Consider the following 72,089-nt stretch of genomic DNA (forward strand, 5'->3'; position numbering starts at 1 on the left):
CTATATGTGTGTTGGTGAGAGTTAATGACCAAGCTTGTATTGTCTAGTTTGCACCAATTGAATGAAGGTATCTAGTGGATAGAGTCCTTGGAGGCATAGGGTGTGTAGAAACCCTATTTGGTCAAGTTTAATGACCTAAGAGACCCTAGAGAACTTGGGATTTGGTGAGAAATATTGGTTGTCACATCATGATTTCTCATTATTTCCCTGTGGTACAACCAATTCAAAGACATGTCCTGGCTAAAGAAGATATGATAGATAGTTATGCTCATCTAAATTTTCCATGTCATCATTTTTGATAGAGGGTATGATATAAAATAGAACTTAAGATAATGTCAAGCCCATGTTTCCACCCACTGACTTGACTCATAATAATCCCAATCACATTCAAAATAACTAGGACAAAAGCAAGCTAGTTATCGTGTCCAAATGGTCCATGTACTAAAATCAAATCTCTAGAATGAATTCATTTTTGATGAATCTCTAATAGTAGAACAATCTGATCTATCACATATGGACCCTTCCACAACCAACGAAAAGAACCTGCATACTGTTGAATGAAGATTCCCCCCTATGATAATGTTGAACTACACCAATTATCAACACTATGAGTATCAAGAAGCTCTGCTCCCGAAATATTCAATTGCTCCTTACCTGGAGTTCTCTATACACATGCCCCTAGTCCATTATGTTCCCCTTTCCCATGGTAGGACTCAAAAAATATCCAAACATGAGGAACCCCCTCTATATGTCCATCCTACACAACCAATAAAACATGCGAGTATTCTTGAATTGACCTATGTAATTATCTAACCAAATTATATGTTTATCCATAGCAATGTCATGCTCCTATAAGAACTCAAAATAATTCTTGAAACAATGTTGCACAAACTCGTGAGAGTGATATCTATCAGAACTCATGTAAAAATGGTACTCTCTAATAATCTTTTGATTATCTTCTGTGCCATTAGGGGCATGTCTATATGTTATTGGACAAAAATAGCAACTTGACTAGATTCAATCTAAAATAAAAGTAGCCACACTAATTTCTTTTGCAACCAATTCACATCTAGAGTCCTCACTTCTACTCTTCAATTTATATTTCACCATTTCATATATATATATTTTTTTAAATTGTCCTCCCAAGATCTTTTTCACCCCTCATGGATAAATGTGTCAAACTTGGATAAGCCACCACATTATGAACACTTCTCATTTAATTAAGCATTTCTATAAAAGAAACAACCATCAACTCTAGGACACAAAAATTGATCTAGAAAGTCCCTTGATGATTTTGGAAGCCCACTAGCACCACAATTCTCCAACATTGCATTACTATGCAAAGTAGAATGGATGAAGTGTATTAATTCATGGTGCATAGAAAACTCCACATGATATTTTTCACAGCATGTATTTGGAATTTTAAGTGGCACAAAATAAAATGGCTTCAAGGATTCAAAAGCCCCTTGGGATATGTGCAATCTTGGATGACTCTCTCTAAATTATATTAACAACATAGTTTGACTTACCTCCAAATAATGTTTAGGATGTGGTGTGCAGTCTCTAATGTAGATACTCAACTTCAACACATCTTTAGCATTGGGTGAGACTCTTGAGCTAGAGTCCAAAATTGTGTAATTTCTTGCTTTACATCATCAGTTAGCTTCTTATCAAAATGTGGAAGTCTCGCACCAAAATCCCATGTATTAATTTGAAGAGGATTGTCAATTCTGTCTTGTCTAGTAAGTGCTCTTCTCCAAGTAGTATGATTTAGGTTCAAATCAATGAAAGTTTGTCTCATATATCTACCATTTCTAAAATGATTACTTATCAAAGAGGTTGCAATATCCCTTTGAGTAGCTCTCTTATCCTTCTCCCTGCTATTTTTCCCAATGCTATTAAGAGCACTAAAAATATTCTTCACAATAATATCATTTCTTTCCATTTTCATATTGACACAAATCTTCAATTTGGAAAGCATACGTCTCATCTTTTTCATCTTTTATAGGTGATTAAAAAGTTGACATTGCTCCACCACTGTCTTTTTGCCAACAAAAAATATTATATAGTCTTGAAGCCCATAACTAAATGGTTCTTTGTGATTGTTTCCTTCAAAATTACTAATAATTGTTTCATCAATTTCAATTATGCATTTTGGTGTTCTAGGACTTCATTTTAGTTATGATTAGGAGATATGTAATGTTCCTATGCTTTTTTCATTTTTGACATAGTCAATCATGGTATTCATATTATGAACTGGTCAATTTTCATTCTCTGAATTTTCAATCTCGACATTGTCATTATCAATTGGTACATTTTCATTCTCCAACTAAACATGTTCATTTTCTAACTCTATGATTTCACCATTAGTCAATACATTGTCAACTTTATCAAAATTTAACATACCTTGTGTCTTCCTTCGATGATTTACCATGACTCTTTCCCTATATGTTATAATGTATTCATTCAATACCTTTCTTTTATGTTTAGCCTTTTGATGACTACTCCTCCCCATTCAAAAAACAATACTAGATGCCTAATCAAATCTTGTAGCAACCTTTTCAAACAATGGGCACCAAACAAAGTTTTTTCTACAAACTTATGAAAAATTTGCAAAAAATTGTGATTTTTTGTGTTTGCAATGATAGAGAATATTTTGGTAAATGTCTACCAGTAAATAGATTTTGGTACCTAATCCCATATCGGGTATCTGATCCCATATTGGGTATCTGATCCCAAATCAGGTACACAAAATCTAAGCCCAAAATTTGACAGGAAATCATGTGGGGAGAATAATATGCAGTATTTATAGTCATATATGTTATTTACTTGATAATAATTATATATTACTATATAATAATATAGTATTTATAATTGTATATATTATTTATTATATAATCATTTATAGTTGATTAGAATTATATAAATATATAGAATTTACTTATTATATATTATATATTATTATATACATTTATTTTATATTATTTAGTAATCGATCATAGGGGTCAAATGGTGTCATAGCCTAACCTACAACCCCCTTCAATCTATTTCATCACAACATGTGTCCCTAGGGGTCCTAGGACCCCTAGGGGCATATAGTGATTGATGTTATGGGTCGAATGGGGTCGTAGGTTAACCTACAATCCCCTTTGACCCATTTCATCATAACATGTTTCCCTAGGGGTCCTAGGACCTCTAAGGACATATGATAATTGATCATATCAGTCAAAGGGAGTCATAGGCTAACCCACAACCCCCTTCAACCCATTTCATTGTGACATGTGTCCCTAGGAGTCCTAGGACCCCTTGGGACATCCTGTAATCCATCTTAAGGGTCGAAGAGGATCGTAGGCTAACCTACAACCCCCTTTAATCCATTTCATCGCAAGATGTGTCCCTATGTGTCCTATGACCCCTAAGGACATATGGTAATTGTGTTGGCAATATGGTCAATTAGATATCTTAAGAGTATGGACAATGTGCAGAGATTTAGCTTATGCATAGTTGAGAAAAGGTTCGTGAAGCTATCATGATGATGTGTACTAGTGCGCATGTGTGTACGAACAATACAATGTAGGTTATAGTAAGATTAACAGTATAGGCATTTAATAGTGGAGACCAAAGCATGGCAGCAAACAAAGCTGTATGGCATTAGAAATTATTTTAATTACAAAATAATTACTAAGTTATGTTGAGCTAACTATGTGGATATTATTTTATAAGCTATTTTATATTATGTTAAGTGTGTGAAGACATGAAGGTAGACAATGTAGAGTTTTGTGATTGCACAAGGTATAAGTAAAGATCTTATCTTGTGTAGATAATGTGGAAGTTGGGTGATTAAGTGTGATATGCGAACGATTGTGAGAACTATCTATCAACCTTATATGATGTGAAATCTGATGTAGGATCAAAGTAAGTGCAAGTTACAACAACAAAGAAGATATTGTATGTATACCTATCTTATGAAGGAATTAAATTATATAATTGCATGTTAGGGCAGTGGGCTCTTCTTGTAAATATTTTAATTGTTCTATCAACTTGTAATAGGGTTGTAGAAACTCCTACCAAGGTTGTAGCAACTCCTAAGAGGGTTAAGGCTTGTAACAAGGACTCAAGATACTATATATACTTCATAGACTCCTAACTGGGTCAATATCCTTATAGGAAACTATTGTTTAGTGAAGCATCTAGTGCGTATCATCCCCACCAAGGTTTCCCCAGTTAACAAATATTGGTGTTATGAGTTCTCTATGTGTATGGTTATATTTATTGTTCAACATTGTTGGTTTACTTTCATATGAAAGTTATTAAGTAATTAACAATATTCATTTGTGGGCAAAAGATTGTAGAATACCGATTCACCCCCCCCCCCCCCCCCCCCCCCCCCCTCAGTATTATTTATTTGTAAAAATTGGTATTAGAGGCTTGTTACTTTGAAGAGGCTTAATAGCTTAAGTAAGATCCCAATGAATATGGAACATTTGAAGAAGAATCTTGAAGAAGCCCTTGACTAGATTAATCTTCTTACTAAAGAGAGAGATAACTTGAAAGATAGATATAAAGATGCAAAAGTTTGCATTGGCAAACTGAAAGAAGAAATTGATGATCTTAAATCTAGAAAAGATCCTTTTTTGTAGATCAGTGATAATGATGACACAAAAAATCTCAAGAAAGAGAATGAGATCTTGAAACATGAGTTGAAATATATTGAACTAAAGTTGAGTCTTATGATTAATGGCAATAAGAGTGAACCTAATCTAAAATATAAAAATGCAAATCTTAGATCCTAGTTGAGTCAAGTGACATTTGAATTATATTCTATTAAGATAGAGCATGCAGAGTTGGAAAAAATACAACATCATTGTGGAAGGAGAGTATACAAGAGAAAAACAACAGTTAGAGAAACTTAACACAAGTTTTGATAAAATTTGATGAGACCAAAATTTTCCTTTATTTTATGATGCTTGAGATACTTTTTTGATACTCCTTTTATCTTTGTTAAAATATTTGTGGACCTATGTTTACCAAACCTATGATAAACCTATGGGGTAGAAACTATGCCATCTTTTGCTAATATTATATATAGTATGCAATATTTCATATAGTTATCAGAATGTGTGTTCTTATATTTGAATTTAATTTGATAAATGTTTATTTACAAACATGTTTTGTGTTATAACTAACTTGTTAATGAAGACTAAAAGATGATTGGAGGAATTCAAAAGCTAAGCATCAACAACATTTAAGGAGAAAAGAACACCAAGGAGCAACCACGGTGGAGGAAGTTGTAACGGTTCTAGAAGACATGGCAGCAAGTAAGGAGGACCTATGAAGACTCATTATCTTCTTTGCATTTACTCTATGGTGAGTGGATGTTCAAACTTTATTATTCCCACCTTAGCCATTATTCTCTCTTCTCGCCTTTAGTTGTTATCTTCCTATTTTCTCTCCTACAGATTTAAAGTTAGGACATTTACTTTTCTGTTATGGAATAAGTGTTGATCTCCTATATATGTAGGAATTGACTTGAATGTGTAAGAGTTTTAGAACTAGTTAGAAGAAAGATTTTTTACAATTCTATGTTATGTAATGAATTTATAAATTGAATGAAATAGTTTTTAGCTTCTATCTTGTGTTAGTAGTTTAGAGAAGCCAACCAAGGGAGCCCACTTGGAAGGTGGATTAGATTAGGATAGAATATATTTATTTTCAAGCATTCATAGTATCTTAAGTAGAAGTTGTGAGTTCCTTCCTGTAGCATCGCACTTTGTGAATGCTCCTATAGCATATGTGAGAATAGTTTTAGTGGATGAGCCAAGTTGGAATATCTGTCATCTTTTCATTGTATAGTTTCTTGTAGCAATAGTGTAAGTTCTTTTCTTTGCATTTTTACTTTCCTGTAGCATAAGCTTAGTGACACATTAAGAGACCTTGTGCACATACTATGCCAACCATTTCAAGTATACGTCCCTAGGTTGATAAGATTAAATGCACCTCATAGTAGGAGAAATAGTCTTTAGTTTGAATATATTATTTCTAAGCAAGGCCTAGTGCATGACTATGATACACCTATTGTGAGGCAGTTCAAAATTGATGAACACGTATTTCATTAAAAACCTTCTAAGGACAAGGAAAACCTTGGATATCTTCTTGAAGAGAAGTCAGAAAAGGAAGATGAGATTAGGATAGAACTAGATTCTATAATGGAAATCCTTAAAGAAAAGTTCAAGTGGTTTAATGAAGTTGAGAGAATAAAATGACAAAGAAAATTGATTAATCAAGAAAAATAGAGAAAGTTGAAGAACCTAAGCAAGATGATTCACCTAAAGAGGTAAGACATGAATTTATGAGTAGATGCTACATATGTAATGAAGTTGGACATATGAAAAAAGATTGTACAGGTAACTCTTTTAAACCTTTTACTAATTTATATTGTTATAATTGTCATGGTTATGGACATAAGGTAGTACAATGCAAGAAACCTAAGTTTATTGATTTTAATAATAATATTAGAATGTTAAGGAATACTAACCCTATAGGTAATGGAAGAAGTAGATCTCAAAGCAGATCTAATGATGGAGAGAAACCTAATGGTGAGAAAAAGCAATTTGTTTGTTACAAATGTAACAATACTAGAGACATTGCAAGAAATTGCAGAGCACATGAAAATTAGAATGGAAACAATCAAAGGAGAAATGCACATGTATGTCAGTTATGCAATAACCTTGGACACAGAACAAGATTCTATAAAATAGACAAAGAGAAATTTAATAGGAACCCTAATCACAGAAGGAATAACAACAAGAATGATAAAAAGAATGAAAATGGAAGTAACAATAGTCAGAAAGAAGTAGTCAAGGAACATTTTGAGGAATTCAAAGAGGAATTTGCAAAGGCTTGTAACCTAGAGAGTTCACATATAGTATTGGAAGATAAACACTTTGATGCACATGATGGAAAGTTGAAGTCATAGACTATTTGTGGCTCAACCTATCTGAATTAAGCTATTACAGAAGCAATAGAGCATCAATTGGTAAAAAATGTTGTTAGAGAGTGAGTTAGAGATTGTGCAGTTAACAAAAGGTAAAAGACATAGAATGGAAGCTATGGTTTAGTGCACAAGTCTTGATGTGATTGCAGTAAGAACGAATTTTAAGAACATGGTCACTAGTAGAACAGAGATAGTATTCTGAGTTTGTGGTAGATATGCATTTAATGCATAGTGTAATTTGAAATGATTTAAGGATCGCAAGTGAGATTTAGTGTACCATTTTCTCATGCAATGTTTCTTGAGTGAATTGAAGAGTGATTTGGAAACTATTGAAGTTCAAAGTAAAGTTTTTAAAGCTGAAAGTTGTAGAAGACCAAAATAAAGAAATTGACGTATTTCATGGAGTATGGAATCTAGTTTATTGTAGTATTTTCAGTTATAAAGCAATGTCTAGTTAGAGAGTGTATGATGTTAGTGATAGACCAAGGTATGAGTTCAAGAAACACCCATTTGTTTCTTTATTAGATGATCTAGTAGGGACATTTTCACAAGTTTTAGAAAATGTGTTACACGTAGAAGATACAAGGAGTTATATACATTGTAAGATTGAGAGCATAGGAGATGATGAAATTGACAAGGACTTAGGAGTCATGTGCAATAATGACTTATTCCTGAAGTCTGAATATGCACACCTTGAAGATTTGAATTTAGTGAAGTATATGTTCTACACAAAATTTGATAATCATGAGTGGACCCAAATTATTTTGAGTAGAATACATGATGATATGCTTTGGTTGGGTGATGTGCAGATTGTCATTGGCAATGACCTAATTTACAAGGTTATAGGATTAAGAAATGAAGGTTGTAATACTATCAATGAAAGAAATGTGAGGAAAATGGTAGAGACAAACCTAAAAACCAAGTTTGAAGGAAGAAATATGATGGTTGATCCTACTCAAGATAAATGAGTCAAATTGTTGACTAAGATCTTAGGGTACAAGTTGAACCATGGATCAAGGGTTAACTCTATACCAACTAGATTTCTTCATGCAGCATATGTTATGGTTGTTGAAATAGGGAAAGTAAACTTGTATGACATTATTAGATTGTAACTATTGCATAATATTTCAAAGATAAAGAAAGTGAGGAGCGTAGTATTTATATTTGAGTCCTTACTAACTCATTTTTTTTAATGTTACAAAAAAGTTTCCTGGAATAATCAATTGGGATAGTAGCGAGTGTGCAATAAATATAGTGACTCAATTCTCTAGATCCAAACCTAAAAATGTCAGAGACATTGATATTGATATAATGATGAAGAAATTTTAGTCTGAGATGAAACTAAGGTATAGAATAGCTCCCTCTATGGTAGAAAAATATAAAGATAATTTATGCTTCATGGTGGAGACTGAAAACACCTGTATGGAAGCAGTGATGCCTAGAATGAAGTTCATTGAGCTTGTGGGCTATGAGATGAATGTAGAATTGATATAAAGGTATCCATAGATTATACTTGAATCTAAGTAGGACACATAATGTCCTAGATGAGGAACACATGATGAAAGGTTAAGGATAATAGAATCTGAGCTCCGTTGCAAAGAGAGCACAAAGAAAGTAGAAGAAGAGATAGATTCCATCCTTAAGGAATCTAGTATGTTAAGACAAGAGTTCAATGAGCTAAAGGGAATTTCACTTGAAATGAAGGCCAGTGGGCAATCTAAAGTTTTGGTAACAACACTTATTACAATAGCAGGACCCTCAAAAGGAGTAATGGTAGCACAACCATGTTAGAGTGGAGTTGTCATTGCACCAAAAGACCGATCTATCAATGCATGATAAACCACTCAACTTATAGTACAAGGGAGGTGGTTAGCCCTTGTCAAAAATCCTAAGGGGAGCACTGAACAAATTTCCAACAATTTCCCCCTTAGCGTTACATAGGGTCTGAGGATTTGAACTTGTGACCAAGCTCTAATACCACTTGTTAGAGTGGAGTTGTTGTTGCACCAAAAGACTGATCTATCAATGCTCTATAAAACCACCCAACTTATAGTACACAAGAGGTGGTTAAGCCCTTGTAAAAAATCCTAAGGAGAGTGCTGAAAAAATTTCCAACAAGCCATGTGTACAAACTCCTATTGCACTATATGAAGTTGGCCTGTTAAGGCTTACATTGACCACTTCTGGTGATCTACCTTGTTAGGAGCAAAAAGGACTACTAGGTCCACCTTGTTAGAGGATTTACAAACATACACTAAAGTATGCACTCTATTAGGAGATTTATACAAAGACTGTTAAGTCTACCCTATTAAAGGATTTACAAAACTGATTCACCTGTTAGGATGAAATAGTGGATCTACTTACAAACTTGATTTTTTGATTTAGATCCTTGAAGTATAGATCACCTCTTGTGACTGATGAATCTTTTATTGCTCCTTGTAGACCTTGCTGAATATTCTGCTCTTCTACTGATTCACATTTACACTTCTCAAAATATTACATTTCTCTCTTGATACTCTTATCCATATACCATACATCTTGCAAATGATATAATACATCACATATATACCATTCCAATAATTACAATTGCAAGGTTGGCCATAACACAAGTGAACAAAACATTATTGAGTTGGCCCAATAGTAAATAACTCAGGTTAACTAAACCGACTCGGTGACCTTCTGATACTAGGCATCCACTACACTACTCAACATCATCATGCACTCAGTAGAAGTGAAGGCTTGGTCCATACTAATCACTTGACATAGTTCTGAACTCGGTAACCATAGGTGACTCAGTAGATGTAGTGTCACTCGGTAAAATTGAATCCTTTGTTTACCTTGATTTCACTCGATAAACACTACACTTCCATCACTTGGTAAATGTTACACTTCCATCACTCGATAAATGTTACACTTCCATCACTCAGTAAACATTAGACTTTCGTCAATCGATAATCGTTACACTTCCATCACTCGATAAATACTGCACTTCCATTACTCAATAAATACTGCACTTTCATTACTCAGTAAATACTGCGGTTTCATTACTTGGTAAATATTGCACTTCCATCACTCGATAAACACTGTGAAGCTCGGTGAACACTGGAATGTTCGGTGTGAACTGCAAAGCTTGATTAACACTAGAATGCTCGGTGTGAACTATGAAGCTCGGTTAACACTAGAATAGTCAGTGTGAATTGTGAAGCTTGATGAGTGTAGGAAACTAAGTGTTGAGCTTGGTACCTATATTGATGTAGATAAGTGTTGTCACTAATGGCAATAATAACTTAATGCCAACAATCTCCCCCTTTGGCATTAGTGACAAAACACTTATGAGCAAAAATATATGTACATAACCTGACTTCACTGAATTTTTGTTTTTCAAAATTGATCTTTGTAGAATTGCTACATATACATTTCTATTTACCTTCTTGATGAATAATAATGTATATACAAAGATACTTATGTACACATGCTAACTCTAATGAGTGCTAACTCCCCCTATCACTTATAGTGATAAATCTCCTCATTTATTATGCTAAAACTCTGAATCTCTCCCCTTTTTTGACAATAATTCCAAAGGACTGCATATATACAATTTATATGGCTACACCAAAGTGAGATAAAAATTCTTGATGTACTTTAAGGATGGTTGCAAATGTACTATCCCAAGTCTGCTACAAAATTTGACTGGTTGAGAGAGAAATTTGAACTTTTTCTGATAATTGGATCAAGTGATCAGCCACTGAGGAGTTATAATCTTGGACCAATGTTTTGCAATGAACAAGATGTTTTTGCATTGTGTCCATGATAGGAAGGATCATGTTCTAGATGTCTATGAGTGTAGACCGGATCCTAGCTTCCTCTCTCAATAGTTTTGCCTGTACATTTGCCAAATATCTTATCTTGGTGTGATGGGAGGTTGTAGAGGAGGAGTCCACCTTCAACTTGGATGTGCTTGATTGCATATCAATGTCAATCTTATTTAGCTTATCCTTTATTTCTTTAGTAAAACTAGAAACATCACAAAGTTCGGCAAAAAGTGATGCTGCATTAATAAAAGAATTTTAAAAATTTCCCAAAAATGTTGACAATTCAACTTGCTTGATTGCTATCTTTTGAGAAATATGCTCTAGCACCTTATTATCAAATTTCTTTTCAGCTTTCTCAATAATTTTTTCTTGACCGAAAGAATCCTCATTAAATTTATGTACAGCCTCTTCTAACTGAATAAAAATGTGTTGAGTAGAATCTACTTCAACACCTATGGCATATGTAATTATATTCTTAGCATTTTTAATTATTCTATATTCCTTATCCCTTTCTAATCTTAACTAATTTTGTGTAGCTTTCATCTCTATGAGTTGACTGACTAAACTCATCTCTTCGATGGTAGCATTGTCATTGTCACTCTTAGGAATCACTATTTCTATTTCTAAGTCAATGTCTTCTCCAATTTCTTTTCCAGCGATAAGAAGTTTTAGTGGATGCTTTTGTTTGTCTTCTATGATGACTAGTTTGACCTTAGGAATAGACACAATGGTGGAGATAGAAGGGCTAGCAGTGAAAACTGAGATAGGATTTGAGGATTGAATGTCAATAGAAGTATTAATTGAATAAAAAATTGAAACACTTCCCAAAAATGGTATCATACTCGGTAGAGTACCCATAGTAGAATCTAAGCTGATTGGAGTGGAAGTGGAAACAAATGATGCTAATGGAAACAAAATTGTAGAACTTACTGGAATTGATGAAAACAATATTGTGGAACTTACTGTTATACTCACTGATGATGAAGGAGCTGAGGAGGTTGACTCGGTGGCTGAAGAAGTGATAGACAGCTTGGTAGATGAAGTTCTTGGAACCTCTATTTTAGATACTTGGAGCTGGGAGGAGATTGGTGAAGATTGAGCAATTGATGTGGTAATTGTGCTCACAATCTCACTTGTAGAAGTTGTCTCCATAGTGGATGTAATAGTCTTTGGTGGAGAGTAAGGAAGGGATGCAATCACTTTTGCTACAATTTTAACTGGATCCTCTTCATCTTTTCCTTCCTTGTGTGCTTCTTCCTCCTTGTCTTCTTCCTCTTTTTCTTCCATTAGTGGATGTAGCTCTCCTAGAGTAACTATGATGGATGGAGTGCTATCAAAATCATCACTATCACTGCTATCATCATCCTTGATTTCAACAGGGTCATCACTGGGCTTTTGCAGATGATAGATGTTCTTCCACATGTTTGTTGCATCATTTACAACATGCTCAATGTCCTTAATTAAAATTAAACATGTGTGAAATCTAATCATCATTTTACCTTCATGGTTCTTCATTGCTGCCTTAATGTCTGGTCTAGTGAGACTCGGTAGAAGATTCTTCAGGGTTTTCTCATATATATCTTTGGCCATTTGGGTGGCTGACTCTCATCTAGGTTGCAATCTCTCCAATAGTTCTTTGGAGATTGAGAGGCAAGCTGGTCCGGGGAGTATTTCCATTTTCCCATCTTATTGAGTACCAGTTCCTTAATCTGCATCTTCTCAGCATCATTTCTTGTTTCAAATTTCAATGCCTTGAAATTTGTGATGCCAACTCCCTCTTCCAATTGTTTAAGCCTTTCCTCAAATGTGAGTGGAGGCCTAACAAGTATAGGTTCCTGCTTGCCTTTTCTAGTTCTTCTTAAGAATACTGCAATAGGCTTCTTCTTAGGTTTGGTAATAATTGTCTTACCTTTCTTCTTTGGCAGTTCCTCTTCAGATTCATGTTCTTCTTCTTCTTCCCCTCCTTCTTCTTCTTCATCATCTTCTTCATCCTCACCTTTTCCTTCTGTAAGCATAAGAGGGCCTGTAGCAATTTTCAACTTAGCTATCGTCCTCTTGCCTTTGCTTATGGCCTGGGGTAGCTTGATTTCAAGCTCAATTCTAGCCTTTACCTCATCATATGTTTCAAAGATTGGTTGCTTTGGGTCTACTAGCTCATTCACCAATGCTTCAATAATGTCCCTTGCCTCATCAATATTAACCTCATAAGGAAGAGGTTTCATCCATGCAACTCGAGGTTTAACTGCCTAAATGTATACTTTATCACAATGAACCATAAAGCATACATCATCTTTGTAGTCTTCAACCAATTTTGGTGGAATTCAGGAACCTATTATTCATCCTTTCCTTGAAATCTTCAAAAAGGTCATCCATGATGCTATCAAAATTTTCACCCATTTCTGCTACAAACTCATTTATCTGATAAAGAATGGGAATATCTTTTCTCCATACTACTGTTCCTTTAGATCAAAAGAATTTTTGAATATAGAAGAATAAACATTTATAGGGATTATTCTTTAAAGTCCTTATACTATCCATGTTCTTGTTCAATTGTTTCAACAATAATTTTGATAGGTCAAATTCAAGGTTCTTCTTTACAATTTTGAAGGCCAAATCCATAGCCTCATAGGGTACACTATTCAGTCGACTAGAGCTATAGATTTTGTGGGCAATGACATGAGTGCCAAATCTTAGTTCAACAATAGATATAGTGCTAACCTTCAAACCTCTACCATCCCATTTAGCTAGGGTTTGCTTTTATAACTCATCCCATCCTAGGGTTTTGGTAACCTTCACTTTGTTGAGCATAGGGAGACCCGTGATTTTGTGAATCATCTTCTTTGTGATTAACATTGGCTACTCTAACCATAGTTGCCCATTGTGCACTTGACTTAGAATATACCTAATCCATTTGGTTTGGAAGCTTCTTGGCATATGCGAGATATGAGTCAAGCCTTTTGTTTCAAGATTCTTATGCTCAAGTTTCAAAGAGCCATCAACACTCATTTCTCCTAGGGCATTATCCATCTCAAGGTTTCCAATTTCTTGAACAGAACATTTAAAATGTGTACGAATATCATTTATAAGGAGTACCTTTGGTGGAATTTTAGATTGAGGACCGTTAGGGTCAAGTGATTCTGCAACTGCTGGGACAATTTTGAAGTTGGGCACTTTCCATTCTACACCCTTTACTAGCATTTATGAACCCTTCTTTGCCTTAGTGCCACTTTTGCTCCCTGATGCCATTGATACTTGGTAAAAGATAGAAATTTTTCGAACAAATATTTTGCTAGAAAATTGGTTGGAATCACTCAAAATTGCTTGAATTGCACCTAAAATTTTCTTAGCTCTGAAATCGCAATGAAGAATCAAACCAAGGCCCTTTTGATGAAAATTTTGTCATTAATGCTTGGTACGAAGGTAGCTAAGATGACATAGTGTTTGACAAGCTATCATTCACTTGCTTGGTGGAAGCTTGCAACTCGGTGATTGAACAAAACTTTTAGTTACTCCCGACCTAGCTCGGTAAGGTCTTCAACTAACTTTCCTCGGTAGATGAAACTCGGTGAAGGATACACTTTCTTTGATCTTTGTGTATTTGGAATACTGATTTGGTCATTTTGCTTTCTTTTATTTTGGAACTGCTTGAGATATCACTAGAATATGTAGTTCCATATCCTTATTTGTGGATCTAATTGGAATTGGTGGAGTCATCCACTTCTTGAGTGACATTACCATCATTTGAACTGTCTTGCTTGGTAGATTTAGGAATCCACTAGTTCCTCATCTACTTTTGAATGTTTTCAGCTTTAGCTTTCTTTTCATCTTCAACTCTTCCTATGTTCATGTAGTTTTTAGCTATATGACCAAGTTCAGTGCATGTATAACATCTTACAATAGTGTCCTTATTTCTTAGGTGATGTCTTGTATAGTTTATACCAATATGTCCATATTCTCCACAATAATGACATCTGCACTAGGTATTGTAGTCCCATCCAAAGATTTCCTTAACAAGTTGTTCAGCTGGATTAAATGATTTGGATCTGCATTGGAATGTCTTGTGACCATGCTTCTTACATTTGTGACAATTGCCTTCAAATTTTGGTTTCTCCTTGCATTCATTAGCTTTATGACCATGCTGACTGCAATTGTAGCATTTACCATTGAATTTACCTTTTCCATTGCTCCAACACTTGTTTGATGTGTGACCTAGCTTACCACAATGATTGCAAGTAGGTCTTTGATTCCTTTGGGCACCTTGTTTGGAGGTTTCATCTTCTTCCTTATAACCAAGTCCAGCTTTACCCTTTTGTCTATGAAGATTTTGCTCACTTTGTTGATTTAATTGAGTCATGTCTATTTGATATTTCATCATTCTCTCATTGATTTTCTTTTCAGCATTCGGGTCATTTTCCAAACTTTCATTGATTTGTCTTTCAAATCTCAAGTCATTTTTTAATCTTTCATTGATTTGTCTTTCAGATCTCAAGTCATTTTTTAATCTCTGTTCCAAAACTTCACATAACTTGATTGATTGGATTTCTTGTTCTCTTTTAATCATTCTTACTTCTTCCTATAGAGAACCATTCTTTGCTAGGAGTTCCTTGATAGCCTCATTAGCTTCATCTATACTACTTGACGGTAAAAGATCTTCAATCTTTTCTTCAACATACTGAGGATCATTAATTTGTCTTGCAAGTTCCTTCCTTCTCTTCAGGGATTGAGAAAGATGCTCCTTTGCTTCTTTGAGTTGAGCCATGGCCATTTCCAGATCTAGCTTTTCATTTTCAATAGCTTTATTAAGTCTAAATATCTACATTCCCCTTGATCTTTGCTCAAGTTGTCAAGCTTTGTCCTAAGAACCAAATATCTCTGATACCAAATGTTGGAAATATTCAAGATATGATATGTTACTGAGAGGGGAGGGGTGAATTAGTAACATCAAAACTTTTAAAACAATTCAGCACTTTAACCATATATACTATTCTCAATTCATTTATTTAATCTACTGCATATATGAGAGAACAAACATTTATAGCACATGTACACAGTGATTTGGTGACCCAAAAACCTTCCAAATAGAAAATAAGACTGGGGTGGGGATGATACCCACAAAACTTCGTTACTGCGGTATGAAGTTCGCCTGTTAAGGCTTACATGGACCACTTCTGGTGATCTACCCTGCTAGGTCCACCTTGTTAGAGGATTTACAAACATACACTAAAGTATGCATTCTGTTAGGAGATTTATACAAAGACTATTAAGTCTACCCTATTAAAGGGTTTACAAAATTGATTCACCTGTTAGGATGAAACAGTGGATCCACTTACAAATTTGATTTGCTGATTTAGATCCTTGAAGTATAGATCACCTCTTGTGACTGATGAATCTTTTACTGCTCCTTGTAGACATTCTTGAATATTCTACTCTTCTGCTAATTCACATTTACACTTCTCAAAACATTACATGTCTCTCTTGATACTCTTATCCATATACTATACATCTTGCAAATAATTTAATACATTACATATATACCATTCCAATAATTACAATTGCAAGGTCGGCCATAATAGAAGTGAACAAAACATTACTGAGTCAGCCCAATAGTAAATAACTCGGGTTCACTAAACTGACTTGGTGAGCTTCTAATACTCAGTTTCCACTGCATTACTTAGCATTGTCATGCACTCAGTAGAAGTGAAGGCTTGGTCCATACTAATCACTCAACGTAGTTCTAAACTTAGTAATTGTAGGTGACTTGGTAGATGTAGTGTCACTCGATAAAAAGTGAATCCTTCATTTACCTTGATTTTTCTCGATAAACACTACACTTCCATCACTTGATAAACATTACACTTCCATCACTCGATAAATGTTACACTTTCATCACTCGGTAAACATTAGACTTCTGTCACTTGGTAATTGTTACACTTCCATCACTCGATAAATATTGCACTTCCATTACTCGATAAATACTGCACTTTCATTACTCAGTAAATATTGTGCTTTCATTACTTGGTAAATATTGCGCTTCCATCACTTGGTAAATACTATGAAGCTTGGTGAACACTGGAATGCTCAGTGTGAACTGCAAAGCTCGGTGAACACTAGAATGCTCGGTGTGAACTATGAAGCTTGGTTAATACTAGAATGCTCGGTCTGAACTACGAAGCTCAGTGAGTGTAGGAAACTAAGTGCTGAGCTTGGTAGCTATACTGATATAGATAAATGTTGTTACTAATGGAAATAATAACTTAATGCCAACAAAAATATTCACCATACATCCATCTCACATATTCAATAAGTAAACTAAAATACCATGTAAAGCATGTAAACAAATAAGCATTCACACATATGACACAAGATATGATTACCCAGAAACCCTCCAATGAGAAGGTAAAACTAGGGTGGGGATGATACCCACAAATTTCACTATTGTAGTAATAAAGTGTATCCAATAAAGGTTACAATGTTTGATCATGAACCATGATCTACCCTATGAAAGGCCTACCCTACTAAAGGCTTACAAAGACTATTAGGTCCTACCATGTTAAAAGTATGCCTTGTTAAGGGACTTCAACTCACAATTAAGTAAGCACCTTGTTATAAGATTTCAATACAGCTTATTAGGGCTACTCTATTAAGAGATTTAACTAATTCACCTATTAAAATGTCTCAGCATTGATCTTGTGGTTAGCACTTTGTTTCTTGATAACAAATCACCTCTAAACTAATGTATATTTGATCCTTCTTGATCAGATGTCTCTCTGTTGTTCACTATTTCCTTCCTCTATTCTCCTTTAATTGATTCTGCAATGCAATTTTAGATCATAATACCTTAGTCACCATGAATGTCTTAGTTTGTGCATGAAAAACTCATCTTGATCATTCATACATTCCCTTTCACACTTAAAGAAAGGTTTTTCCTCCTGAAGAAGACTTAGGCAACATAGGGCTAGTTGTGAATCAATAGCTATGATTCACCCATTTTGTCACTTAGACCTTCCTTTTAATTGATTGGATGCAAGTGATGCATAGAGATTCCAACTTAAGATTCATCATTATCACCTAAATATCATAATTCAATCTATAAGTCGATTCAAAAATGGTTTACATAGTAGTTTGTGCCAATACAAACAACTATGACATAACTGTGTTACTTGGCATCTATAGTCCTTGATGCTTAGCATATACTAATTTCAATACTATGACTCAACTTCTGAATGACTCCACATGCATTTCTTGCTTGGCTCCTAAATCACTCAACATATACTATATGCTTGGCACTTGAGTGACTCAACACTCACTATTTACTCAGCATGCACTAACTTATACATGTTGTGCTAGGAATATGCTACTTATTTGGCATGAACCAAGTTAATTATTTAAGTGTATATACATTCCTTTGTCAAAACCAATTTGAGATCAACAAATTAATCATGCAAGTGAGCAGTTCTGAAAGCTTAAAATGTGATACCAAAGATAGACCTGTTGAACAAGATGTGTAGAAAGCTAAGATATCTCTAGAAAAAAAGGCATGGAAACCAAAGGTAGAGGATCTAAACATCCAAATTATAAATGATGAAAATTTTGTTCAATTAAATAAATTTTATAACATGTATAGTAGTATGGATGGAAGGTAGCTAGAGAATGCCACCATAAGTAACATTATTTTGAGAAATAAGAGATTTGAAAGTTTTCAGAATAAAATTCTTGAAGACCTATATAATAGGTTAATTAATAGGAAGAGACAAGTAGTAGAAAAATATTTGAACATTAGGATCACATCCATAAACAAGTTATGTGATGTTGGACAAAAAGAAGAATCTGACAAAATTTTGAAGGGTATTGAGCCCTTGCTAAGGAACAAAAGAAGAGCAATTCTTCTAATGGCAGACAATTATGAGGACATTAGGAAAGAAATAGAGGAGGCTATAGTAAATTATATTTCCTTAGTGCCTAAGGAGAGTGCACAAGGAAAGGTTGATAGTCCAGTGTATATGGAAGTCCATACACCTTCTAGGGAAGAGGAAGAAATAAAGGAGACACAGCAAGCATTATCACCACATTACATTGTTATGGGTAATAGATCCATGCAAGTGGATAGTACATACATAACTGTGGATGCAAAGAAGAAGCCTTTTGCAAGGTATGGAGAAAATATTGTTGTAAGTATCAGCAATATGACTGCTTATACCAATTTTGATGATGAAGAAGAAGAGAAAATGAATAAGGTAGAACAAGAAAAAAGGGAAGAGGAAGCATAAAAGAAAAGGAAAGAAGAAAAGGAAAAGAAGAGGAAAGAAGAAGAGAAAAGGAAAATGAAAGAAGAAGAGAAAATGAAAATGAAAGAAGAAGAAAGAAGAAGGAGGCTAAGGCAAAGATGAAAGAGAGAAACAAAAGATTAAGGCTACTATACCTTCAGCAGTACCAGAAACTTGAACATCAACAACACTATCCATCCCTTCTAGTTATGAAGATCAGAAAGAATTAATGGGCACCCTGAGAAAATTATTTGAGAATAATAAAATTGTTAAGCCTTTGGAGAAGACTCTTACTAAAGTCTTCGAGTGCATGCAAAAGATAGTTTCCACAATTTTAGAAATTCAAGACTTGTAGGCCAAGGATAAAGAGTTGGTGAAGACCTTTGTTAGGGAATTCACAACTTTAGCTAAAATAGCAATAGAGAAAGCACAAACAAATTATGATGTATCTCTATTCAACACAGTGTGTACCAATGTGTGTAATGACTTGAAGGCACTTGATGAAAACATCAAGGAACCAAAAAAATGCATTGCTGAAGGTAAGAAGTTGTATGGATAGTGCACAATGTGTTACACTTATCATATTTTGATGCAAAGATCAAAGACCATATAAGTGAGCTTCAGACACTGATTACAAGATTGCAACAAGATGAGATCAAAATTAAAGATTCCAAGAATGGCATTGAGAAGATCCACAATGCTATTAGAAACATTAAATCTGACAAGGAGAAGGTAATAAGAAGATTCTCTATTCTCAGAGAATATTTAACACCTAAAATTGTAATTTTGTAGAGGCAATTGGAGGAATTTCTTTCAACAAAGAATTCCTATGGCAAATTTGCCTCTACTAACCTAAGCACAATTGAAGTGGCATCTTATGAACTTTTTGTACTCCTCAATATATTAGATATAGTCAAAGGAAACTAGAAGAAAGAATTTGAAAAATTGAACATTGATTTTGCAGATTGCATATCGAGAATGACAAGCTGATCAACAATAGGCAACAAGTTTTGGCACCTTTACCATTGATGTCAAAGGGGGAGTAATGTAAAGGAAATTTTTTATAAATGTAAATGTATATGTAAGGGGGAGCTTATGTATGCAGCAATGTAAAGGAGTGATAAGGAATGTAATGATCCATCAAAACATGAATAAAATTGTTATGCTTTGAAAGAAATAATTTTGTAGTTACATTTATTTATTTTTTATAACATCATTTTGGGACTTATCCAATTTTTTTGAATGTTTCTATCAATGAAAAGGGGGAGATTGTTGGCAATATGGTCAAGTAGATGTATTGATGGTTTTCATTTATGCATTTAAAGATAAATAATTGTCTAAGACAGTTTGTAGTAGTTCAGAGAACATATCTTAAGAGTATGGACGATGTGCAGAGAGTTAGTTTATGTGTAGTTAAGGAAAGGTTTGTGACACTATCATGATGATGTGCACCAGTGCGTATGTGTGTACAAATAGTATAACATAATTCACAATAAGATTAACAATGTGGGCATTTAATAGTCCAGAACAGAGCCTGGTAGGAAACAGAGTTGTATTGCTTTAGGAATTATTTTGGTTGCAAAATAATTACTATGTTATGTTGAGTTGACTATATGGATATTATTCCATAAGTTATTTTATATTATATCAAGTATGGGAAGACATTAAGACTGATAGTGCAAAGTTTTGTGATTGTGCAAGGTGTAAGTAAATATCTTATCTTTCATAGATAATGTGGAAGTTGTGTGATTAGATGTGACATGAAAAATCTTGTGAGAACTATCTGTGAGCCTTATATGTTGTGAAATCTAATGTAAGGTTAGAGCAAGTGTAAGTTATAGCAACAAAGCAAGTATTGTATGTATACCTATATTATGAAGGAATTAAATTGTATAATTGCATGTTAGGGTAGTGGGTTCTTCTTGTATATAGTGTAATTGTTCTACCAACTCCTAATAGGGTTGTAGCAACTCCTAAAAAGGTTGAGGTTTTTGAAAAGACCTATTCCTCTAACAAGGACTCAAGACACTATAGTTACTTCATAGACTCCTAACATGATCAATACCTTTAATAGGATCCTATTGTTCAGTGAATCATCTAGTGGGTATCATCCCCATTGGGGTTTTCCCTTGGCCACAGTTTCCCTAGTTGATAAATAATGGTATTATGAGTTCTCTATGTGTATGGTTATATTTACTATTCAAAATTGTTGGTTTACTTTCATATGCAAGTTATAAAGTAATTAACAATATTCAGTTGTGGACAAAAGATTGCAGAATATTGATTCACCCCCCTCTTAGTATTATCTATTTCTAACAAATCAATCATATGGGTTGAATGGGATCCTAAGCTAACCTACAACCCCCTTCAACCCATTTCATTGTAACATGTGTCCATAGGGGTCCTAGGACCTACTAGGGACATATGGTAATCGATCATATGGATTGAAGGGGGTCGCAAGCTAACCTTTGACCCCCTTCGACCCATTCCATCACGACATGTGTTCCTAGGTGTCTTAGGACCCGTAGGAACATATGGTAATCGATCATATGGGTTGAATGGGGTCATAGACTAACCTACAACCCCCTTTGACCCATTTCATCACGAAACATGTCCCTAGGGGTCCTAGGACCCCTAGGGACATATAGTAATTGATCATATAAGTTGAATGGGGTCATAGGCTTACCTATGACCCCCTTTGACCCATTTCATCATGACATGTCTCCCTATGGGTTGTAGGACCCCTCAGGACATATGGTAATTGATCATATGAGTCAAAGGGGTTCCTAGGCTAACCTATGACTACCTTCAACCCATTTGATCATGACATGTGTCCCTAGGGGTCCTAAGTCCCCTAGGGACATATGGTAATCAATGAAATGGGTCAAATGGGGATGTTGGAAAACCTACGACCCCCTTTAACCTATTTCATCATGACATGTTTCCCTAGGACATATCATAATCCATCTTAAGGATTGAAAGGGGTCGTAGGCTAATTCAACCCATTTCATCACAAAATGTGTCCCGACCCCTAGGGACATATAGTAATCAATCATATGGGTCAAATGGGGTTGTAGGCTAACCTACAACCCCCTTTGCCCCATTTCATTGTGACATGTGTCCCTCCTAGGGACCTATGGTAATTGATCATATGGGTCGAAAGGGGTCATAGGCTACCTACAACCCCATTTGACCCATTTCATCATGATATGTGTCCCTAGGGGTCCTAGGACTCTTAGATGGTAATCGATCATATGGGTCAAATGGGATTGTAGGCTAATCTATGACCCCATTCAACCCATTTGATTGCGACTTGTGTTGCTAGGTGTCCTAGGACACCTAGGGATGTGGTAATCGATCATATGGGTTAAAGGGACCTATGACCTCCTTGAACCCATTTCATCATAATATGTGTCCCTAGGGGTTCTAGGACCCTTAGGGATATATGGTAATCAATCATATGGGTCGAATAGAGTCATAGGCTAACTGACAAGACCCTTCAACCCATTTCATCATGACATGTGCCCCCAGGGGTCCTAGTGTGTAATTTCATGAAAGATCAACCTTGCAGCTCCCAAGAATCACCTACATGCAAACACCCTATCAAACAAAGAGAGAGGAAAAATGTTATGGAGGCAAGAATTGCTAGATCCATAGACATTCTTGATGAGCAAAAAAAATAGTGATATAATCAATAATGAATTAATCTCAATGAATGTTTACAATGAGAAATCATCCTTATAAAGGAGATTGAAACCCTAAAAAGGTCTAACCTAGGTCACACCATAATAATTAATAAAAGAATTAATTATTAAATACCTAAAGTTTAGCTTTAGCAAACTAGAGTTAATTAGGAAATATTCAATTACTCTAACACCCATCCTTAAGATAAACTTAGGGAGAGTCTAAAAACCTAGAAACTAATATTGAAAGTAGAATTGTGTCTTGATAAGCAAGGCTTGATGAGGTACCCAAGCACAACCAAATATTTGAAAAGTGGAGAAATAGAGAAAACCACATGGGAAAAACCCTACTCCAAAAGAGATGCAAAAGATTTTGAAAAGAACTACTAAAGGACTAAAGAAGCCTTCAAACTAGGGAATATCCCAAAAGATAGGAACAAAAGATGATCATAAAAAACACCATTGAAACATGTAGAAGCTACAAAGCTCTATCAAAAGTAACTATTGATTTTTAAAAAAATCAACTAAAATAGAACCTAACTAGGTAGATAAGACTGTAATATGCATTGAATTAGGAGGCACACAAAGAAAAAAAACTAAACTCAAAGATACAGATGGGATGAAACACCAAAGCTTGAAGAGATTATCAATATAACTAAGGAAGCATGAGAATTAATAGAAGAAGTTGCCCCCCCCATAAAGCAGACAAGGGTGAGGTGACAAGAAATTGGAAAAGTGGGCCAAAAGAATTGCATGCCAAGGAAGCGCGATCAAGATGCAAAAAAGAATACAAATGTGTGTACTAAGGTGATCAATTTCAGATACATCATGAAGCTAATGTCACAAAAGAGACACTTACTAGACAAAGGAACATGAAAAACAAAGGCAAAATATCAACCCCCCATGGCACTTTATTAGAGTAGTGCATGTACAATAAGGAACAAGATATAGTGAATCCCAATAATACAATAATCTACATGAGTGTCGTCATATGACACTGCTCGAATCAAAAGACAAAATAAGGCAAAAAAATTGAAATGAAAATATAGATGCAATATGACACTTTATCTTAGTGTGTTTGCAAGAATGCATACAAATGATGTCTAAATAGACCAGAAGATACATAAGACTACTACAATAGATAGTACAAGTCATGATGAATCATTTGAAGCAAAGAAATTGATCCTTGAACCTAAAACAACCAAGATATCTACTAGAATGTGAAAATGAAAAAGACTGAATAGAATGTGCCTAGAATAGAATCTAGAAAAAGAACTAGCATCACTGAAAAGAGTTTGAAAAAGACCTTTCCAATGATATAAAGAATTCACAAATTGAAGATCGTATGCTCAAGATATGTCTCCCAAAGTACAAAAATGAACTTCATAATTTGACAATAGAAAAAGCCATCAAAACAACATCAAAATTGAAAATCCCTTCTACCAATATGATGGGCTTAGAAATAGCTTTTTGTTGATATCTTGTTTTTTGGAAAATGGAGTCTGTATGCCTAAGATATGGGCAAAAATGAAAAGGTAGGTCCAAGCAAAGCTTGAGGAGGTGATAGGAATGTTGATGATGTAGTACTGACATGGTAATGATGTCAACAAGTGACAATTCCAAATTTGACAGTCAAATGGCCATTGATGTAAAAAAAAAAAAAAAAAAAACCCCTACCTTAAAAAAATTCCAACTGTCAGAAACAAAACAAGATGATTAAAAAGTCATTGTTGCTAGATCAAACGACGAATGTTGGAGTTAAAATTTGGTGGCCAAAATGGCCAAATTTAGAAGTTGGAAAAAAAACCAAAGTAAAATACCCTCCAAACAAATTGCATTTGGATCGAAATGAAAAACATGAAGTGGGTTCAATTGAAGCATGGGAGATCAACAAAAAAATGTGCCAGAAACTTTGATGGCACTCAGCTAGTGACATGCACATTAGGTTCTTGAAAAAGATCAAGAAACTTTCAGTAATAAGAATTCTCCAATGCATGTCTTTGGTAACCTCTCATTAGAGAACCATTTTTTGGAGAATCAAATTGGCATAGTATAGGTAAAATTTAGCTAGGATGTCCCTCTAGGGCATTGAAAATATTAGTACAAGTTACAATACCAACAACCTATCCCTAGTCATTTATTATGAGAATTTGATGAATTTTGGATTTAAGCATCAAAACAATAGCATCTAATATGGTCTTTTTGATAGATAAAGTTATTGCAAGTGAGCTCATGACCTTGCCAATAGTTGATTTTAACCCTTTGGAAGCTTTTTCTTTGTCTTTATTGGAGATAACGCCAATACACTTGAGGTCTTTTTTGACAACAAGGAGCCTTGTGCCACTCTCAATATTATTGTATATCTCTTCCAGCAACTGATTTGGTCTAGCTATATATATCACATCAGCCAAAAGTGTTCCAAGTTGTGCCTACTCTTTGAAGATCATGGGCTCAAAATAAGATAACAAATCCTCAAAATTAAGCATGGAGAAATTTTTAGGCCACTCACTAGACAAGATTTCTTCTGTCTCAACCTTTGTCTCCATGTCATCCATGATGACATCAACACAATGCCAATGATTTTCTTCCTATTGACACTAGACTGATATCTACAAATTGCTAAAAAATGTGATTGTTCAAAATAAAGAGGCAATCAATAGTTAAAAATCATGAAATCTGTGGCATGGCTCCAATCTCCTATAGGACACCAATTGCCATGTCTACAAACTTTAGGGTCCATGCAATCTTGAAGGCACAAATTTTCACTCAAACAAATTGCATGGATACTGAAGGCCATAAAAACACATGCACTCCAAATAACACACAATAGAGAAACTAAAACACACACCTTCCAACTACAACTTCATGTACACTCAAAAAATTGAGCCAAACACATGGAAGGTACGGGGTCATGGCTGCTCGGGTCAATAGATTCTAAGGCATACATCGCACAGGCACTGTATGAGAAAAAAAAAGAGGAATCTCGATGAGATGAAAGTCACAGGGTCTGAGGCCCATAACCAATATCCCAAAGAAAAAATAATGGGCATTCAACCATAATTTGGGGGACAATCTAGCATCCTCCAAAACCTAAAAATGTGACAGCCAAAAAACACCACCAATTTTTCCATAGCTCATACAAATCGCAAAACTTCACCTAATCAATACAAGTCTACAACAATAGATCACCAAGCATGGGACAAATCATCTAATAGAAAGAGAGGAGCATTAGATCTGGTCAAAGACATGGTTGGTGTGAATGTCACCAAAAATCAAAATGTTAGGCCTAAGCAAATAAGTGCTCCACCCAACAAAAGATCGAGTCAATGCATTGATGAAGATGGTGTCTCTAAAAACAAATCAACCCCACATCCAAAGAAAAAATGAATCATCTCAAGAAAGAAATCAAGCATTTATGCACAAAAGAAATTCACAAACAAAAAAAATCAAAAATATTAGTACCTCAAGATGCCTGCCCAAGTTAGTACAAAATTTTCTTTCCTCAAATTTCAACAGTATCCTAACTAGACATATTTTTTATGGAAATGAGGGTTTCCAAGTTCTCTAATGTCAACAATGATGTCCATTTTTTCTCAAAGTGCCTCAAAAATTAGTGACCCCTAGATCCAATAAAAAATGTTGAAAGCTCAAATCTAAAACTTGATGTCAAATATCTTGAGAACAGAACAGGGGCATGAAGATCTAAAGCTTTAATACCATGTTGAAGTTGATGACAGATCAACCCCACAGCTCTCAAGAATCACCTATATTCAAACACATGTCACAAAAAGAGAGAGGCAAAAAGTTATGGAGGCAAGAATTGCCAGATGAGACATTCTTGATGAGCAAAAAAAAGATTGCTATAATCAACAATGAATTAATCTCAGTGAATGTTTATAATGAGAGATCATCCTTATAAAGGAGATTGAAACCCTAAAAAGTTCTAACCTAGCTTGCATCATAATAATTAATAAAATAATTAATTATTATATGCCTAAAATTTAGCTTAAGAAAACTAGAGTTAATTAGGAAATATCTAATTACTCTAACACCTAGGACCCCTAGGGACATATAGTAATTGATCATATGGGTTGAAGGGGGTTGTAGGCTAACCCAAGACCTCCTTCGACCCATTTCATCATAAAATGTATCCCTAAGGGTCCTAGGACCACTAGGGACATATCTTAATACATCTCAAGGGTTATCCTATGACCCCCTTTGATTCATTTCATTGTGACATGTTTCCCTAGGTGTCCTAAAATCCCTAGGGAAATATTTTAGTTGATCATATGGGTCAAAGGGGGTCATAGGCTAACCTATGACCCCCTTCAACCCATTTCATCCCAACATGTGTCCCTAGGAATCCTAGGATCCCTAGGGACATATCATAATCCATCTTAAGGGTTGAAGAGGGTCATAGCCTAATGTAACTAATTGACTAATAATATGTGAGGTTAGCCTAGTATAAGAAAAAAAAGAAAACTAATAATTTTGTAAAGTTTTCAATTAGTTAAGGTGGTCAGCCATGTGAGTTTTTAAATTCTCAAATAGTTATAGTAAAAAATTTATATTTAATTATTTATTTGGAATAAAAATACACAAAAATATGCATCACCTATGGGCACAAGTCTACTTTTTATATCTATAATTATATTAAAAATTATTATCGTTTGGTTTTTATTAAGGTGGTCAGACATACACCTACTTTTTATTTCACTCTAAAAGTTTTGTAGTATTGCATTAAAATCCAAAATTTTGACCAAATAAATTTTTTTTTCTCTAGATAAGGCTTATTAGTTTAGAAACTAAATTAAATTTCCTAGAGATTCTCTTCTTATAACTTTTTGATATAAATCTCATAACTACTTTAAAATTACTTGTCAAGTTAACATAACCCTGATTTGTTTGCTTTTCACTGCCACTTAACGTCATAGTTTGGTTGAGCATGATCCTACACATACCCCCATTTAAATATGGTGTTCTTTGGTCCAGAGTGTAGAATGAAGAAAGAATAGAAAAATTAAGCTTGAAAAAATAAGTCAACTTTAACTATCTAACACTTTTAGTCTAGGAATGAAGCTTTAGTGTAAGATGTTTAAGCTATGGGAAAGAGTATCAAAGAATATAAAACAATTAAATGAAATATAAAATGTAAGTGTCTTTGTGATCCATTTGTAAATTTAACATGATATACATATAGATCAAATATATAGATTTATGTATGTGTTATTAGTACTTATAGATAAGAAAATAGTATTGTAATTAAAATTTCTTTAACTATTTATTACTTGAATCTTATTGATAACTAGATTTAACATTTATAATTTTTTTGTTATTATAGTAAAATTTAAATTGTTGAAGTAATTTTCTCTCCATTCATTTGGATAATATTATTAGGGTCTTATACAGATTTTTTTTCAGTTGCTCCAATAAAAAAATGTAGGTTCCTCACAAAATGGATAATGTGTTTGTCCCACTTTCCTATTTCTCTCTTGCTATTAATTTAGTTCCTAATTGTATGCACAATGATTTCCTACCTAGATTTGTTTCTCAGTTTTTAGTTTTTCGACCTTTGTGAAAAATCTTTGCAAAAATTAAAATCCAACATATTTCCATTATTACACTTCTCAAGAATGTTTTTCTATATTTTTTCTAGATTTTCTTTTCATCATAACATCATGCTAATATCCAAGAGTTGAGAGCCCAAGGCACAAGGTTGGTTTCATCCCCTTTAGATTCAATAATGCACTACTTGAAAAAATTATAAATTAAATACTTTATTTAATATTATATTCTTATTTCTCACTTATATTTTTCACTAATTAATATTAAAACTTAAGATATTAGAAAAGTAAGATTTATAGGGTGAGTTCACCAAGTTAGTGTACATAAAAGTGGACACCCGACAAAAAAAAGAGAGAAAAATTCTCAATAACCCGATCAGGTATTTAAAAGTGAAAGTTGGGCTAGGCTTGGTATCCAAGCATGGTCATTACAATTTGAAAAATCTAATGGGGTTATTAAATTTATCTTAAATGATAGCAGCAACATGGAGTGCAAAGGAGAAAGATAAAAGCCTGATCGGATTTGGGAGGAAAATACTTTTTTTATTGCATTTAAATCCATAGCACTCCACAAATGAGGTAGGTCTACATTCCTTTCATTATTTATGTATTTTTCCATCAAATTTTGTAATGTGGTTTTGTAATTTATAAGTTTTATAAATTTTTTTAAAAAAAAATTATATAGATGCATCAATGAATCCAATAAAATGAGGGAGATGTAAAATACCAACTCCTACACAATAAAACACTCCATCCATTGTGACACAACCACAAAACACTCCACTCATTGTGACAAAAACACAAAACCCTCCACTTGTTGTGACATAACCACATAACCCTCCACTAAATATTATCATTCAACAACTGTCGCCATATATAAACCCTCCACGCATATCATTACATAATTTAACTACCATGCAAGATGACCTATTAAATCACCTTACACAAAATAGTGCTAACATTACCCAGATGGTCAATAGATTGTAGTCATCTACACTTTCTCACCATGCAACCCTAGAAAATACACTTGAATAAATGACCCAAAATGTGAATGAGGTGTCTAGGGAGGTTACAAAATGGGGTACATGGAGGGATAGGTTTCATGCATTTTATGTTGATGGGTTATCATATTAGAAAGTGAAAGATAAAGACATAAAGAGAGGTATTATATGTTCACTTTTCACCGATCCTATATCAGGCAACTCCCTATTACACATAACCAAAAATCTTCCTATTCATTGGTGCACTCATACTAGGATGATATCATGTTTTTGGGATAGGTCATATATGATATTTGACCTACCATCTACCACCATGTAATAATTATGAGTGCCTCTATATTCTTTGAGAAAGCTATATTGTGAGTTCATCCTTAGCAAGAAGCCAAATTAATTTGACATTTATGAGTTCTACGGTAGAGGGAGAGGCTCTGTGCAAGATAGACCTGGGGCTCATAGAGTTGTACCACAGCATGAGAGGAGACATACAACATGAAAAACCATGCCTCATGTTGTGCTCCAATCAATTGTAAAGGAGTCTATTGATTTGTAGACTCTTCATGTGGCTACATCATTGACATTGTGTCATCTCATCCATGTGTACAGTATGGGGATACTTGCTATTCACACAGAGGTGGGGGTTTCACACTCATAGATGATTTGATGGTGATGGTATTTGATCGATAGGAGACATAGATTTTCTTATTTGATTTTTGACATGATATTATTTAATCACCTAAAAATCATAAAATTATAAAAAAATAAAATTATAGATCACTCTAGATTGATATGTGAATAATATGCACTGTAGGTTGCAGAAAGTGGTACACAAACACCATAGAGTACTCATTTTTCTAAAGGTGTGAGGCTAGGAGAAAGAACATCTAAGGTAAAGTTTTTCAAATATTCTTCAATGTAAAATAATATATATGCTTTAAAATATTATTTCTTAATTGGTATGAAAATAAGAAAACAAAGTTCCCTAAATCTTGTTTCTTAATTTTTTTACATCGAACATTCAGTCTTTAAGAACTCTTACAAGGAAGCCCATAGATTATCCATGTCCAATTTAAGTTGACATGGACATCTCATCTAATTACATCATGTGTAGTTTCTAGTGCATTGAGACCTTTCAGTCTCCTACACTCATCATTCCTCTTCCATGTCTCATAACTATTATCCCTCTTTCATCCAATCCACTTATAGATCCTCCTCCATTTCCTACCATTATTTAAACCCCTCTTATAAATCCTACCCATCTCCTACCTATTGGAATTCTTTAGAATAACTAAGAGGGGGTTGGCGGTGAATCAATTATCCAAGGTCTAGAGGTACAAATAAAAAATTTCATAGCTTAGTGAACCCATATCCATAAAATATTTTCATTGTGCATGCATCCATCAGATTATGGAATCACTTAAACTTGTAGGTTACTTTGAAATCAATTTGTAGAAATGTACACATAAAACATAATATATTTAATAACACATTTGATAGAATGAATTAATGTAGCAACCCAATTTGGGAAAAACCACTAGTAACATGCTACTCAATCTCACTCTTCTAAAGTGATGCCCTATAAAAGGTTAACCTTGTTAAAGGTTACAATGCACACTATTAAATGTCACCCGGTTAAAGAATTTCAATCTTTGCTAGGAATTAGCCTTGTTAGAGGACTTTAGATCATTCACTTGGAATATCACTTGGTTAAAGCATTTACAAATGACTGTTAGGTCAACCTTAATCCAAAGGATTTATCCTAGATTGATACAATGATTAGAGAGTAATAGTAAGGCTTGATACAATAACAACTTACAACTCCATTTGTAGATTATAGATCTCTATTTCAGACTTCCATTCTGCTTGGCTTTCACACTCTTTAGCTCTAATATCTTGTTCACCCTCTAAGCATCCACACCCTTAAGCCTTTTTTCTTTGCTTATCAATACAATCCATTTACTTAGGTCACTGAATGAAGTAATACCCTAGACTCCTTTCCTTCCTTAGGTTTTGGCACATGACAACTCTTGCTTTTGACCAACCATCTCTATAAATAGAGAATTAAGATATTTTTTCATTCATCCTCCATCATCCATTTTAGGGTTAGGTTGGATTAGGTAATATTTAATGAATATTCCCCTTGTTTCATTTCATTCCCATCTAGAAACTTCTCATTTAATCCTCTTTGAATTTGCCTCAGAATAGTTCACCATGGATTATGTGCCACCATCTCATAAACCTTATCTTCCACATGGTTCACACAACGTAAGAAAACAAACTTGTCAGCTCAGATTCACCAAATTTTCTATCTTTCTCATAATCCTAACACTCAACATTAACTTTCTTCTAATGTTGGGCACATACTGTGTTTCTTGACATCCTCTATTAAATTACTCGGCATGAACTAAAGTTTATTGGTTCTCAACATCAACTAAACTTTACTCAGCTTATACCATTTCACTTGGCTTACACTAAAATTGACTTTTCTTGGCTCCAACTAATTTTTTGCTCATCTTGCACTAAATTTTCTTGACACCTACTATGCAGAATGTTAATCTTGGAAGACAAAATTTGTTTAACTTGTTCTTCTAAACTTAATCATGTTACCAAATTTTGCAACCTTAAGTAGATTATCAAAGCACTATAATATCACTATCTTAACTAATTCTTGTGTTAGGATTAAACCATGGATAGAAATAATAAGTACATGCAAATATAAATAATATCATAAAATAATAGATCACACAAAAAAGAACACAAGACACCAAGATTTAATGTGGTTCACCCAATCCTTGGGCTACATCCACCAAATAGCAAGTCCAATATTATTACGATCTAGTGATTACAACCTGATTACAATCTATAATCCCTTACAACTCAAAGAATTTATGAAGTGTGTACAGTACTTTCCTAAGTAGTCACCACAATCTAGCAATCTCCCGCTGGGGGACTAATCAGACTCCACACTAGACAACATCTTGTACTCCTTTTCATGTCATAACTTAGCCTTTCCTCTAGGTGCTATTGTTACCTCATTTGATGAAATCCTCTTCATCAATCAAATAAATGATAGTACTTAAATCATATAAACAATTGTCTTATCAGGAAGTAGCAGGTTTGACATTAGTGACAAAATAATGATTGAAACACATTTATCATACTTGTATCAATCTGTTTACAACAATCTCCCTCTTTGGTATTGATGGAAAACCAAACTAACCAAACTTAATCAGTAAGACCAACAAAAAAACCAAAAAGAAAATAATTTCTTGTATTGAAATCTTTCCTTCTATCAGCAACTTTCATCTTCTAAATAGGTTTGAAAAAATTGTTCTAACCAATAGACAATCAATCAAATCATCCTTATGACTCCCTCTTGATCACTTCTTATATCTCCCTCAACACTATCTCCCTCTTACTAGGTAGATGTAATCAGTAGATACACTTTTTGCCTCAACACACTTACTCCCTCAGTAGGTTCTTAGTACTTCTTAGTATACTTTCTCCCTCTTTGACAACAATGCCAAAGACTTGTCATCTTCATATGTAGATATGAAAATTTCCAATTTCTCCCTTGGTCACCTACCTTGTGACTAATTTTTAGTTCTAGTTCTTTGATTACTTTAGGAAGCTCCTAAAGTAAGATCCACTATATTAATGTATAACATATGTTAATCAACTTGTTTGATGCAGGGCAGTCCTCATGCTTCTTAGATAGCCTTTGATAGGGGTATCACCCCTAGTTTACATCTTAGATAGTCATGAGCATCCTTAGGTAATGCTTTTATGAAGATATCAGCAATTTTCTCTTTTGTGTTAACATATTCCATCTTCATCTCTTTATCTTGAACTAATTCTCTCAAGCATTGATACTTGATTGCAATGTTCTTAGTCTTTGTATGCATCACATGATTCTTTGATATATTTATAAAACTTGTATTATCACAATAAAGTATCACTAGTTTAGTGATTTCCTCCTTTATACCTTTGAGTAGATCTTTGATCCATACAATGTGCAATTTACCATAGCAATGACATATTCAGCTTAAACAATAGATTGAGAAATGTAGTTTTATTTCTTGCTAGTCCAAGTAACTAGCCTTTTGCCTAAGAAAAATGCTCCTCCATTGGTGCTCTTTTTGTCATTGATATTTCTAACCCAATCAACATCAATATAAGCTTTCAACTCAAATTTCTCATTTTTCTTGTAGTATAGACCATAGTCTACGGTTCCTTTCATATATCTCATTATTTTCTTAACAACCATCAAATAATTTATGTCCTACCACCATAGGTGTACTTAGTGGCTTGGAATCTTCCAATCTAAAATTCTTTAGTATTTCCTTTACATACTTTGACTGAGTGATGTAGATACCATATTTCATCTAATTTACTTGCAAACTCACAAAGAACTTGATCTCCCCAAACATAGACATCTCAAATTCTTTCTTCATTTCCTTTACAAAAGCATTACATAAAGTATCTTGACCTCCAAATATGATATCATCAACAAACATTTCAGATAACAAAATACCTCTACCTTTCTTTGTCTTCAAGTATAAATTGTTGTTATCATCAGTCCTCTCAAATCCAATATTCACAAGATAGTTATGAAGTCTCTTATACCATGTCCTTGGTGCTTGTTTCAAACAATATAAAGCTTTGTGTAGTCTACATACCATGTTTTTGTTGTTAGCATCAAAAAATCCTTCTAGTTGTTCTATATTAACCAATTCCTCCAATATACTATTCAAAAATGTAGACGTAACATCCATTTGATAGACTTTGAAACCTTTGTATGTAGACTAAGCAAGTAGAGTTCTTACTCCTTCCAATCTTGCAATAGGAGTGAATGTCTCTCCATATTTTATCTCTTCTTCTTTTGCATATGCCTTACAAACTAATCTTGCCTTATTCCTTAAGACTTCACCATTTTCATCTATTTTTATTCTGTATGCCCACTTGGTACTAATCACATTTATGTCTTCTAGTCTAGGAACTAGAGTCCATGTGTTATTTTTTCTCAATTTGTTCAATCTCTTCTTTTATGGCTTTACTCTAGTCCAAATATTCTAAGGCATCTTTCATTGTTTTGAGTTCTTGCATGCTCAGGAAACATGTACCATTCTCAACTTATTCCTTGTCATTAGTCTAGCATCTTTATCTCCAATGATTTGTGCAGCAAGATGATGTCTCTTGACATACTTAGATAATCTTGGTGCAGCTCTGGCTTCTACATTTGGTCTCTCAACTTCTGAATCACTATGGACCTCTCTATTAGGTAATTCAACATCTCTTTCATGTACACTAATCTCTGAATCAAAATGTCCCTTAACATCATTCTGTAACTCTGCACCTGAATGTAGCTCAATTTTTAAATACAACTTGGCATTCATAGTATGTAACTTGGTAGTTACTGAAACTTGTTGTTAGTTTGCAACTTGATTTACAACATCTTCTTTAGTAGGCATACCTTCATAAAAGTATAAAAATAATTTTTATTCTTTTGGTTCATTCATATTTTTAGCCTTATATACTTTTGTATATTCATCAAATTTCACATTGCACTTTCCACAACTTTGTTAGTGTTAGTATTTAAACACTTTTAAGCTTTACTTCTTATGGAATAACCAAGAAATATACCTTCTTCACTTTTTGCATCTAATTTACCATTCCTAAAATCTTTGAGAATATAACACTTGCTTCCAAATACCTTAAAATATTTTACATTAGGACAATATCCATACCATAGTTCAAAAGGTGTTGAATGAGTACCTGTGTTGACTCGTACATAGTTCAAGGTATAAACATCTGTACTCATAGCTTCTCTCTAGTATTTCAAAGAAACTATTTTCTAGATCATGAGTGTCATAGCACAGTCCATTATAGATATGTTCCTCCTTTCAACAATTCCATTTTGTGGAGGGGTTCTAGGAGCAAATATTTGTCTTTTTATTCCTTTTTCATTACAAAATATCTCAAACTCATTTGATGTAAATTTGCCTCCTTTGTTAGATCTCAAACATTTCAAACTTTTACCTGTTTCCTTCTCAACTCTTGCTAAGCACCACTTAAACATTTGGAAAGCATTATATTTCTATTTTAGAAACATAATGATCATCATTCTAGAATAATCATCAACGAGCAACATAATGTACTTATCTCCTTTGTAGTTTTACACTTCAATTGGTCCACACAAGTCAATATGAAAAATTTCTAATATTCCTTTAGAGGTATGAGTCTTACACTTAAAACTTGACTTTGTCATTTTTCCTAACTAACATTGTTTTCAAATTATATTGTCAAGCTTCTTCAACTTAGGCAAACCTCTTACTGTTACTAATTAAAATTCTCAACTCTTGCTAAGCACCACTTAAACATTTGGAAAGCATTAGATTTCTATTTTAGAAACATAATGATCATCATTCTAGAATAATCATCAATGAGCAACATAATGTACTTATCTCCTTTGTAGTTTTACACTTCAATTGGTCCACACAAGTCAATATGAAAAATTTCTAATATTCCTTTAGAGGTATGAGTCTTACACTTAAAACTTGACTTTGTCATTTTTCCTAACTAACATTGTTTGCAAATTATATTGTCAAGCTTCTTCAACTTAGGCAAACCTCTTATTGTTTTCATGTTACTAATACTAAGCAAGTTATCAAAATTAGCATGATATAACCTATTGTTCCATAGCCACACATCATCGAATCCTATAACTAAAATAGTAGCATCCTCTATATCAAGGTAGAATAGATTACCTCTAGTTTGATCCCCTTTTCCAATCAGTTTTCCATTAGTACCATATATCTTAGCAATTTTTTTCTCAAACTCAGCCTTACATCCCAAATTGTTTGGTTGTGACACACTCAAGAAATTATAGTTAAGTCCTTCAACATAATAAACATTGTCACATAAAATCTTTTATGTGAGCTTGATAGAACCTTTTCTTTTTATCAGACATGGTGCATCATTACCAAACCTTGTACTCAAGGTAATGAACTTACTTTTATCTCTAGTCATGTGATGTGAACACCCACTGTCAATCATGCATTTTTCATTCTTGTTCACACAAGACACTAGTGCAATTTCCTCATCTTCATCAGATTCATCCTTTATTGCAACATACACTACTTCATCATCATGATCATCGTATCCATGTTTTATTTCCTCTTCATCAATGTAGCAAGACTTCTTGCCTTTGTCTTTGTATTCTTTGTTATCATCATCTCTTCTACTTTTGTACCTATCACCACCTCTGTAATTTTTCTTCTCTATAAATCTAGCTACAATATGACCAACCTCATTGCAATTGAAATACATGATAGGTAACTTACCTTTAAAGTTTCATTTACCTCTCTAAAATCCCCTTACTAATAGTGCTTCAAGTTGATCTACATCTTCCTCATCTATATCACTATCACTGGACACATATTTTTTCTTTTTTTTCTTCTTCTTCTCATTAAATTTCTTTAATGACGGCTTAGCTTTGAAAGCAAATTCAACATTTTCAAGTCTATGATTATCAAAGTTAGATAGCTCAAAAGAAGTGAGCCTACCTACTAGTCGTTCAAGAGTTAGGTCATTCCCTAGCATACATCTTAGTTCTTGTATTGTAGAAACTCTAATAGCCTAAATACACAATAGTGTTCTCAAAACTTTACTTAGTATAGTATCATCATCTATTTTACGAGTAGCTCCTCTTATTGCATTAACAACATCTTTTATCCTAAAGAAATATTGAGCAATATTATCACCTTCTTGCATTCTCATATCATCGAACATGCCTCTAAGACTTTCAACCTTGGCTCTTATAACATTCTTGTCACCTCCATATATAGTGTGTAGAGCATCCTACATTTTCTTTTCACTATCACAAACTTTGATGTCATCAAATTTGGCATAGCTTAGGGCAGAGCCAATCTCTAGCAAATTCTAGTTGTGTTCTTTCTTCTTTTTTAGATCTTTAGTAGTTAGGGCTCCAACATGATCAACATGCTCAACAACAATGGTAGATTGTGCATGATCTCCAAGACCTCTTAGGTGTAGCTTCATCAAAATTTTCCATGCAGGAAAGTTATCTTTATTAAGCTTGGGTACTTCTCTTTTTGACATCTTGATCTTTTTGCTTCTACTACCTTCAAACTAGTCTTTTTAAGCAAATGGCTCTGATACCAATTGTTGGAATTATTTAGACTAACTGAGAGGGGGGTGAATCAATTATCCAAGGTCCAAATGTACAAATAAAACTTTTCATAGCTTAGTGAACCTGTATCCATAAAAAAAATTCATCATGCATGCATCCATTAAATTAGGCAATCACTTAAACTTGTAGTTTATTGTCAAATCAATTTGCAAAAAATGAAAACATGAAACATAATAGATTCAATAATACTGTTGACACAATGATTTAATGTGAAAACCCAATTTGGGAAAAACCACCAGAAACATGCTACTCATTCTCACTCTTCTAAAGTGATGCCCTATGAAAGGCCAACCTATTAAAGGTTACAATGCACACTATTAAATGTGATCTAGTTAAAAGATTTCAATCACCCTATTAGGAGTGAGCCTTGCTAGAGGACTTTAGATTATTCACTTGGAATGTCACCCAGTTAAAGGATTTACAAATGACTATTAGGTCAACCTTAATCCAAAGAATTTACCTTAGACTAATACAATTATTAGAGAGTAACAATAAGGCTTGATCTAATAACAACTTACAACTCCATTTGTAGATTATAGATCTTTGTTTTAGTCCTCCATTCTACTTGGCTTTCACACTCTTCAGCTTTGATAGCTTGTTCACCCTTCAAGCATCCATACCCTTAAGTCTTCTTGCTTTTCTTTCCAATGTAGTATCTTTACTTAGGTCACTGAATGAAGCAATACCCTAAACTCCTTGTCTTCCTTAGGTTCTTTCACATGACAACTCTTGCTTCTGATCAACCATCTCTATAAATAGAGCATTAAGATATTTTTTCATTCATCCTCCATCATCCATTTTAGGGTTAGGTTGAATTAGGTAAGATTCAATGACTCTACCCCTTGTAGACACTTAAATCTGATTACACCATTAGGTAATCTTATTTAGTCATCTTCTAAGACATTATTGATTAAATATTTATTATTTAATTAATTATTCGTCATCCCCTAGTGAATTAATTTATTTAATTAACTATAGTCCAATTGACAAAATCAAATGATAACCCAAGATCAATTTATCAATCAAAACCCTATTCCTCTATTAAATTAAATAAATCCTCAAATCTATTTAATTTAATCCCACATCCCTCTTTTTAATTAAATAAATCATCCTACCCCCTAAACCATCCATAAACCCTATCTTTACCCTTAATCCAACCCATTCACCCATACTAATCTCACTTAGCCACCTAACTAACCCATCCCATCTATGTTAAGCCACTTACCCCCTAACCCCCTTTCTAAGCTATGCCTAATCCTCCTCCTAAACATGTACATGACTTTAAGCAGGGGTTAAGATTTGCTAAAACAAGCCAAAGTCAATAAGTCTCCTTTGTCCTCTTCCATCCCTTACCAAAAGCACTAATGGATCTTACATGCCATTAATGCCTCTTACATCCCTCTTACACACTCTTTCTTGCTCATTACTCCATTTGACCAACCATTTTTATCATCCCCTCACATTCATCCTCCTTGTGACAAGTGTCACTTTCTTATTGGCTCCAAACAAGCACAATCCATGTGCTCCTCTTTCAAATCATCTTAGCCCTACCTCACTATTCTTCCATCCTTGCATCCTGACCACCCATTTCACTACCCCTTAGCCTATAAATAAAGCCCTTCCCTCTCACAATCCATATCATCCATCAATGTAAACTTATAATATTCCATTGCCCACTATAGCACATCTATTTCACACCCTTACCATGTTAAAATCCACTCATACCATCCATTGTTGAAATCTTCACTCAGCCCGTCACATGATAAACACCCCACCACTTAAAGATTGAGCATAACCAAGCAGACATCCCCTATAAATCAGGGCATACCAAGGTCATCTTAGGACACACTTGAGGAGCTTACCATTGTTAGGATTAAACCATGGATAGAAATAACAATTACATGCAAATATAAACAATATCAAAAAATAATAGATCGCATAGAAAAGAACACAAGACACCAAGATTTACCCTAACCCTAAGCTCTTTTATACAAGTATTTTTACCACTTTAAGGTTATAATTAATAATTACATGTCAGCCCAAAATCCTGATAAAATAGGGCCCAAATTTTTTTATTTTTTTTTGGGTGGGGGGGGGGCTCTACCCTCAAACCCCCAAATAGTCATGGCCTAACAACCCTAGTTGTATTGTGGGCTACCACCCCCATTCAAGGCCTGGCCCAATTTTGAACCACACCAAGGAATTATGAAGTATGTACAGTACTTCCTTAATTTGTCACCAGAATCTAACAATCTCCCACCTGGGGACTAATTAGGCTCCACACTAAACAACAATCTCCCACTTGGAGACTGATCCCATAGCTATGTTGCTACTCCATAAGGCTCCCACTGGATCAAATTAGCTTGGACTCTATTGTTCTTTTATTCATGTTTAGTCTAGAAGACAAATCAAAGTTGAAGAGGAGTTCAAATTCTCCCTTGTTATAATCTTTGTAAACTTATTTGCTCGATTGTCATCTATATGTATCTTGTCAAGCTTTAACTATCCATCATCTAAAACTGACTGAATGAAATGGTACTACAACTATATGTATTTGGTCTATTAACGTAGAGAAAAATTCTTCACAAGATGTGATGTAGTGTAAGGGAGGAGAATCTCCAAAGGACATGTCCTAGCCTCGCAGCTATACAACCATGCAGCGAAAACACAACAACAAGAAATAATAATGCAAGATATGATACCAAATTACAATAATTTATTCATAGATATAACTTATTACATGCAATATGCGCAACTATAAGGCCTTTTGGGTTAGGTCCAAATACAAATAGGAATTAAAAAATTAGTTTTGCAAGATCCAAAAAGATCCAACTTACAACCAATCTCACCTATTCCAAATCTGTAACATAATAGCAATCTGGAAGAAAACCACCAAGGAAATCTAAACTTGTGCTTGCAAGCCTACCAAGCAATCTCCTTGTTTTCTAGTTGCAGCCCTAGCTCTTCTCTTCAAATTAAAATCTATCCTTCATTCCATCTCAACTCCATCCAAGATCCAAGTGTAGACTACCTCACATTTGGTGCTCTATCCAACATTCACAACTTCATCACAATCGTGTTGTAAGCTGCCTCACATTTGGTGATCTACTCACAAACTCAAGAAAACTCACCCATCAGTTGCTCCCACACTAATAATTCCATGAATGAATGACTAAAGACTTCCAAAAGACCCCTACTTATACCAATCTAAGCCACAAGTTATTCCAAAACATAAATTAAATACAAATACATAAATTAAATGCCACAAGTCAGCCTACAATAGTAATTAAATATCTAGAAATTGATATCCAAGTAAAATCACGATATCTCATAGCTCTAATTGAATCAAAACTCATGCTTCAAAATAAATATATAGATTTATGTCCTCTAAAACCCCATAAATGCACAATGGGTGATTATTCAAGAATATCTGCACATCCATCCTAAAAGTCATGTATAGCAAACTATCACAAAAAATTGCTAGAAATCCATACTCTAAGAGAATTTCCATATCTCTCAACCTATAATGAATTAGGACTTGCATCCTTAACCAAATATATTAATCTAGGCTCTCTTAAATATTTGAAGTGCATAGGCTTTCACTCATTAAGGATAATTAGTTATACACTCTACAAAAGGCACCCAAAAACTAGAAAAACATAGTTCCAACAGCAAGGTTCAAAATAGCTCAAACTTCAACTCAATCCATCCAATCTCTATGAAATCATGAGGAAAGGTTCTCCAATGTGTCTCCAACACATTAGTAACCATGAAAATAAAAACTCCACCAAATTCTAAGCTTGATGCTCCACAAAAATTAGCCAAAATCATACCAAACATGCAAGATTGCAAGCAAACCCAAGATGCTCTTGCATCAGACTCCCTAGGTAAATAGAAAAGTGTGTCCCACACTTTGATGCCCAAAGAAAAGAAAAAACCATCTTCATCTTCACCAAAGGCTTCCACTCCAATAGGGATAGGAAAACTAATTTTCACATCATCCACTTCTGCATCATTTTTTCAAACATTAGAATCTCAACCACCCAATCAACATGTTCACTCCCAGGAACAAACTGGACATAATGCTTCATCAAGAATCTCTTCCACTGACCACCACTAGAAAAATAGTATCCTCAAACATGTACTCCATGTTAGAAATATCACATAACTCCAAAACCAAGTTAGCAACTAGTGAATCCACACTAGCAACATTAAACTCCACATCACTAGCAATATGTAACTCCTTAACAACATATGCCAAACTCACAACAAGATACTCTACAACACACAACTCATCACCAATAGCAATTGGATCATCCATGACCAAGTGATCGACAATTTCCATGTTATAATTAGCTATCTAATCAAGAAAACCAACCTCTATCCTAGCATTAAAAAGGATAGGAATATCTTCAACAACAACCTCCAACTACCCTACAAGTTCTATATTAGACTCCACAATCTAATCAACAAAACCAAACTCTTCCACATTGACCTTGCCATGCCATCTTCTCTCATGAAAAAGTCTTGTAACCAGCCAGACAACTCTCTTTCAAATCTATATCCTCCAACTCTAGAAACATCTACGGAATGCCTTCCTCATCCTATCCTTATCTTGATCAGCTGAACTAGTTTCAAACCAAGCAATCTTCTCCTTAGCTCAATCAAAAAACTAGTTTCAAACTAAGTAGACATCTTAGAAAAACTCCTCTCTACCACATCATAGAGATTCGCAATCATCTCATGGTCCAATCCTCTTAGAGCCATCTTCCAAGATCTTTGTAAACCCTTTGCAACAAATCCTTCATACACTCCTTGTGACAACCTTGAATTTTTTGCAAGTCAGATCACAACCTACCGCCTTGCATGAACAATTAGGGACCTGATCTGATTAGGATCTAGGACTATTATAGAGGAATGCTTAACATTATTTCATAAAGTAAAATTTCAAAGCGTTAATTAGCAAATTAACACAACTTAAATGCTGAAATGAACAAAGCATAAAAAAGTAATGACTGAAAGAAAGAGAGTAGAGAGACATTAGGCAAAACACGATTGATAACGGAGTTCATCCGCGGGTCGGACTACATCTCCGGGTCCTGCTCCAATAGAGGGACCAATCCGATTTGCTCCAAAATCAATTACAAGTGTTCAAGATCTTCCCTTCAAGCACAATTACAACATTACTCTCCAATGTGCAGGAATAATCATCAAGTCTCCAAAATCATAATCTCCTTCTCATCACCTGGATGCCTTTCCAAAGCCTACTACCCCCATTTTATACATCAAATTTAGCCAAAAATGGGCTAAAAAAATTAACTAACAAAATCCCCCATTTTGGTTACATATTTCAAATTTACCCCTTTTACCATTATTTGGATATGATTTGACACCAAAATTAAGGGTTTGTTTTCAACAAATACCCCTAATTAAATAAGCTTGGGCGGATTTGTTATGAATAGATAACAACTCTTCCCTTAATATTACATATGCCATAAATAGCCCATTGGTTGGCCTTATTTTTAGGAGGCCAATGGTTAGGAGTTCAACTCCCATTATCTCATTCCTTTAATTCGAATTAAATAGCTATTTTAATTCAAATTTGAATGTTTTCCCTCTCTTTATGATTTCGTGATGTCATGTTGATGTCATCGAAATCCATACTTTTACTGGAATTTGAAACCATCATAACTTTTATATCCGATCTCCGTTCTTGATGAAACGAACGCCATTGGAAAGCTTTTGACAAGCTCTTTCATTTGGAATCCATTGTCAAATACTTTTGAGATGATTATTTTTTCACCCTTTTACGACCTTTGGTCCCAGTTTGACCAAATTTTGACCAGTCATAATTTTTGCACTTGAACTCCAATTTTGATCGTTCAAGTTATGTTGGAGTCAAAATTGTGAACACTTGTAATGATGTTGATTCTTGGAGCATTGGGGACATTTTACTTTTCATTAATTTTCATCCCTTGGATCAGGACCACATCACAAGTCTAGGATCACAGATCTGAAATCCACAACTCTCTATGATCATGCCTCACCAACTCTCTATGATCATGCCTCAACTTAGATCTAGTTCGCCAACCCAAGTTTAGGTGCAAACTACCACAAATTCAATGATCTATTTACACATTCAGGAACAACCTTCACTTTGATACCATATGACATAGTGCAAGGGAGGAGAATCCCCAAAGGATATGTCCTAGCCTCCTAGCTATACAACCATGCAATGGAAACACAATAGCAAGAAACAATAATGCAATATTTGATACCAAATTAGAATACTTGATTTATAAAATATAACTAATTACATGCAATATGCTCGACTATAAGGCCTTTTAGGTTAGGTCCAAATACAAATAGCAATTAAAAAATTAGTTCTACAAGATTCAACATGATCCAACTTACAACTAATCTTAGCTAGTCTAGATCTATAACATAACAATAATCTGGAAGAAAACCACCAAAGAAATCTAAACTTGTGCTCGTTTTCCTATCAAGCAATCTCCTTGTTTTCCTGTCACAACCCTAGCTCTACTCTTCAAATTCACATCTTTCTTCATTCCATCTCAACTCTAGCCATGATCTAAGTGTAGACTACCTCATATTCAGTGCTCTATCCACATGTTCACAACTTCATCACAATCCTACTATAAGCTATCACATTCAGTAATCTTCTCACAAACTCAGGAAAACTTGCCCATCAACTACTCCCACACTAATCATTCCATGAATGAATGAATAAATAATTCCAAAATACCCCTACTTATACCAATCTAAGCCACAAGTCAGCCTAGAACATGAATTAAATACAAATACATAAATTAAATGCCACAAGTCGGCCTGCAATAGCAATTAAATATTTAGAAATTGATATCTGAGTAAAGTCATGATATCTCATAGCTCCAATTGAATTATAACTTGCACTTCAAAATTAAGGTATAACTTTAGGTCCTCTACAATCCCATAAATTTGAAAAGGTTGATTCCTCAAGAATATTTGTGCATCCATCTTGAAAGTCACATACAGAGACTGCCACACAAAACTACCAAAAATTGATACTCCAGGAGAATTGCCATATCTCCCAACCTATAATGATTTAGGACTTTCACCCTTAAACAATGATATTAATCTAGGATCTATTCAATACTTGAAGTGAATAGCCTCTCACTCATTAAGGATAATTAGTTATATACTCTGCAATAGGCACCTAGAAACCACAAAAACACAGTTCCAACATTAAGGTTCAAGACAACTCAAACTTCAACTCAATCTATCCAATCTCTATGAAATCATGAGGAAAGGTTCCGCAATGTATCTCCAAAACATCTCTAACCATTAAAAGCATAACTCCACCAAATTCCAAGCTTGATTCTCTACAACACTTAGCCAAAATCCCACCAAACATGTAGAATTGCAAGCAAACCCAAGATGCTCCTGCATCAAGATGAATGGCACTCTGACTATCTTTAAACAAATAATTATCCTTTTGAAGGTGTTCCAATTCTTTCAAGAAAAACTAAAGCCATATCATTTCCTTAGTTGCCTCTATAGCAGTAACATACTCTACCTCTATAGTGGATAAAGCATTAACCTTCTATAACTAACAGACCCAACTCACAACTACCCCACCAATAGTAAATACATAACTTGTAGTAATTTGTTTGGCATTAATATACCTTGCCAAATCTAAGTCAACATATCCATGTAAACTTGTAGTAGAGCATCCATAGTGTAAACACTTACTGGATGTTCCTTTCAAATATTTGAGAATCCATTTAACTGCATTCCAATGCTCAATTCCTGGATGACTCATATACCTGCTAATGACTCCCACTACATGTGCAATATCTAGCCTTGTACATTCCATAGTGTGCATCAAGCTTCTTACAGCTGAAGCATAGGGTACCTTTGACATCTTATCCTCCTCTTCTTGTGTCTTGAGACACATCTCCTTAGTCAACTTCAAATGACTAGTAAAAGGTGTGCTGACAGCTTTAGCATTCTTCATAGAGAAACATTACAACTCCTTCTCAACATAATCAGCCTGAGATACTGTCAATTTTCTATTCTTCTTATCTTTTCAAATCTTCATACCAACGATTTTTTTTGCTTTTCCCAAATCCTTCATAGAAAATGCATGTGTTAACTTGCATTTTAGCCCCTTAATTTGATCAATGTTAGACTCAACTATGAGCATATCATCAACATATAAACATAAAATAATGTAGCTATTATCATCCAACCTCTTAAAGTAAACACAATAATTTTAATGACACCTACTATATCCATGCTCATGTATAAAACTATAAAGTTTTAGATACCATTGCTGAGGTGCTTGCTTTAAGCCATATAAACTTTTCTTCAATTTGCACACTAAGTTCTCCTTACCTTTGACCTCAAATCCTAGTGGCTGAGACATATATATCTCTTCATCCAAATCACCATGAAGGAAGTTTGTTTTAACATCAAGCTGCTCTAAAGGTAAATCTCTAGTAGCCACAATACTTAAAATAGTACGGATAGAAGTCATCTTAAAAATAGGAGAAAATATCTCATCAAAATCAATTCCTTTTACAACTAACCTGACATTAAATATTTTCTTACCTCGATCCTCTTCTTTTAACCTATAAACCCACTTATTCTATAAAGCCCTTTTACCTATAAGAAACATGCATAAATCTTGTGTTTTATTTTTCAACAAAGAATCCATTTCTTCTTTCATTATAGACTCCCACTGAATCTTAGTATTTACCTACATAGCTTCATCATAACATTCAGGTTCACTAGCATTAGTAAGTAAAATAGAATACAAAGAGGGAGAAAATATTTCTAGAGCTCTACTCATCCTTGTTGACCATCTAACATTCACTAGTGTGTGTGGTATTTATTGTTGAGGTTGTTGCACATCATGAGGAATGGCTAGAACATTATCTTTTGGAGCATCATCCAACACTACATAATCATCTTCTTTCTTCTCATGTTGTTGCAACAGATCTTCGTACAACACTTTCTCATTGAATATAACATCCCTGCTTCTTATGATTTTATAATTTTCAAAATCCCAAAGCCTATAACCAAATTTTTTAATTCCATATCCAAATAATACACATTTCTTTGACTTAGCTTCTAGCTTGGTTCTATTTTCAAAATCTATATGAGCAAATGCTTCACAACCAAAGGTTTTGAGAAAATAATAACTCACCTTCTTACTGGTCCATGCTTCCTTTGGAATACCATAACCCAAAGGAGTAGAGGGACCTCTATTAATCAAATATAAAATAATATCGATAGGCTCCACCCACATGTGTAAGGGCAACCCAACATGCAACCTCATGCTCCTTGTACACTATATTATAGTCTTGTTCATGTGTTTAACCACTTCATTTTTCTGTGGAGTCTTTGGAATAGTTTTCTATCCACAAATGCCATTAATGGAGCAATAATCTTCATGAATCTTCAAATTCATGATTGTAATACTCACCACCATTATCAGATCTGAGACATTTTAATTTCTTACCAGTCTCATTTTCAACCAAGCATTTCCATTTCTTGAAAGTTTGAAATACATTAGATTTCTATCTAAGGAAATAAATCTATACTTTTCTAGTTGTGTCATCAATAAATGTAACATAATAATGAAAGGAATTAGGGGAAGATACTTGAGCCAGTCCCCATACATCAGTATGCACAAGCTCTAATTTCTCCTTTATATTTTCTTTCCCAGCCTTCACAAAAATCACTCTCTTTTATTTTCCATACACACAAATTTCATAGAAATCCATATTAATACATTTTAGACATAGTAAAACTTTCTTTGAATGAAGTACTTTCATACCTTTCTCACTCACGTGCCCAAGTCTGTTGTAGCATAGCACTATATCAGAATTTATAATAGTTATTTGTTCTCCCTGCTCAACTCCAGCAACTGTTCCTAAACATTCATTTTTCTCTAAAGAAATTAGAGTAGAAGGAATAATATGACCTGTACAAAGATATAAGGTTCCTACTTTCACACCTTTTTCTAATACAAGGAAAACTTTAAATGAAGCCTTCCAATTTTTATCATTAAAAGTAACTACACAACCCTCATTATTGAGTTGCCCTACTAAAATTGAATTCCTACTCAACCTTGGAACATGTTTTACCTCATGTAGTAGTCAATGATTCCCATTCTGCAACTTAATATTAACTTTTCCCTTTCCAACAATCTGACAAGGTTCATTATTCCCCAAATAAACAAGTCCAGAATCCCCTTGGACATAATCAATAAAATAACCTCTATAAGGTGTAGCACAAAATGAAGCACCAGAATTTAAAACCCATGAATCATCAACACTTTCTAAAGATAGAAGCAAAGAATCCTCTTTGGATTTGTTACTTACCACATTTTCCTCCTTGTCTCCAATCTAGTTTATCTCCATTTTTCTTTCGAGTCCAACAATCTTTCTTTTTATGCCCTAGTTTCCTACAATACCAGCATCATTCGGTCCTCTCGATTGAGACCTCTTCCCATTTCTTCTTGATTTCCCATGATTTCCATAATTACTTCCTCTCTTAGTTGTTCTACCTCAACTTTGTGCATTCAAAGCACTTCTTGATGTAGATCCACTTGAGATTTTTCTACAAGTTTTCTCACTCAAAATAACACTGATCACATCATCATATTTTATGGTACTAGATCTAGGAACAAAATTACTCACATCCATTACCAAGACATTCCAACTTTTAGGTAAATAACACAAAATCAAGAGAGCCCTAATTTCTTCATAAAAATTGATACCCATAGAAGATAATTGACTAGTAATAGTATTAAACTCATTTAAATTATTTGCAATAGATCTACCTTCTATCATTTTCATATTAAATAAACACTTCATGAGAAATACCTTGTTTGAAGTGGAGGAATTTTCATACAATTTTGCTAAGTTTTGCATCAACTCTTATGTTGTCTTCACATTTGTAATTGTAAGAATTTTCCAAAGGGCAAGATTCACCCAAGATCATAGAACTCAAAACAAGCATAGTTGTAGACCAAAATGGATATGACCAATTAATCAGAGTATGTCTTAATGCATTGCTCTATTCAGTATGTGATGTCCAAACACACTAGGAGTGCTTGTATATAAAGGCCTCTCAGGAAGCACCTAGAATGTTTGTAGAAACAACCAGGAGATAAGATAAGCATTGACAACTAAGTACCTTATCCAACATTCTAGATGAATGGATAAGAATGATGAGGTGTCATATGTTTGTAGAAGACTCCTATGTTATAGATAACATGTGCTTAAAAGAGGTGCAGACCCTTGTGATGTCAACATGAGAACTCACAAGAGTACACAAACTCCTAAGTGTCTCACAAATAAAATAATAAAATAATACATCAACCTAAGTAAACTTAAGTAAGTGTAAATAGTAAATACTTATTTATACCAACACCCCCCCTTAAGTGCAACTTAGGGGTATGCCCTTAAGCTTACAAAATCTAGGATGAAATGCATGATGGGCTCTAGCTATTAGGCCATGTTAGGTGCCCATGTACAAAATGAAAATGCAAATCTCCCATAAGGCAGGGAAAGAGGGAAAACCTCATGGGAAAAAACCCTCCCCCAAAAAGAGAGATGAATGAGGATGCATGGATGGATTGAGTAATCAAGACCCCCCTCATTACAACATACATCCTGTATATACAAATGAGAAGATAGAGAAGGACAAAACCCCCGTAAGAGGGAAAAGTCCCCCCAAAAGGAAGAAGAAGAAGATGAGGTAGTCCCCCCTCCTAAAAGTAGTGTGTCGACCAGTGAGAAATTCTCCAGTGTAGAAGCTGATCTATGACCTCTCTATGATGTTCCTCCCCTTTGGAAGAAACAAAGGCAAGGGTACCTATGAGATGTGTCCCTTATATGGAGAAGGAATCTCTAAGATGACTGGTGTCACTAAAACCTGTTCAAAGGTCCCTGTGTTGATACTAACAATGGCTTCCTCCAAAATTGATGAAGATAAGTATAGATTGAACAAGGAGTGTGGTAGAACCTGCTTTAGGAAACCATCTTCTCAAATGTGAAAGAGACCTCCTATAGATGCTATAGATAAGAATCCATAATTATGCCAACTTGGAAAGATTGATCATGTAGAGCATGGACTTGAGGGTCAAAGTGGGCCCTTGTAACAAATGTAAACGAATCCTCCTCAGCAAAGAGAAGTGATAAATTATTAGAAAAGTCTCTCATATCTGATGCGTGTGGCTCCAAGAACAAAGTTGAAATGTTTAGCAAGAAATCATCACCTAGAAGACCATGTGTACTGTGTTGTGCTGAAGTACATGAATCTTTCACTATGGAAAAGGATGAAGTATCTACCTCAAAAAGAAGATGAATGTCATCAAGAATGTCTCCCACATCTTCAATGTGAGACTCCATGAATAGGCCTGCAAGGGTGGTAAGAAAGTCTTTACATGAAGGTAAAGTAGGAAGACATATAGTATCCTACCGCACTAAATCCAAAGCATCTATGGCTATAATAGAATCAATAGGAACATTAGGAGCTAGAGGTGTAATCTTATCTAGAGTCAAAGAAACCATAGCTGGAGTGACTAGATATAGAATGTCTTCTAGAGATGGAGGATCACAAGAATCTCCATATGCTTCCCAAATAGACATCCAAATATCATAAGGAAAAAGTGTCATTCTAAGAGGAGCAAAAGATTCTTTAGTCATACTGTTATACAAAAAGTGACAAAGGTTGACAATATGTGTCCAATTAAAATGTGGTGGCATTGAATAGAGATAAGGAAGGCAATTTTGGATGTTCTCTTAGATGGTCAACTATCAAAGTACTGCATTTGTGATAGTTCCTTGTTCTCAATTGTGGTCTAATACCAGACTAAAAAATCTGACAAGACTCTATGAGATCAATCAATGGACCCCCAAAATATCAAAGAGAATCAAAGAAACCCCCCCACCTATTATATGATTTAGGCACTTGATAACCACTTGCCAATTTAGGGCCTATTTCTAAAAGTAATATTCTATCTATAAAACTTATAATCTAATTGTAGATTTGGAAAGTAGACAAAAAAATTTGCACTTTCAAAAAAAATGGAACCTGATTATGTGTCTAGATGAGCCTGTATGAAGCATTTGAAGTGGCAAAAAATGGGATTTGCGAATTGCAGAAAAATCTAGAAATAGAGATCTCAAACCACCTACACCAATGTGTAGATCATGAAATTCTACCCCAAAACAAAAAAAAATTGCTCACAAAAAGGAGTCTGTATGAGGGAGATATCATTGTTTGAAGAATGTTGTTGTTGTTATTTTTTCTAAATCATCGTTTTGCCTCCAAAATCCAAATGGCTCTAGATTTTTTCTTAGATGTCCGATTTGGAAGAAACAAAAGATCTAGGGGTTTTTGGACCTTCTAAATGTGATGCAAATATCTGATTTGCACTGACAAGCTTCAATCTTCACCTGGAAAAAATCTCTCCTATGGCCCAATGGCCAAAAAAAATTGGAAAATAATGTAGATCTAAAAAAAATAGTAGAGATGCAGATAAAAAAAATACAAATCTAAAAATTAAATATACAGATCTGAAATGATCATACAAAAAATACAAATCAGTCCTTTGGGTGCCAGTTTGCAAAAAAATTGCCTCACAGTAGGCTTTGGCCAAAGGTAGGCAACTTTATAGCTGATTTTCACCAAATTAGCTTTTCGAACACAATGGTGAGGTCAAATCTGATGTTGGACACTCTTAATTTCTATAATACTCAAGCGTTGGGTTGTGGTGATGAAGCAAGTTGATGGTCTCGAATGGCTTTTTGAAGAGGAATTCTCCAAAAGCTCTGATACCATGTAAGAATTTGCCAAAGGGCAAGATTCACCCAAGATTGTAGAACTCAACACAAGCACAACTGTAGACCAAAAATGGATATGATTAATTAATCAAAGTATTTCCTAATACATTGCTCTATTTAGTATGTGATGTCCAAACACACTAGGAGTGCCTGCATATAAAGGCCTCTTAGGAAGCAACTAGAATGTCTATAGAAACAACTAGGAGATAAGATAAGCATTGACAACTAAGCACCTTATCCAACATTCTAGATGAATGGATAAGAATGACAAGGTGTCATATGTGTGTAGAAGACTCTTGTGTTGTAGAGCGGGTCCTTAAAAGAGGTTCGGACCCTTGTGATGTCAATATGAAAACTTACAAGAGTGTACAAACTCCTAAGTGTCTCACAAATAAAATAATAAAATAATGCATCAACCTAAGTAAACTTAAGTAAATGTAAATAGTAAATTCTTATTTCCACCAATAGTAATATTAAATGCCACCAATGGTATCAACCATAATTGAATTCTTCCAAGTGCCTTTCTATCCAAAAGATCCCAATTGTCATTTGACATAGATCCTTGATTCTTGGTTTTGCCTTTCAACGGCTTCCATAAATCCTTCTAATAAAGATAATCTTCCATTTGCATCTTCCATAACTAAAATTTTTTCCCATTAAACTTGTCAACCCTCAGCTTACCTTCATCTTCCATCACTCCCACTCAATCATGAGACTTTCTTGCAAAGGATAATTGAAAAATGACCTTTCTTTGATACCACTTATTAAGATTAAACCACGGATAGAAATAACAATTACATGCAAATATAAACAATATCATAAAATAATAGATCACATAGAAAAGAACACAACACAACAAGATTTGATGTGGTTCAGCTAATCCCTAGGGCACGTCCACCAAACAATAATTCTGATATCATTATGATCTAGTGATTACAACCTGATTACAATCCATAATCCCTTATAACTCAATGCTACCATAAGAACCAATTTTTGTATCACAACACTAAAAAAATCCCTAACCCTAAGCCCTTTTATACAAGTATTTTACTGCTTTAGGGTTATAATTAATAATTACATGTCAGCCTAAAATCCTAATAAAATACGGCCCAAAAAAAATTTGGGGGCTCCACCCCAAACCCTTGAATAGCTAAGGCCCAGCCTAACCCTGAACCCCACCAAGGAATTATGGAGTATGTACAGTACTTCCCTGATCAGTCACCATAATCTAATAATCTTTCACTTGGGGACTAATCAAGCTCCACACTAAACAACAACCATTTTTGGTTTACTTTCCTCCATGGTGTTTTCCTTTTTATCCTATCATAAGTGTTGCTTTAATTTAGTTTGTGAATGTTGAATTTGATCTTAATGTTCTTAACACACTAAGTTTTTAACATTACATTAGGCCTAGACCACCTCCAAAAAGTGAAGAACTTCTTGACAACTTCAAACAAAAATACCCATGGTCACATCACCTTGCTACCGAGAAATTGGATTATTGAGGAGGTCGTTTTGGTCATCAAGAGTCAAGCATTAAGTAGTATGTGGGAGCATACAAAGAAAAGGGAAAGAAAGGCTTAGGCTATGAACTCCCCACAACTAGGGGCATCACAAAAGAAGGTCATGCCTTCATAAACATCCAAAATAGTCCTATTGAGGTTGAAGACATTCCTGAGGAAGTAGAAAAGAAAGTCTATGATGATATCTTCCTTGTTGAAAATATCCTAGGAGCCTCTATGTTGTGTCAGTTATCCCTAAATCTCATAGACTTACCACTCACTCACCTTGAACTCATTGATTGGGAGCAACCAAGTGTTGTCCATGTTGACAAATTCTCCATAGAGTATGCACTCCTTAGATTCATGGGAGCAGAAACACCACATAAACTATTGCCACCACCATCAATATATATCTACAAGTTGGATCTAGTAGGCTACTTTAGGGAGGAGGAAATCTCTAGTCACAAAATTGAAGTGAAAAATGAAACAAAAAAGAAAAAAAGTAAAATAAAGACATCCTCTAGTGAAAACTCCTCTGGAGCACCATTGAATGACTCAAAAAATGAAAAGAATAAATAAAAATCCAATGATGAAAACCTTTTGGAGGCACCTAAGGATGTAAATTTCATCCTTCCCCCATAGGATCACATGCCCACCATATCATGAGTCTTGAGAGAATAAACTATATTGATCAATATTAGTCTAACTAAGGTACCATAGATCACATATATTGCAACATCTCTACCACTTAAATAGGCAGAACTTCTCATCAAAGTCCTTCATGAAAATGTTGGTCACTTTGCATGATCCTATCAAGACATGTTAAGGTTGGACCCCAAGTTACTAGTACACCATTTGGCCATGGATCAAAAGGCTAAACCAACAAAAACTATGTAAGATGCATCCTAAAGTTTCTTTATTGGTTATAGCAGAGCTATAAAAATTGCTAGAGGCAATGATCATTCATTTGATTGATTATTAAAAATGGATCTCCAACATGGTACCTAACATGAATCCTTCTAGTGATATTAGGATTTGCACAGACTTTAGAGATCTCAACAAAGCTTACCCAAAAGATGATTTCCCATTATCAAACATAGACATGATTGTTGAGCTCACCATAGACCATGAGCTCTTGTTACTCAGGATGGTTTCTCTCAATACAATCAGATTTAGATAGTAGAGGTAGATCATCATAAGACAACATTTACCACCCCTTGGGGGACATTTTGTTATAACATGGTGTCATTCAGATTGAAGAATGTTGGAAGTGTTTGATCGATTAGCTAAATATTGTCCCATGCTCAACCCCAAGAAATGTGTCTTTGGTGTTACATTAGGAAAACTCTTTGGGTTCATTGTATCATTGCATGGTATTGATATTGACCCTAAAATATTTAAGGCCATCATGGATATGGCTCCTCCTAAGACACTCAGACAACTTCACTTTGTCCAAGGGAAACTACAGTCAATCAGAAGATTCATCTCACAACTCGTTGATAAGTGTCAACCATTTACACATTTACTCAAAAAGGATCAAAATTTTAGGTGGGAGCCTATTTGCCAACACAACTTTGAACTGATCAAGAAATACTTGGCTAATCCACCTATCTTGGTTGCTCTAGTTGCAAGATGCTCACTCATGTTATACATCATAGCTACCCCAACAACACTAGGTGCTCTTATAGCACAACTTGATGATGAAGGAAAATTTACTACACCAGTCATACTCTAGTCTAGTATGAGCTCAATTACACACAAATGGAAAAGGCTTGCTTAGGTCTAGTCTTTTCCACTCATAATCTGCATCATATCCAAGATTGATCCATTAAAATATATATTGTCATGTATAGTACTCACAGGGCATCTAGCTAAATGGGTCATGCTTCTCAATGAATTCAACATCCAATATGTCGATAGAAAGGCTATCAAAGGTTAAGCTATAGAAGATCACTTGGCCAATGTGCCTTTGGTTGTTGATCACCCTCTTATTATGGAATTCTCAGATGAACACCTCTACTTGATAGAAGAACAACCATCCTAGAAGTTATACTTTGATAGATCTTACACATCTCATGGCTCTGGAGCTAGCATACTCTTGGTCACCCCTCAAGGTGATTACATTCCTAAATCTTCTAAACTACACTTCTAGTGTACCAACAACATCTTAGAGTATGAGGCCCTTATTGCAAGCTCAAAATAGCAATTGAATGGAACATCATAGAGCTACAAGTCTTTGTATATTCACAACTTATTGTCAAGCAAGTTTTAAATGAATATCAAACAAAAGATGACAAGCTTCAGTCTTACAAAGAATTGATAGATCACTTGAAGAAAAATTTTACTCAGATTCAATTCACACATATACCTAGATTGCAAAACAAGGTTGTAAATTCCATGGTTACTATTGGTTCACTTTTGGAGATCCCTCAAGAGGCTACATAGTATGAATTCTTAATTGAGCAGCTAACTGAGCCTACATATGAGAATGATGAATCAACATAGCTATGCATCTTGGTTGGTCCCCAATCCCCATGGTACCATGAAATTCACACTTACCTACTAAATGGTATCTTATCTCCCCATCTCACACGAACCCAATGCCAAAACCTTATTCACAGAGCATCTAGTTACACTATCATATCTCAAACCCTATATTATCATGGCTCTCATGAATCTCTCTCTCAATGTTTAGACCAAAATAAGGCTGAAATGACTCTCAAAGTGGTATACACTAGACTTTGTGGTGCTCACATGAGTGGAATAGATCTAGCTAAGAAAATGCATTGGGTTGGATATTATTGGCCTACTCTAGAGCATGATGCATGCAACTTTGTAAAGGGTTTCTACCTTATCAACAACATGCTAATCTAATCTGAGCCCCAACTCATGTTCTATAACCTATTGCAACACCATGGCCACTTTCATGTTGGGGATTTGACTTTGTTGGTGTGATAACACATCTCTCTTCAAATGGACATAAGTGGATAATTATTGCCACTGATTATTTCACTAAGTGGGTAGAAACAATCCCACGTATCACTGCCATGGGAGTGCAAGTGCCCAAATTTATCCTCTATCATATCATATGTCACTTTGGCATCCCTACTATGATTTTCACTGACAATGGAGGTAACTTTGAAAACCTTAATATTAAAGAATTGTGCACTTCCCTCCATACCCATCACTATTTTTCTAGCCCGTACTTCCCACAAGGTAATGATTAGGTAGAGGCAACTAATAAAACCCTACTCAAAATACTAAAGAAAGTTTTCAATGATTCTAGTCATGATTGGCATTTACAAATTAATCCTACCCTATGGGCCTATTGCACCTCATTTCATACATCCACAGGCACAACCCCATACTCCTTGGTCTATGGTGCTAAAGTAGTATTACCTATTGAGGTTGAACTCCCATCCCTGCATATTTATTTGTGGGGCTAGATAACAGAAGAGGATTACATCGTGACTAGACTCACCCAGCTAGATTTACTTGATGAAAAAAGGAAAAAGGCCTATGACCATCTCATGGTCTATTAGAATCACCTCAAGCATAACTTCAACAAGAATTTCCATCTACACCAATTTCAAGGAGACATGGTCCTCAAGAAAAACATGAGGGTCCAAGCTAATTGAGAAAAGAAAGGAAAGTTTAAACCCACATGGCTTGGTAATTATGTGGTCACAGCATCTTTTGGCTCAAGGGCTTATCTTCTATCCACATATGAAGATGAAGTCTTGAATGATCCCACCAACATCATTCACCTTAATAAATTTTATGCCTAAGATCCTCAATGTATCCTACTACCTCAAAGAGAAAAAGAAAAGAAAGAAATAATAAAAAAAAAAAAGTGTCCAATGGTGAAAGCTTGGCAATTCAAGTGCCTTGGATAGGTACCCTAGTGAAAACCTAGCAAATAGGTGCCATGTGTACTTAGGCCTATTCATTATCTATCAATGAGCTACATCTCCCCATCACCCCTTTACACCTCATCACCCATCTTCCCATGTTTCAAAGGTATTCTAATAGTTTCATCCCTGCACTCCCACAACTCATGACATATTCCCATCATCCCTTGGCTTGGAAAACCTATCTAGATTGTGTATTATATCATGGTTCATGTATCTATCTACCCCCTATACCTTATCACATGTATCATAATAGTTATAGCTTATCCTTTGTTCCATGCCCATGTATTATACCCTTGTAACAATAATAGTACTATATGTATCATACTCTTGCAACAATAATAGTATTATGTGTATCATACCCTTGTAACAATAACTATACTATATGATGCTACCTCCTCATCCTAATCTTTTCCCCATCATATGCACACCTGCTACCATACTTTACCATAGTTCCTAAGTCCTTTTCACATTCTATAGTCCTACTTGTACATTTTCAAAATCCTATAATGACACCCAACATCACCAATTAGTTGTCTATAGGAAGTTATAGTTTCCAACTGAGTCATTATCCCAAATATTGTCACTAGGTTCCTATAGGATGCATCCTTCCTCACATAACATTGGTCTATCAATATCTAGTTATCTCAATCTCTTTAGCAAAAGGTTACTTTCTCATGGATTTATTCTTTCTTCTAATATTGGGATTTTTTTCCTTCAAATGGATCTTTTCCAAGTGATTTAGTTGTTCCCTCCTCATGGTCACCATGATCTTTTATATCATGGTGTACTTTAACTAGCACAATGTGAAAGAAATGGTTTTGATCAAGGCCTTTTTCTACTTGTGAGTCAGTTGGATATGACCCTTACATGTTCCAAACATTTTTTCATTCATGATCACATGATGTAGTTGAGAAATATCATTTTCTTGTGGATCACCCAACATCATTTCCACGTTGATTTCTTTGGGACTCATGTGTGATGTTGGGGCAATCCTTGCATGCTTGTTAGATTCATTCCTATGTAATATTGGGGAAATTGCATTGATGTTCCTAGTAACCTTGGCATATCCCTAATATTCCTATATCAAATAAAATGATCACACTACATGGTGGTACTTCTTTATGAAATACCCCACCTTCAAGCTTCAAGTGTATCCCACTGTCCCATATGAAAAATTACTTGTGCATACCACCTTTTCACACATGTGTAATAGCCACATCCTACACATTCTCCTCCTACCCTACACATCCATTCTCTCTACCCCCGCTCCCTCAGAAGCTCATGTCTACCATGTTTTCACCTCTCCATGTCATTCCAATCTCCTACCCAATTCTATCTCCGTGGGTCCCCTTCAAATGTTGTGTTTACAGTTGTGCATATTGTCTCCACCTTTGAACCAAGATTATGATTTATCAGTGATATGTTGCATCATCTTCCTACACACTACATATGTTTCCTTATCACTATACTTACCTTTAATATCATGATCACTCATGTCCCCTGCATTCCCTTAATCTCTTCTCATATTTTCTTCATTATTTTCCTCATCTTAATTATTTGTAGTGCTCATCTTTTTCACTCATCTTGATCTTTATGATATATTTTTTTGGGTCCTCCTTGCACTATCATAGCTTTGGATCCCTCTGTTACCAAAATCTCTCGATTCACTTTCCTTATCTTGAACATTGAGTTCATCTTCATTATCATAAACTTACAAATCATAAACCCTAGGCTAAGGTTTCACCATCATAGATTGAGTTCTCTTATCCTATTCACCAACATTGATTATGTTCATTTATTATATCCATCATCATAATTTTTAGTTCATTTATCATATTCACCATCATCGATTATGTTCATTTATCATATCCATCATCATACTTTTACATTTATTTATCATGTGTTATCATTTTAGATTATGTACATTTATCATATCCATCATCATAATTTTAAGTTCATTTATCATGTGTTATCATCATAGACTTAAGTTCATTTATCACATTTTTATCATCATAGTTGGAATTCATTAACATCTTGTTCCATCATCATATTCTTCAATTCATTTTCTCATGTTTTATCATGATAGTTTTAAGTCCATTTTTATCAAATTTCACCATCATAGTTTGAACTCATCTTATCATGTTTCCCCATCATAGTTTGAGTTCAGTTATCACATTTTATCATCATAGCTAGAATTCATTTTAAATCACATTCCATCATCATAATCTTAAGTTCATTTTATCATAAGTCATTATCATAGTTTATGTTCCTTTTTATCATATTTTATCATAGTGTAAGTTCATTTTATCATATTTCATTATCATAGTTTGCATCCATTTTTATCACATTTTATCATCATGGTTTACATTCATTTCTTAGTTTACATTTTTCTTATTATTATTACCCTCATTTAAAAAGTCCATTTCAATTTATTTTTCTCATCCTAAAAATTAAAACACATTACATCCATCATCATATCTTAGGTTCATTTCTAGTTGTTTTCTTCGTTATCATAAACACAATTTTTCAAATCTCATCATAAAGCACATCATATCCTACATCACAAAATGTTAGCACCATCCAAAAAATCATCATAAAGCACATCATATCCTACATCACAGCATGTCAGTACTATTCAAAAACTCATCATAAAACCCATCACATCCTACATCACAGAGTATCTGCACCATCCAAACAAATCATTATAAAACACATCACATCCTCCATCAAAAACATATCAATAACATCATATAAATCATAAGCATCACATCCTGCATCAAACCATGTCAGTATCTTTTCTACATTTAACCATATTCCTCTCATACAAACATACATGTAATAAACAAATCACAACATAGTAAATCAATGCATCCATATCCCACCCAAAAGAATAATCAAATCTCTATACCTCACTCATAAAGAATAAAAAATAAATCACTCATCCCTATAAAAATACCAAAGTCCGTCATAGTTTAGATATCTAGTATCCATATAAATACAAATGCTCATATAAATACATCGATTCTATACCCACAAAAATACATCCAAAAAATACTATGTCAAAAATAGCATATCATTGATCCCCCTCATCCATTGCCTCCTCATCATAAGACTCATAGGTTTCTCTCTTTGCATCTAGCACTACTATTGGTGGGGGTGCCAGCCTCATCTATCCTCCTCTAGTACCCAAGCTCTTTGCCTCATCCCTCCTCCCACTCACCCCCTATCTTGCCTTTGACTTTTCCTTTTCCTGTGGATGAGACCCATCAGTCCTTTGTGAGCTCCTAGTGATCCATCCACTCTCTCCCCCTCCTTACAAGCCTATATGGGTCCTAGTTGTACCTAACTTTGTTGACTGTCTATAATACTTTATCTTCTCAACTAGTACCACGGCATGATATCTCTCATGATAGAATCCTGCTCTCTCCCTTGGATCCTCCACCTCCCCTTACAACCTCCTCAAATCCTCCAATCCCCCACCTATTGCCAACAGTGTCCTCAAGGTCATCATCTTCACCACCAATCTATCCCTCTCCTCCTAAACAGTGTCCATCATCACCTACAACATCTATCTCTCTAATTTCACCACCTCTAGTCTCCCCTCTAAGCACCTACCCTCCACCTGTAGTGTCCCCAATTCTACCTTTTCTTTACCTGCCTATCCCTGTACCACGTGGCACTTATGTCTAAATTGATCTCATTCTATCCTAAGATGATCCCTCTCCTACTATGTATCCCATAGTAGCTAGCTAGTTGCCTCATGTTTCTATTGTAGGAATGCATACATGTTAGTCAGTCCATCATCCCTCTCCTGATGATGAGCCAACTACACCCCACTCCACTTCCCCCTCCACCTATTGGCCCTTATGGCCCATATCCACCCTCCTCCTATAGTCTCCTCTCCTCTATCAACCTCTCCTCTCCCTCTCAAGTTGTGGCCTCACATCCTCCTACCTCCCCTCCCTCATAACCCTCTGCCTCTGCCTTAGTGGTGCCTCCTCCTATACCATCACTGCTACCCACTATCATAATCCCATGGCAACATATCTACCATGTCTCATCACTCAAAAAATCTCTCTTGCTACCACTACTGCTCGCATAACCTAAGCTTGGCCTAATGGCCTAGGGTGCTCAAAAAAATCTCGGTACTCCTGTGTCAAATCCACATCTATGACTCCACCAAATCAATCCAACTCTTGTGGTGCTAAGCCTCACCAAGCCTGTAGCAACCCATCTCTCTATAGTACAGGCTCAAAAATAGTAACTAGCTTGTGTGTTACATGTTGATACTAGTTTGACTCTGCATGGGAAACCTATGGCCATCTGAACTATCGCAGGGACCTATCTAGCTAGTACTACTCCATAATGTACTCCCACCACCCAAAAATAAAATAGGGTGAAATAGTTTATAGAAAATGTTGCCTCTCCTTTGCCTATGGCCCAAGATCCATATATGGCTTCCATGTCACCACCTAGATCTCATCTATCTAGACTTGCTAGTAGTCCACCTCCTTAGGATGATGGTATGTAAGTGGATCACCCTAGTTGTACACAACTAGCTCATCTTCTTGCCTCTCCCTTTGCCCAATCGGCCTAAATGTTGCAATGTGCTCCCAAGCCCACACCTGTAGCAATATAGGGAACCCCACACTCCTCCCCTAGTGCCATACACCCTGATATATTATTTGATGGAAATTATGATACAACTCTGTGAACATCAATGAACTCCATGTTGTCAAGACTTTGACATCCACAATTCACATAATAGTCGGTATCAATCCTAAGGTAACTCCTATCCCACCTTCATCTAGGGAAATATATCTAGTCACTATCCTACACACATAAAAATAGATCCTACTCTCCATGGCTACTCAATCCATGTGTTCATCTAGAGGAAACTAGCCACTCTGAATCTGACACTGTACTCCTGGCCCCACCAATCGATGTATTTCCACCTCTCTTGTCATCTCCCTAGTCACCATCACTCGCGTCCCCCATACAGGTAACCTAAAGATCCTATAAACATCTTTTAAAGTCACTATCATCTCCCCTATTGGTAGGTGAAAGGTTCCAGTTTCAATATGCCATCACTCACATAGGGTTGTCACCATCATCATATATGTTCGTGTGTGTGCCAATCTCAACAGGTACCCTAGGCTAATACCATCAATCCTAGCCCAGCCTATAGGTGTGAACTACTCTCCAATGCATAGTATGGTTACCCACCGCTCCCATGATAGCAGTGCATCTAACCACCACTACATCAAAGACAACATGTCAATTTTCATTTTTCTACACAATATAACCCTAATTCAAAAAATCCACCCCCCATCCCTCAAACAATTCCCTTTTGTTCCCGCACAATTTTAGACTTTGCCCTTTTCTAGCATTCCCATTGGTGCATTCCTATGAATGCTAGTGCCCTATGATCTTGTCATCATATTTTACCATAGGATCGCTCTTTAAACTTTTGACTCCCCACACAAACCCTATCCTGTGTTCACACAATTCAAGATGCACCCTTGTGTTCCCATAGTCATAGATTACCATGGGAACGCACCCAACCCATAACTCCCACCAATCAAACCATTTCCCAATCCTGCTTTGACCTTTTCCTCAAAAATTATCCTTGAAAGCAAACTCATGTTCCTATCACCAAGAACACATTTCCACTGGTGAGATAGCTACCTCACAAAATATTGTTGGTAGATTTGCATTCTCGTACAAACTTCCTACCAAATTTGTGATCTTGCAAAAACTATTTCCAAATCCTATTTTTAACCCTACCATCTAGCTAATTTTGCAGGATTGTGGTCCTACCAATCCAGATAGCGATCTCATTGGACTTGTGCCCATAGGATAGGATTTTCTAAATTATGGGAATGCTATAAAAATAAATGCATAAATGACAAAGCAAGGTTTTTTTACCCTAATGATCAGTCTAGTGTCCATCACACTTGTATTCCTCATACCACATTTGCCTAATTCTCTACTCGTCCCTACGTAGCCATTGTATCATCCAAATTAGAGCTTCAAATAGTAATTTCTTAATGGCTATATGAGAGCCAATAACCCTTTCTACCCCCCTAGCCCCCCTTATATACCTTGGGTGCCACCCTTCTTCCCTCTCTAACTCCCACCACCCCCATTGTTTCCTCTCACTCTGTTACATTTCCCATTTTTTTATCTTTTTCATGCTCCTTTTGCCCTTCCACATCCCCCTGCACTCGTCATTTTTTTTTTAACCTTTTTAATAAGTCATTAAGTTTTGTTTTCTCTCAACATCACCTTCTTGAGGGGGCATCATTAAATACATTCTACCCTCTTCTACTCAAGACTAGGGCAACCATGTTACTTTAAAAATCTTCTTCACATTGTTTATATTTGAACTTCTTTGAAATAGTGTTGTCCCAATACTATGTCAAAGACGGGCAAAATGTAGACACCTAAATCTAATTTCACCATTAGATAATCTTATTTAGTCATCTTCTAGGACATTATTGATTAAATATTTATTATTTAATTAATTAATCATCATCCCCTAGTTAATCAAATAAATCCTCAAATCTATTTAATTTAATCCCACATCCCCCTTTTTTATTAAATAAATCATTTAATAAATCATTCTAACCCTTAAACCATCTCTAAACCTTATATTTACCCTTAATCCAACCTATTCACCCATACTAACCTCACTTAGCCATTTAACTAACCTATCCCATCTAAGCTAAGCCACTTACCCCCTAACCCCCTTTCTAAGCTAAGCCTAATCCTCCTCCTAAACATGTGCACAATTTTAAGCAAGGGTTAAGACTTACTAACCCAAGCCAAAGTCAATAAGTCTCCTTTATCCTTGTCCATCCCTATCTAAGAGCATTAATGGCTCTTACATGCCATTAATGCCTCTTACATCCCTCTTCCACACTCTTCCACCCTGATTACTTCCTTTGACTAACCATTTTTCCCATCCCCTCACACTCATCCTCCTTGTAACAAGTTCCACTTCCTTATTGGCACCAAACAAGGACAATCCATGTGCTCCTCTTTCAAAGCATCCTAGTTGTCCCTCACCATTCTTCCATCCTTGCACCCTGACCCTCCATTTCACTACCCCATAGCCTATAAATAAAGCCCTTCGCTCTCACAATCCATATCATCCATCAATGCAAATTTATAATGTTCCATTGCCCACTACAACATAGCTATTTCACACCCTTACCATGTTAAAATCCACTCATACTATCCATTGTTGAAATCTTTCACCCATCCCCTCACATGATAAACACCCCACCACTTGAAGCTTGAGCACAACTGAGCACACAAACCCTATCAATCTAGACACACCAACGTCATCTCAGGGCACACTTGAAGAACTTACCACTTTTGGTCTACTTCCCTCCATGGTGTTTTTCTCTTTGTCCTATCATAAGTGTTTTTTTAATTTAGTTTGTGAATGTTGAATTCAGTCTTAATGTTCTTAGCACACTAGGTTTCTAGCATTACACCCCTCATTTCATTTCATTCCCTTCTAAAAATTTCTCCTTCAATTCTCTTTGAATTTTCCTCAAAATGGTTCACCATAGATTTTGTGCCACCAACCCATCAACCTTATCTCCCACATGGTTCACACAATCCAAGAAAATAAACTTGTTGGCTTAGATTCACTAAATTCTTGATCTTTCTCATAATGCTAACACTCGGCATTAACTGGCTTCTGATACTTAGCACATACTATGTTGCTCAGCATCCTCTATTACATCACTCAACACAAACTAAATTTTACTTGTGCTCAAGATCAACTAAACTTTACTCAACTTACACTATTTCACTTGGTTCACACTGAAATTGACTTTTCTCGACTCCAACTAATTTTTTTCTTAGCTTGCACTAACTTTTCTTTGCACATACTGTGCAGAATGTTAAGCTTGGCAAACAAACTTTGTTTAACCTATTCTTCTAAACTTAATCAGTGTAACCAACCTTTGCAACCTTAAGTAGATTATCAATGCACTATAATATCACTATATTACCTGATTCTTTTACTCTTTTTTATATCATAACTCAACCTTTCCTCTAGGTACTATTGTTACCTCACTTGATAAAATCCTCTTCATCAATCAAATGAATTGTAGTACTTAAATCATATAAGCGGTTGTCTTACAAGCAAGTAGTAGGTTTGACATCAATGACAAAACAATGATTGAAACACATTTATCATACTTATATCAATCTTTTTACAATACTACCATCATTGACCCCTCTCATTCATAAAATCCATCTAATTATCATCCACATCTCTTTCTCCTAGCATTACCCAAACCCCATCTAATGAACCTCATGAGTTTTGACATGATATATCGTAAAAGTAAATATTTAATTTTATTTTATAAAGAACTATGGATTGTTATGTGAACAATATGCAATGCAAGGTGCAATAAGCAGTACAAGAACACCACATAAGGTTTTGAATGATGAATCTTGAATGCTTGAACTAAATCCCTTCAAAGGCTTGAAAGCTTGAATCCTCAATCTTCAATAGAAAACTTGAATGGAGATAATAGCTTGGGTACTTCCTTGAAAATACTTAATGGAATGCTTGCTTGATCATGGAAATAATGGATCCTCCAATATTATAATGGATGTTCTTATACTTTCAAAAAATGAGAGGAAGAGGCTTCCTTATATATTGATCTATGGCACAAACTTCTAAAGAGGCTAACATTGGAGAATTAAATCCCAATTAATCTTAACCCCTAGAAATGGACCTAGATTAAATCTAATTTAAGAGTTTACCATTTTGGAGACCAAAATAATTGACCTGTAAGTGGGAAATCAATTCTTTCTGAAACCTAACATCTAGAAATCATGGAACCTTGAAATTTGGACCTTGGGTTAGGGTCAAGGTCATTCTTGACCTAGGTTAGGGTTGAGGTTGAACTTGACCTAAAATTTTGACCTTGACCCTAAGTTCACAAATCTCAAGATCTCAATCTAGAATACTAGAAATAAGGGGAGAAAATAAAAATAAAGTGGAAAAGGGGCTAGAAATAAGGGGAGAAAATAAAAATAAGGGGGAAATAACCAAATCCATGCAAATACCTAATCAAGGTTCTTGACATGACCCCAAACCACTTACTCGGAGGGCTAAATGTTTTTAACATGGAAGTGCTTCTATTTTAAGACAATACAAATACAAGTCAAGTTTATATTTTAAAATTATTATGAATAAATATATATACATTTACTCAATATTGATGAATATGCATTAACTTGTTTGTTGAATATATGTAGAAACAATTGAGTTTTATAGAGTTGATGAAGGCACCTGAGACTGTTGATGTTGAGGGAATGGAAGAGGTAAATTTTCATATTTTCCTTCTCATAAATTTTAGGTTATAGTATGCATTTGTTCTATACACATATTAAGCAATTGCATTTACCAATGAGTACATGTTTTTTCCAATTTTATAGTAATTATCAACAATTTTTCTTATTAACATGTTTTATTTATCTTTTACCTATTACAACACTCTTTGAGACTTCCTGCAAATTCTTTCCCATTTTATTTTGTTAGAAGTCCTGAGCATCAAAGAATGGGTCAAATACAACTAAGGCAAGAGGTATGTATGTAGATTCTTAGTTGAATCCCTCTTGTGATCTCAATTTGGATTGATTTTGTATGTGATAGAAATCCCTAGTGCCTACTCTACAATTCTAACATATTATCACTTACCATAAAGGTTGTGCCTTATACCAGCACTAATTCATCATTGGTTGTGCCTCTACTAGCATGGGAGATCCAGCTTAAGTTGTAGTAATTTTATTTATTTTTACTCTATTTGGAATCCTTACTACCACTCTATAATGCTAATTGCTTATCCTAAAGGTTGTGTTTCATACTAGACTAATTCATCGGTGGTTTACCTCTTGCTAGCATGGGAAATCTAGCTCAAGTTGCAATAATTTTTTTTTTTTTTTACTCTATTTGGAATCCCTAATGTCAATCTATAATGATAACATTTTATCAATTACCATATAGGTTGTGCCTCATACCAACATTGATTAATTAGTGGTTGTACCTCCTACTAGCACATGAGATCTAGCTCAGTCTACAGTGCATTTTTTGTTTTTTACTCTATTTGGAATCTATAATGCCACTCTATAATTTTAACATTTTATCACTTACCATACAGATTGTGCCTCATACCACCACTAATTCATCAGTGGTTGTGCCTCCCATGAGCATTAATTCATTGGTATTTGTGTCTCCCATCGTCACTCTACCTCATCATTTTGTTAGGAGTCCCACCCATCAATGAAGGAGCCCATTATCATTGTCATTTAGTCCAACTATAGCACAAAGGGATGAGGTAATGAATAACTCAACTATCTACAATTTAGAACCCGATTTCTATTTTTTTCATATTACTTATAGGTAAGATATTTGATAGTGTATTTTAATTGTTCTTCTGCATACACCTGGCAAGCCACAGACTACATCAAAGAGGTTCAATTTTGATGATCTTGCACAATCATAGATATTGATAGTGATATACATATATAGTTGTGGTCATCACATGACATTGCCATATATTTGACTTTTGTATTGTATATATTAAAGATTTTTATTGTGCACACTCAAAATTTCTATTGTACACATTCAACATTTGTCGAGTATTCGAATTTTGTATTGTATCGATGAGACATAACATCTATTTGTAACTATATGATTGATATGGCATAAAATATTGTCCATTTATATATACATTAAACTTGGATTTCCATTCAACTTGTTTAGTGTGTGCATATAAACTTATATTTCATCTTACTTTCTTGCAGTTAATTAAACACATGAACATTCATTATTTTATATAGAAAATGTAACACGTTTATCAAATTCACTATAATATGTAATCAAACTCATATGTCACTTATTTTGATGTAATAAGATATGAAAAGTAAAAATATATCATGATTTTTGTATTTGTGTCAAAGATCATAGTGGGCGATAGTGCTTAGAGACCCTTAGGGATGCTTCCATTTAGTGTGTTCGATATCATCAAAGGGATGTTGTGGCTGAAATGAGGCTGGTCCTAGCCTAAACCCAACCCACTAGAGCTAATGGAGTAGACAATTTGATCCTATGACCAATAGTTTGAAATATACACAAACTTGCTCATTTGAACTAAGCAACATTACAACTTTTGGCAATAGACAAGATATGGATGCCAAATCCAAACAAATCTAAATCTCTAAAAACTGAGATAAGTTTTTGTGGACCTACACAATGTGATATTGTAGCACCTAGTAGTTTTTCAATATCTCACACGAGCTCAAAGAAATGACCAATTAAATATCGCAACTTGATGGTGCTTAGAGACCCTTAGAGACACTTCTATTTAGTATGGTTGATACCATTGGAGGGACATTGTGGCTAAAATGAGGGTGGTCCTAGTCTACCCAACCAACTAGAGTTAATGGAGTAGACAATTTGATCCTAGGACCAACAGTTAAAAATATACATAACCTTGCTCATTTGAACTGAGCAGCATTATAACTTTTGAAAATAGGCGAGATATAGATGTCAAATCCAAAAAAAGTTTAACCTCTAAAAATTAAGATAGGTTGGTTTTGGCCTAGATGACACAATCCTATAGTACCTAACAATTCATCAATACCTCGCATGAGCTCAAAGAAATGCTTGACCAAAGATCCTAGCCCGATGGTTCTTAGAGACCCTTAGGGATGCTTCTATTCAATGAGGTCAATACTATTAGAGGCATGTTGTGGCTGAAACAAGGTTGCTCCTAGCCTAAAACTGACCAACTGGAGCTAACAGATCACCCATGAATTGCTAGGAATGCATTAGAAGCTTCAAAACCCTAGTTTCTATGAAAGCACAAAACGAAGGAAAATGAATGCAATCTATTGTTCTAATCTACTATACTAATTCATACCAATTCCTTGAACATGTGAAAGAAATCCAAAGACTATATTCAATCAACTCATCACACAAAACCAAAAAAAATATTGGAAAAGTATGGATCATCACTCTAGAAGGCACAAAAAATTGCTCCAAAACTTGTCTTCTTGATTCCAACTCAAAAATTTGGTGATCTCCAAAAAATATACCCTCATCTAGGTCATTTGGTTTTTTTCCAACCAAATTTTTCACTTTGTTATGCATTCTTCACAAGTTTTGCAAGAAATTGCAATTTTGCAAAATTTGCATTTTGCAACTTTTTAACAACTTTTTGCACTATTATGAAATTTGACTCCAACTAGCTATAAAATGATCCCAAGTAATGTCTAAAGACTAAAGATGACCAACAATGATCAAATACAACCTTGATTCAACCTTTGACTAAATGTTGACTATGTTTGACCAACCTAGATCAATCTAGACAAATAAATACTAAGTGATCTTTTGGTCTCCAAATGAGTTCACCAACCTATCAAACATTACCAAAAAGGTACCTAGGATTAATCTACTTAGTTTATTTTTTGATAGAGTTTATTACACAACAAATTTCATGATTCGACTAACTAGACCTCTTGTCTACCTTGTGCTCCTACACCAACTATTTGCTTCAGCAAATAAGATTGTTTTGGGCTTGTTCTTGGATTTGTATGAACCAACAAACGGATTCAAGAAAACATGAGAACCAAATGGTGCATAAGTGACAGTATGGATCCTTAACTCCTAACTACCTATTGACATTCAAAATAAAGAAATTTCTCACAAAATGCCTCAAGATGTTGATTGCAAAAACACACAATCCATAGGACTTTCAACCCTTCTCGTAGGTCTTCTCATGCTATACATAGAGTGGTTCAGTGGTTATTCACCCTTTAAAACTTTTCTTAAATTCTTTGTAGCTTTCTTGCCAAAATATTCTCAAGCAACTTTTGAATGTTTCAAAGTTTCACAATGCAACTTTTACATTTTTTTCCAACTTTTCACCAATTTGGTCAAATGACCTTCCTATCTTCTCAAACTTAACCACAAACCTTAGCTATGGTAAAAATCTCACCCTAACTCTTCCTAGACCCTATTGACCTTATGATGATATCATCATCATGCTTTGTGTCAATCAGAGGGCTATTTTAAGCCTAAAAAGGGGTGCCATAGTGTAACAGCAAGGACACGGTCCAACAAAACCCTATCCAAGCTTTGCATATTTTTTAGAAAAGCCAAATGGGTATCCAAATATATAATTTATTTTCCTGATGTTTTGAGAAATTTGGGAGAAAAATGCAAGAGGAAAACCATCTAAATGCATATAACTTGAAGATAATTGCTTTTTTTTAAGGATATCATCAAACCCACAAAAAAGAGTTCTAGAGACAAATTTATAACAAATTTATAACACTAATGTACAATATTTACATCTCTTATCTAAATATGCACATGTGACATCTCTTATGGATTTTTATACAAAATATGGCATATAAATATGCACATGTTACATGTCTTCTCTTTTTAATATACAAAATTTGGCATCTACATATGCACATCATTGTGGAGTTACAACATTTTGCATAACATATATACAACATTTTCAAAATTATTCTACCATATGTAGAATGATTCAACTATGTAGCACACAATCAATCAAGGGAACCTTCCGGATTACCTCTAATCCTTATTGTATCAAGTATTATCTCATGATCAAATTCATGTACTTTCCACAACTTCTTGTTAAGAGATCTACCACAATATGATATCAATTGAATATTTGTTGCAACAATAAGATTAGAGTAATGAGGAATATGTCTATATGTCTCAAAATCCTCTAATAACCATGTGGTAGAATTCTTGATAGGGTACCTATATTTAATTATAAAGATAATTTAAAGTCAAAATTGATACATTATACATGAAAATTTGACTTAAAGATATCTTCATGTAAGGGGACAAAAATATACTACCTTCTAAGGTATGTGCCTCTCACAACCATCCTATTGGGTGCTCAATATCCTCACCATCAATGACTATAGCTATTAGTTTCTTTTTGGGCTCAATACATTGACATAGAAAGTAATTTGTTCCTTTATCATTATTCTCATATGCAATAACTACATATACATGACATGCATTATATAGAAGGATAAATTAATGGCAAAATTGAAAGTAATATGTTTTAACCAAGTATTAAATTGATAACTTAGTACCTAGTTCAACTAGGTGAGATATTTTCTCAGAATCTATTGATGCTTCAATTTGGTTGAGTTGTAGTGCTATACAAAGTTGATATGAAGCAATCGGATGCAAAGTTCTACAAGACCATTGGTCAACCCACTCTTTTGATTCACATTAATCCCATAAATTATGTATATAAGAAGGGAAAAAGCATGCAAACTTTCTAACATGAATAGCTAGTGATGCTACATTTGAACTTCTAAATGAATGCATCTCATCTGATCATGTAAGTGTACAAAAATCTTGCAAATTTTCAATTTTAGGTTCACGTATCAACCAAAAATATCAAGAAACCATAGAATTTCCTATATTACATGGTCCCATTGTAGAATTGCACCACTAGACAATTATTTCAGCATTTTCTAATATTGCACCACCTTCATACTTTAATTCCTCTCTACAAAGGGTTCTTTTCACACATGCTCTAGTACCATCATGCTCTCTCTTTCCATGTCCCACCTCGATGAAATTCCAAAAAAGTTACACTCCACTTTTCACATGCATCCTACTCAACCAATAGAACATCCTTGCATTCTTGAATTGTGTAGTGCAATTGTTCAACCATATAATTTGTTGATTGTATCTTCCATCTCTTTCCCTCAAATTATCATATAAGACTCTAAAACATCCTTGTACAAACTCTGATAAATGAGTTCGATCATCACTAATATAGAAGTGATACTTTCATAATAATTTTATGTCATCCTCTCTACTATCATGTGCATGAATAAATGTTATGCATACAAAAACTAACACTTGTATAAGTTGTAATACATTGGTTACATATTATTTTGAGGTTTTAGTGTATAGTTTTCAATTAAGTCAAAAATTGACACAATCATAACCAAGTGAAAAGTTTCCTTACACAACTTGAATTTCTCATCTAACCATCTAGCTCTATGTGTATGACCTATGTAGTCATAAACTATTTTCTCTTGAAACAATTTCATAATATCAGATGCATCACTTTTCACTAATTCACACCTCTTTAATTCTTTTCCATCTTTAACACCATATATAACTAACTTGTACTTTCCAAGAGAAATTAGTGTCTTACCAATTTCATGTGTCCTATCTAGAT

At 34.7% G+C, this 72,089-nt stretch overlaps 1 pseudogene; it reads right to left on the reverse strand.

Moving 5' to 3' along the window:
• Positions 1-24,816: 24,816 nt before the first annotated feature.
• Positions 24,817-25,308, reverse strand: LOC149540821 (uncharacterized; annotated as a pseudogene).
• Between the last annotated feature and the right edge of the window lie 46,781 nt (positions 25,309-72,089).

This window comes from Cupressus sempervirens, chromosome 9 (genome assembly GCF_028749045.1).
Source record: "Cupressus sempervirens isolate cs-2001-9-10 chromosome 9, ASM2874904v1, whole genome shotgun sequence".
NCBI classification, from domain to species: domain Eukaryota; kingdom Viridiplantae; phylum Streptophyta; class Pinopsida; order Cupressales; family Cupressaceae; genus Cupressus; species Cupressus sempervirens.